The sequence below is a fragment of the Danio rerio genome, chromosome 3, assembly GCF_052040795.2.
Source record: "Danio rerio strain M-AB ecotype USA chromosome 3, GRCz13ab, whole genome shotgun sequence".
In the NCBI taxonomy this organism is placed as follows: Eukaryota; Metazoa; Chordata; class Actinopteri; order Cypriniformes; family Danionidae; genus Danio; species Danio rerio.
This window is the reverse complement of record NC_141023.1, coordinates 38,191,489-38,263,577: the sequence shown is the minus strand read 5'-3', so window position 1 is coordinate 38,263,577 and position 72,089 is coordinate 38,191,489. Positions and strand designations below refer to the sequence as shown.

Sequence of the window (72,089 nt, the reverse complement as noted above, 5' to 3'; positions counted from 1 at the left end):
AAAGTGTTCCGTATTGACTGCTAGGGACACCGACCTGGACAGATTGTTATTAATTTAGTTTATTGTACTTTTTAAAACTTTGTTTTATAAATAAAATATTTTGAAAAAAGTGTACGGAGTCAAGTAGAGCTTGCTTGTTTTTACACAATATTTAAAATATTTGGTGAATAAATATCTAAAATATATATTTCTTAATTTTTAAATTATTGTATTATTAAATGTATTAATTTGTAATGTTTTGTAATAAGGCAAATAAGAATCGTTTCCATCTGGGCCATTTGAAAATTTCTTCATGTTTAGCTCTAGCTCTCCAAAATTACCATTATACCAGTGAGTACAAATGTTAGCCTTTTGAATAAGAACCAGCCTGATCACACAAGGAAACACAGTATTTTACGTTTTATTAGTTTAGTGGTTCAGTCGTACGAAAATGTACGATTTTAAAAAGGAGGCGTGTCACCTAACCCCAACCGTCACTGGGTGATGAGCAAATCGTAGTAAATTGTACGAATTAGATCGTACAAATTCATACGAATTAGCCACTAAATCATAAAGTTACAAATTGCCGTGAGATTGATAAGAACCACCCCAGTGACAGACCCAAAATATGACTTTTGCTGCTTGTTCAAACTAGGGTTGGGCGATGTCGACAAATTTGGCATCATACAATAGCCTATCTAATGTGAAACATTGCAATGGACGATGGCATCTGTGAATTAATTATAAATAATTAAATAATTGGGAACAAATTAATTATTTGTAGCCTACCGTTTTAACTACCTGACCCTCATGATTTTTGTTTTTACTCATAACCAAATCATAAATAAATAAGTAAAGATAAGTTACACACAAATGACCCCGTCAATCACTTTTTCCGTAGAACTCTGGCATGAATAGGCAATAGTGTTGTAGAACTTGGTTGTTAAAAAAAAGGAGCGCAACCAACAGTATCTGAGGTTTTCATTAAAAGTACACGCGTAAAAGCGGAATATTGATACAGTGTGCTGACGCTGTGATATCTTACCCGATAGATTCAAATGACTGAAGAGTCAATAGATGGAGACAAGATTATTTAAATATCACGTTTAACAATAATGAGACCCGATCCAACAGTACATCCTTGATACGTATGTCCAAAGTGCACTGCTCTCTGTGGTTTTATGTTCAAAGCACCCGCTGATTGCCCGGAGCTCAGATGCGCACATATAGGCTGCAGTGCATGACAGAATGTGTGGTTGTAAGGGGGGCTTTTCAGAAATGCTACATGAAACGCCAGTGTGGACTTGGATCATTGTTATTCGAAAATGCCATTTTAAAACTAAGACATATTATTAATACTCGAGTGTGTATTTTTCATGAGCGATTGCTGCCACAACGGAGGAGGAGAATCTCAATGGTCGATGGCATCATCTATTGACCCAACTCCAGTTTAAACTACTTACTTAATTGTTTACTGTTTATGTATGTCCTAACTTTGTAAAAATATAAGGTAACTTAATAGATTTGTGTTGGGACGACATGAATGAATTGTGTGGAACCCAGCATTCTTTACAGTGCATCTCTTGTACAACATTTCTGAAAGTGTACTTTAATTACTTTAAATATATAGAGGCAAATCTTTTTGAAATTTGGGCATTACATTCTATAATTGTGTTGTTGTTTTTTTATCTTATTGCTTGCTCCATCGTGAGGTAATGTCTGTATCAGGGTGGAGTGTGGACTCTGTGTTTGAGGTCTTTTTATAGATCTTTTCCCAGCCCAGTCCTAGTTATCTACACTTGCCCATGAAGTTCACAGAATTCTGCATTCATGACCACATAGCAACTCCGCTAAAAAGAGAACGATGGACAAATCTGGAAATGTTATGTTCCGTGCACTTACTGTAGTAATTACATTTAATTATGATTACATGTAACCCTAAACCTAATCCACATTCTTACCCCAACCGTAAAGTACATATATGTAAGATAATAATATTACTCAATAGTTAAATAAATAGACTAATACTACAACTACAGCACCCTAAAATAAAGTGTAATGATGTTTTTTTTTTGTTTTTGTTTTTTAATAGGACCTACACTAATAATTAATATTTGGCTAGAATGTTTTAAATTGTTACAAAGTGACTACTAACAGTTTTTAGATATTAAAAAAATCTGAAATTAAAAGTTTTAAAACAAAAAAGAACAATTGTTTTTTGTCTTTTTTGTAAGAGAGTAAATTCATTTTACATAACTAATAAAAAAATACAAGTTTAAACTAGTTGAATTGTTTAAAAAAAAAGATAAAATAAAATAAAACAATTTCAATAGTGAATTTTGTGAATACATACAAAATAAAAGTTTAATATTTGTTCATTAAAATTTATACAATCATTTTGAAGTTAACCAGATTTTTATTTATTTTTTTATTTTTTTAAAAGGGGTGTTTAGATTTCTGTGCGGACAGCTCAGTGTTGATCAAACATGTACACAAGTCATTTTCAAGTTGAAGCATGTTCTCGTCATATCTTACAGCATCAAGGAAGTTTTTAATACTGTTATAGTCAACAAAGATATTTATGGCCCTGTTCATTTTAGGATCATAAATTCAGCTTCGTTATCAACAGAAACATTGTTCGTTTTGTTTGAGGAGTGAAGCAATTTGAATGTATGAAAAATATGCTGGACTTCACATTTTTAAATGTATGAAAAATAGGATGCGTGTGTCCTTTTATTAGATTTATTTGACATTTTATATGTTAGTATAACTTTCCAAAGATTTTTTTTTAAAGATGAATCTTTAATATTCTGAGATCTGCTTTATATTTTTCCTATTTATAACACCGTAGACATAATGTGCAGCCGCTTAGAAGGGGTAAAGTCCATTCACTGTTTGTTTGTCGTCATCCATGTCACATATTACATAGGCCGCTATTAAAATGGTTTAGTACTCATCTTATCAGGCTAGGTTTCTAAATTAGTATCAGTCCCAATAAGCAAAGCAACCAAAGGAGCAGCTTTCTAGAAAGGTTTACAATGTCTGTACAAGTGGCCTTTGTCAAAAAAACCTGCATATCATACTGTAAAAGCTGTATCATGTTCAGTGCACACTTGACCAAACAGAATCGCTTTTAATTGGCAACACTTGTGCAAAAATGGCTAGTTCTGGTTGTTTCAACAACAACAACAAAAAAACTGAGTTAAACATTCTCAGAAACATACACTCACTGACCACTTTATTAGGTACAGCCGTCTAACTGCTCGTAACCACAAATTTCTAATCAGCCAATCACATGGCAGCAACTCAATGCATTTAGGCATGCAGACATCATCAAGATGATCTGCTGCAGTTCAAACCGACTATCAGAATGGCGAATAACGGTGTTTTAAGTGACTAAGCGTGGCATGGTTGTTGGTGCCAGATGGTTGACACATTCGGATGGTAGGGTCAGAATTTGGCATCAACAACATGAAAGTATGGATCCATCCTTTATTGTATCAACGCTTCAGGCTGGTGGTGGTGTAAAAATGTAGAAGATATTTTCTTGGCACACTTTGGGCCCATTAGTACCAATTGAGCATTGTGTTAACGCCACAGCCTACCTGAGTATTCTTGCTGACCATGTCCAACCTTTATGACCATCTCTGACGGCTACTTACAGCCGATTATACGTCATGTCATAAAGCATGAATCATCTCGGACTGGTTTCTTGAACATTATAAAGAGTTCACTGGATTCAAATGGCTTCCACAGTAATCAGATCTCAAACCAATAGAGCACCTTTGGGATGTGGTAGAACGGGAGATTCGCATCATGGATGTGTAGCTGACAAATCTGCAGCAACTGCGTGATGCTATCATGTCAATATGGACCAAAATCTCTGAGGAATACTTCCACTACCCTGTTGAATCTATGCCACAAAGGATTAAGACCGTTCTGAAGGCAAAAGGGGGTCCAACTCTGTACTGGTAAGGTGTACCTAATAAAGCGGCTGGTGAGTGTAAGCATCTGGCCACATTTGTTATGTTTTTTGTGCACAGATTGTGGAAGCTTGAAAATCAAAAGGGCAGATAAAATCATGTTAAATACCAACAGACAGACCGATCTTGGCAAGGGATAGAGCCCCAAGTTGATCTCGACCGAGCCACAGCTCTTTCCCTTTTTGTCCCCAAGAAGACATTCCATGCCACTGGCTGCACACTTTCAAGGCTGTCACAGTCATCATGGAACAGCATCAGGGACTCCGATGCATACCATAGATCTTGTTGAGATTATTGTGAGATCCAGAGCGTCCTCTATTAGGAACTTTCTTGCACCATAAGCAGTGCTGACTCAACAAAGTCCATTGCTTGCTTGGTACAGTGCTGGAATTCTTCACCTTCCAACAGCCTAGATCTTGTGTCTCTAAAACTGTATGTGGTGACTGTTTTGCTTGCCATCCACCCATTTATAAAACTTCTGTGGTTATAGGCATCCTTCATGCCTTGATTTTGGCTCTGTGCCAGACTGTTGGCTCCCTGCGATTGTTTAGATTCAACTTCAAAGAAGATACTGTCTCTGAAAATTTGACCACACTTCAGAGAGTAGGATTTGCAGGTCAAGTCAGTTGCCACCTCTTTCCTACAGTTTGTACAAACTTCATTCTGCCTATATTTCCTCAACCCCGTTAAGCTCTGGAGCAAGAAGACCTCTAACTTGTGTGTCCAGTCTTTAAATCCACCATTCAAACTTGTGCGAAAGGGTAGTCTAGGATCCAGAACCCACTGCACCAGGAGTGTAGTATCTTCCAATTTTTATCTATATATTTGTTCGGCAAGTTTGTCTTCTCCAAACACTTTCCTCTGTTTTGTAGTTAAGACATTGTTTCAACTGTAGGATTTCAGGTCCTCTGGGACTTATCCATTCTTCTGTTCTCTGCACTTTGCTTTGTCAGTGTTACAAAGCCAAATTGGGCCGGCATTCTTCCTCATTGTGTTAGCATTAGTGTTGATATTCATTTATGCCTTGTTTCCTATGAGCGGTATGGAACAGTTTTGTACAGTATGATAAGATTTGGAATAGGTCACCCTGATCAGACATTTGTTTTCACTGCAAACAGTTACCCTTACTTGGTAGGCTTGGTGTATACCAGAAAGCTGTAGTCAATGTCAAAACCTTCTCCACCAATCAGATTGGCACTATTGTTCACGTGCACAGAGCTGCTGAAGTTACAGTAAACAGCACTTGGAGGCACTTAAGCGCAGAACTGTCAATGCGAGCGCATTGAAGAAGATGCCCAGGGCCAGAAGTGATATGAACCTGGAGCTGCTTGTTGCATGGTGAACAATCATTTCTTCAACGCTAGAGCTGGAGCTGCCGCTTGAACCATCCATGCTTGTTCGAGTCACCAGTAACTTTAACAACAAGGGTGTGAACTTCCTCTTTTCCTCTTCTTCTGTGTTATAAGCGGGTGTCAGAAGCTTAAAGTTGTGTAACGCCATCTAATGTCAAGGAGGATTTTGTCAAGGAAGAGTATCTTCTGCTTGACGCCAGTGAAAATCGCTTGGGTTTGAATACGGAAAAACGTCTCGTAAAACGCTGCCGATAAACGCAAACAAAAAGCGCCCCGGTGTGTAGGAGCCTTTACTGTACCAAGTTCCTTTTGAAAGTGAATGTCTTAAGTTACATATGTAATCCCAACATCATCTTATAAAGGAACCAGACACTATGTTATCATGTCACTGCTTGGACTTGCCTGCAAGCATCTTTCTTCAGAAAATTAGAATTTTATGACATGTATTGCAGTATACCTATTTGTGGCCTTAATGCTGCACTACATCATCACATTATGCCATCAAATTCCACCTATAGAATTGGCATGCTTCCAAACAAACTACAGACATCAGCTCATGCAGACATATTCCAAAAGTATCAGTGCCATGATGCCATGTAGTGCATGTAGTGGGTAAGAATAATCTATACAAGTAATCCTGTTCTTATTAGTATCTGGAGATTAGTCATAAAACAAGATTACTCATTTCTGTACTAAACTTTGTTATGCTTTATACCTTAACTTTTATTTGTTTATAACAGTAGATCTCAGTAGAATCAGAGTGCACATGCAACTGAATGTTGTGATTTTTAAGAATTTTTTTTTTGTTTTTGGCATTTCAAAGATGGGGTATAGTCAATTTACAAAACCTGTTTAAAGTCTTGTCTCCTATCCAAATTTTAGAAACAACAATAATAGTTTGACTACTAGTTGATCATTTGGTGTCAGAATTGACCTCTAGATTACGCTTATTTTACCTAAATAAAATATGATCATGCCTTGATTTTTAATTATTAAATTAGGACAGTAAGGTCTGACTGCTTAGACAAAAGTCTTGTCACTTTACAGATATAATGTACAGTATATAGAATATAAAGTCGTGCTGCAGTGGAAAAAGAATGAATATAGTGTATGACTCCCATGAACTTGGAGGACTGCATCCATACATCTCTGCAACGACTCTAATCACTTATTAATAAAGTCATCTGGAATGGCAGAGAAAGTGTTCCTGCAGGACTCCCAGAGTTCATCAAGATTCTTTGCATTCATCTTCAATGCCTCCTCCTTCATCTTACCCCAGACATGCTCAATAATGTACATGTCTGGTGACTGGGCTGGCCAATTCTGGAGCACGTTGACCTTCTTTATTTTCAGGAACTTTGATGTGGAGGCTGAAGTATGAGAAGAAGTGCTATCCAGGTGAAGAATTTACCCTCTTCTGTGGTTTGTAATGTAATAGGCAGCACAAATGTCTTGATACCTCAGGCTGTTGATGTTGCCATCCACTCTGCAGATCTCTCGCATTCCCCCATACTGAATGTAACCCCAAACCCTAACTTTTCTTTTCACCAAACTTGACTGATTTCTGTGAGAATATTGGGTTCCAATAGGTCTTCTGAAGTATTTATGATGATTGGGATGCAGTTCAACAGATAATTCATCAGAAAATCTGCCTTCTGCCACTTTTCAAAATAATCAACTAAGTCTCAACTTCTCAAGAAGACAACTGGGATTGACGACAAGGCTTTTGTCAGGTAGTGTATGTTTCTATACTACTGTTGCATGACAAAGGTGATGATGATCTGATTGTTTGTTATTTATTTGTTATGCTGATTTCACCTCCAATAAAACCGAAACTATAAGGAAGAATTATATTTTTAAGGTGTAAATAAGGGCTCTTCAAGGTTTCCTTGTCCCATAACAGACCTCCCACATTCTCATAACTGATATGCTCATTGCTTTAAGACAAAGGGAAGTAGACATCTGTGGTTGATTATAGCATCACACTTAAGTAAATAATTAAACTTAAAGGTAATATATATATATATATATATATATATATATATATATATATATATATATATATATATATATATATATATATATATATACTCAGTTTACTGTCATGTGTACTGTCTACTAAATCATTTTTGGCCTAGAACATTGAAACCAAACTTTTTGATTTCAAAATTGACTTGTATACCTCCAATAAAATCGAAATTATAAGGAAGAATAATGTTTTTAAGGTGTAAATAGGGGCTCTTCAATGTTTCCTTGTCCTGTAACAGACCTCCCACTTTCTATAAACTCAGATAAGTTCATTGCTTAAAGACAAAGGGAAGTAGACATCTGTGGGTGGTTATATCTATCAACATCACAATTTAGTATGTAATTAAACTCAAAGGGATTATACAGTTGAAGTTGAAGCCCTCCTGAATTATTAGCCCCCGTTATTTTTTCCCCCAATTTCTGTTTAACGGAGAGAAGATTTTTTCAACACATTTCTAAACTTCTATCTTCAGATTTTTATAAAAAAAAATTGTCATGATGACAGTAAATAATATTTGACTAGATATTTTTCAAGAAACTTCTTCTATACAGCTTAAAGTGACATTTAAAGGCTTACCTAGGTTAATTAGGTTAACTAGGCAGGTTAGGGTAAATAAGGCAAGTTATTGTATAATGATGGTTTGTTCTGTAGACTATGAAAAAATAGCTTTAAGGGGCTAATAATTTTGACCTTAACATGGTTTTAAAAAAAAATACTAAAAACTGTTTATATTATAGCCAAATTAAAACAAATACGACTTTTTCTAAAAGAAAAAAATATTATCAGACATACTGTGAAAATTTCCTTGCTCTGTTAAACATCATTTGGGAAATATTTAAAAATGACCTTTGGAACTTGGCCATGTTCTTCTTCTGCTTTAATTAAAGGTAAAAGGATTTACTGCTGTTCTCAGTGTCCTGTCTCTTTGATGAATGATTGGCACACATAAAACCGTCCTGAGTATATCTTAGAACCAAGAAACATATTCGAACATGGTAATCTTGAGCAGCCACTCACACATTTGATTATTTTTTGTCCTACTTTGAGAAGTTGACATCAAAACAACACCTCAGATGTGTGTCAGAGTCTTTTATTGAGAGATTTTTGTGCCAGATAATGCGTCATAAAACAATCATGACAATTGATATTTAATAACTTCCTGGGAACTTTCATTTACTTCTTTGTGTGCATTGCATTAAATTTCTGTTCCTATTTCCTTATTTTACTTCATGTTTTACGTCAGTAGCCAGTAACTCCTACAGCTATGGATTGATAATATAAATAAAAGTTTTTTTTGTTTGTTTATTTTCCCCTTATTTATTCCATCTGTAACAAGAAAACTTGTGCCGAGCAAATTAAAACATGTTTGCTCAAGAAAATAATCATTTGAAGTTGCACGCCGAAGATTAATGTTGTTAGCAATGAGTTTCCCTGAAAGTTCATGTTTTACCTTCTGAAATATCTACCGCCTTCTGTATGTAAATATAAATTAATTTAACAAGATGATAAAACATTTTCAAATGCTGCAAGTTTCCAGAGTTCTGTAATCATTCTCAGAACAATGGTGAGCAGCATATGGTATCTGCTTTCCTCTGATGATTTGCCTGCCTCATATTTTCATGAGTAAATAATGGAGACGGTTCTCTTGAAATACATAAATACATCTCTGAGAATATAAGCTTGCTATATTTTGTGTGTGCAGCTCTGGTATGTAGACTAGAATTATTGAATTTATGCAAAATCAATCACCAAAGTCAAGTCACCTTTAGTTTCAGTGATGGACATAAGGTAATTAAATGAGCTGTGAAGTTTTACCGTTGTGATACAAGTACATTTGTAGCAAAAGATTCAAAGTAAATCGGCACACTGCCACTGCCACAAGTACATTTGATCATATTCAGTAGTCATACAGAATGAGTTCTGATGTGACTGTTAACATTGGGATAAGGGAGAGGGAGAGACAGACAATAGTTGATGTCAAATTTATTAGCCCCCCTCTTTATTTTTTCCCTTTTTCTGTTTAGCGGAGAGCAGATTTTTTTTTTTCAACACATTTCTAATAGTTTTAATAACTAATTTCTAAAAACTGATTTATTTTATCTTTTTCATGGGGACGGTAAATAATATTTTTCAAGACATGCAGCTCTATACAGCTTAAAGTGACATTTAAAGGCTTAACTTGGTTAATTAGGTTAACTAGGCATGTAAGGGTTATTAGGTTATTGTATAACGATAGTTTGTTCTGTTGACTTCTAAAAAAAATTTGCTTAAAGGAGCTAATAATTTTGAACTTAAAATTACTTAAAAAAAAATAAAAGCTTTTATTCTAGCCTAAATGCAACAAATAAGACTTTCTTCAGATAAAAAATATCAGACATACTGTGAAAATGGTCTTGCTCTGTTCAACATCATTTTGGAAATATTTAAAAGAGAAAAGAAATTAAAAGGGGGGTTAATAATTCTTGAATAAGACTTGAACTGTACATAGCTTTGGGAAAGAGTACGATTTCCCTAATAAACATATTAGTTCACCCCCAAAAATTCTGTCATTAATTATACACCCTCATGTAGTTCCAAAGAGACATTTGTTTATATTTTGAACACAAATTAATATTTTAGATGAAATATTATGATGCTATGAAGATACTTTTGTGAGCACATTAAAACATAATGACTTTGTTATCCAGCTTCTTCTCCATAGTGTTATATTGCCTACAAGTATGAGCATTGACATGGAGCCTGGATGACCGTGCTTTACTTCTTCTCTTTGAAACAAAGCACAAGAGGCATTCATATACATCAGAGGTATGACCAAGACTAATACTGGATAAAAATATCACTGTATTGTGATTACAGCTCTAAAATATTTCCACCCTCCCCCCATTGTACAAAATACACTTTATTTAAAAAAAGAAAAAAAAAATACTAAAATATTTTGGAACAGTAAACATGTTAGGCTAAATAATTAGAATAAATTATTGACTTTGGCAATCTTCATTAGTTTAAAAAAATGCTTTTCTTTGGATAAAAAGTAAGTCACTGAACTGTTCAGGTCCAGAGTAAGCAATATTTTTTTTTAAGTTTGCTTAATCAATGACTGAGCATTAGCTTTTGATGTGAAAAAATGTAAAAAAAAAAAAAATTCTTACATATACACCAGGAAAATTTAGCAGTTTTAAAACCTTGACTTTTCCAAATTGCGGTAAACGTTGAAACTGGTTATCGTTCCATTCTTAAGCACGACAGATATTCAGAGCATGTGGACATGTGTTTTATACACTGTAAAACACAAAGTTAAAGTAACTCGAACCATTTGAGAAAACTGCAACAAGCTATTTAAGTTCGAAATCTAATCCTAATGAGTACTGTTAACTTAATCCATTTCAGTAAACGCAGCAATTGGAGCACAGTAAAACCCAATAAGTTAAGGCAACTCAAACCATTTGAGAAAAATGATTGCAGTTAAACATTTGAGTTAAAAAAAACTAATCTAAATGAGTACTGTGAACTTACTCCATTTAAGTTGGAGTAATGAAATATTTGAATAACTCATTACCTTTAACACTCAAAACTCCTCAAAACTCTTTTCAAATGAGAATTAATTTTCAGTCAATTTTAAGCTTTTACAAATGAAATCAAATCACTTTTATTGTCACATCATCAGCAGCACGTGTGCTGTGATGAGTGAAAAGCCTAGGTGCTGGCTCCAGACAGTGCAAATACAACGACATGTAACAGCATACTTCCAACAAAACAGGACAATGTAAAATTGGCAGTGTTGACAGCGATATGTACAATGAATAGGTGTACCCATGGCTGTAGGCAGTTTTGTTTTGAGTATAATTTGGTTAATGTGAGGGGTATGGAAGAGCCTGTGTGAGGTGTGTTAAGTGTTCATCAGCCTGATAGTCTGAGGTAAGAAACTTTCCTTCAGCCGGCTAGTGCGTGACCGGATGCTGTGGTACTGTTTGCCTTTGGGTAGCAGAGAGAAAAGTCTATGGCTTGGGTGGCTGGAGTTGCTGATGATTCTCTTGGCTTTCCTCATGCACCTGGTGTAGATGTCCTGGAGGGAGGGAAGCTCACCTCCTACTACGCGGCCAGCAGTTCGCACAATCCTATGTAGGCCTTTGTGATTGCTGCTAGTGCTGTTTCCATACCAGGTGGTGATACAGCCAGACAGGATGCTCTCCACAGTACAGGTGTAGAACGAGCGGAGGATGTGAGGGCTCATTATAAACCTCCTGAGGCGCCTGAGGAAGAAGAGGTGTTGTTGTGCCTTCCTCAGCAATGCGTCTATGTGAGCAGTCTGTCAAATCCTCAGCGATGTGGACTCCAAGGAACTTGAAAGTGATGACTCTCTCCATTGGTTTCCCGGTGATGGTGATGGAAGTGTTTTCTCTCTTCTCTTCCCTGAAATTCACCACCAGCTTGGTTTTGCTGATGTTGATTGAGAGGTGGTTTTCATGACGCCACTGCGTCAGAGTGTGCACCTCCTCTCTGTAGGCCGTCTCATCATTATCGGTGATTAGGCCCACCACCGTTGTGTCATCAGCAAATTTAACAATGACGTTGGAGCTGTGTTTGGCTTTGCAGTCATGTGTGTACAGGGAGTCCCGGAGTGGGCTGAGAACACTGAGCCCTGTGGAGCACTGAGCCCTGTGGAGCACGAGTGTTGAGGATCAGTGTGGATGATGTAATATTGTTCATTCTGACCACCTGACATCTGCTTGACAGAAGTCCAGGATCCAGTTGCACAGAGAGCTGTGTAGACCCAGATCCTGGAGCTTCACCACCAGCTTGGCAGGCACTATGGTGTTGAATGCTGAGCTGTAGTCCACAAACAGCTTTTTTTACATATGTGTTTTTGTTTTACAGGTGAGACAGAGCAGTGTGCAAGGTGAAAGCAATTGCATCATCAGTGGAGCGGTTATTCCTGTATACAAATTGCAGAGGGTCAGTGTGAGGAGGCAGTACAGAGGAGATGTGCTTTTTAATCAGCTTCTCAAAACACTTGCTAAAGATGGGTGCAACCAGACGCCAGTCATTCAAGCATGTGGTTTTAGCTGATTTCGGTATGGGCAGAATAGTAGCTGTCTTAAAGCATGTGGGAACCACAGACCGAGAGAGTGAGAGGTTAAAGATGTCCGTAAAAACCCCCGCTAGCTGGTGTGCTCATGCTTTAAGTACACATCCAGGGATGCCAACTGGGCCCGTCGCTTTTTGGATGTTCGCGCGACGGAAAGATCTTGTTACGTCCTCTACAGAAACAAAGAGCGTGCTGGTGGTTTCTGTATCGGCCGCGGGAGCGCGGAGTGTGTGCACGCTGTCATGGGCTTCAAAGCGGACGTAGAACGAGTTGAGCTCATCCAGGAGAGATGGAACAGTGTTTACAGTGGCGGGTTTGTTACTTTTAAAGTCCGTGATGTAATTAAGTCCCTGCCTTGCGTTATTGGTGTTAAAGTGACCCTCATCTTGTCTCTGTTTTGACGTTTTGCTGCTTTGATATTTTTTCTGAGGTTGTAATTTGCTTGTTTTTGTTCCTCAGCATTCCTTGATTTATAGGTAGAAGCTCGCACTCATACGGCTGTTCGAACTTCGCCATTGATCCATGGTTTTTGGTTAGGGTAGATACGGACAGCTTTTGTTGGGACCACGTCTTCTATACATTTTCTGATGAAGCACGTAACTGTGTCTGAGTACGCTTAGTTGTCGTCATCAGAAGCTGCCAAAAACATCTCTGAGTCAACGTGATCAAAACAGTCTTGAAGTACTGACAACTGAAGAAACTGTTGAATAAAGTTATTTTTTTTTTGTATTATGTGCACACTAAAAGATGCTTGTGGCTTGATATTATTCCGATTGAACCGATAAAGTAATGTGGTCTGTTTTGAGGAAATGTTTCATATTTTTCTTTGACCGTCTCAGGACCTTTGCTGTCTATGGAGGCTGAGGAAGCTCTCAGATTTCATCTGAACTTATTTTTGATCTTAGTTTGCTTTCTGAAAATGAACGAAGGTGAATTGGGATGACATGAGAATTTGTAACATAATTTTTGGGTGAAGTAACCTTTTAATGCAGCCTAAGAATCATTTATGTGATTTGAATTTTAAAATTGTGTTGTTTTGTGTGTGTGTGTGTGTGTGTGTGTGTGTGTGTGTGTGTGTATGTGTGTGTGTGTGTGTGTGTGTGTGTATTAGTGCAAAGAGACTTATCTATCATCTATATTTAAACTGATGAAGCATGTTTGCCTCTCAAACTGTGCTTGTTAGACCTGCAGGGCAACTGCCTTATAACATTAAAATAATTTAGTCTTGAAGAAATAAAGGGAATGAGCTGTTTCACTTTAGCCGTTAAAGCAGCGTTTTTGAGATGTGGCATTCAGCAATAGACTGGGACACATATTGAGGCTGGGAAATACTCAGGTAAATGTTTGATAAATAAACAATGCCTGAAAAAAAATTGAAGAGTATAAGAGTTTTGACTCCATTTCCTACTCTGTTTACTAAGAGATTATTTCATTTTTCATAGGCTCTGGTCATGCAAACACAATTAAAGGCTTTCTCTCCTTAATGGCACCATCTCTTCCCTTTTCAATTTCTCTAATATCTTTATGCTTCCCATCAACAAGTATCATCACATATACTGTGCAAAGATAAGAACTAGTTTTACTGGAAGCCTCATCTCAATGCCAAAGAATGGTCCCCGTCATTATGCATCTTCTAGTGTTACAAACAGAACTGTCACCACCTTAGTGCAAAACAAACAGCTTTAAATTTACAACACATTTATTAGTTTAGTTTTATTAGTTTTTTTCCAAAGTGACTGACAAATCAAATATATATTTATTTGAATGGATCCAAAATTCAGTAAAGCATTATATGTCAAACAATGTGTTAAAACAAAATTTTCTTCTATATCTCTCACTCCCTGGCTGAATTTGAAGTGTGATCGCTGCACCAGAGCTTGTGCTACTGTAGTTTGATTGTAATAGTGTACTGTAGATTCTATTTAAAGGCATAGTTTAACCAGAAATGAAAACTCTTCTACTTTCAGAAATGAAAATTATTCTACTGAACACAAAGGTGAATATTTGGAAGAATGTCAGTAATTAAATAGATTGTTCTACCGATATACTGCCGTATAGGAAAAATTTATACTAATATATTATTTAATAATTATAAAAAATACAGACTGGCTGGCAGTGGGCCAAATCATCCCAGCTAGCACCATGATGATTCCCTGTGGAGTAATTTGGCCTGCTGCTAATCATTGTTCAAAAATAATAATTACACTACCTGACATAAGTCTTGTCGTTGATCCCAGTTGTAAGAGCTACAGATAATAACTTGACTTCTAGTTGATCCTTTGGAAAAGTGGCAGACGGTAGATTTTTTTCTGATGAATCATCTGTTGAATTGCATCCCAATCATCACAAATACTGCAGAAGACCAACTGGAACCAACAAAGTGGATTTAAGAAGTACATTATGGTGCACTGATGTTTGTTGTGCTTGGAGCAACTGTCTGCATGTTTCATGAACATTTGGAGACAAAAAGGTCAATATTTTCAGATCTATAAGATGTCCTTATCATTGTGGCCACCACTGTAGCCATTGTCCCCTATTAAAACCTATACATATAGCAGACTTCTGCATACTGTTCAAACTATTTAGTTAAAATGAGCCAAAACAACACAAATCTAGACAACGTAATAGATTTATGTTCAATGCTCTTAAATTTGTCAAAAAAAGTTTAACTTTATTAATTTGAGTTCGGATATCATAAAGCAGATTTTGTTTTGGAGCCGCAGCATTTTATTTTATTTTTTTACAATTGAAGTGATCGTAAGTCAAGGAAAATTAGTTGAACTGAATCAAAGTAGTCAAATGTTTTCATATTATATAAATGTCCCCTATGTTGGTTGAATGTTCCAATAATTTTGGCATAATTGAGCCTTGTAGAAAGTATTAGTGGCCTAAAGAGTGAAAAATAACTCTTGTTTATTTTTATGATAGTTTTAGGGGTAACAAATGCAACATGAAAGTAACAGTTTGAGTCTTGCTCTGAAATGAACTTGTAATCATTATGATACCTTTTCATTTACCTCTATAGTTTTTCTGCTATTATCCAAAAAGTTTGTTCCAATTCTCCCCTTGTATATATATTGTATATATGTATACAATTTGTTCAAAATTAATAAATAGAATTATTAATAAGAAGATGAATTCAGGTAAAATAAGACACCTTTTCTAAATAAAAGACTGCATGAGAAAATATTCCAAATTTCCTAAATTCATTTTAGGAAGTAAAAACAATAACATGGAACGTCTTATTATTTTTAACAAATCCGTTTGTATCTCATTGAAATTGTCCTCTCTACATATTGACTAATGACATAATCAACATGGATTGATTGTGCATTCCAGCATAGATTAGAGGCTCTCCTCATTTCACACGCACTCACTCATTTGTCTTTATTATCTTTTAAAGTGCTAACAATACTGGTGATCTACAGTTCTAGAACTCTTTACCCTCTTGTATAATCTGAACACCAGTCCAGTTCAGTTCTTTATCACACTGTAAATGACACATAAATGGAAGCTTTTGATAATGTTTCAATAAAATGTGTCTGTGTGGAACATTTTGGAAATGAAAGATTAGACCTACTGGACATATTCTCATTACATTTTGTTCTGATCATCAATGCTCTATACGAGATACAATTTACATACACTGAACTATCTTAATTGCTTTATAAAGCCTAAATTATACACATTAGTGTTAAGTGCTAATTATCAACCAATAATCATTCAAGCAGCAGAACGTTATACTGACATTTTGCTCTGGCTTTGCTAGTTGACACCAAGTCTCGGCATGGCTAAGCTTTATCTGTTGGGATTTGGAGTGCTCACAGTCTTCCCTTTTATCGCTGCTGGTTAAACAAAAGGCCTATGTTGCCATCCTGTCCTTGGCAATCCACACATTTTCCAAATTGATAAGAAGGAAGGGAGTGTCTGTAGCTACTTGACACAAATTGAAGGAGTTGGAGCATTAAATGTCAAGACATTCTTCTTTAAAACCATATCAAACAGACCGTTTCCATCACATACATCAGTGATTGCCACCCTTATTGTAAAGGTTTGATTGAGTTTTAGAATGAATCAGAGATATAAAGCATTGGCTACTTTTCAATTTCTCTTCTCAGCGGTTGTCGTTTTTTTTCTATTTGTTAATCGGGTTTAGTTATACTTTATTATACCATCTGCAAACATATGCCTGTAAAGTTGGACATTTCCAGATATACTTTATAGTTCATAGCAGGAGCTCTTTTATAGCCTCATAAAATGCATGTCATACTCGAAGGCTTGAGTTCATTTTATGGAAAAGAATTTGTAAAATGTTTTACAGTATAAGGTGTGTTAATTGACCACTTGTGCGTCAGCGTATGACCGATATGACAATTTATGTTGAAAGATGATGGTGTTATTAGCAACATCTTTCAATATATATTGTAATATTGACAAATATTGTCAGAAAAGCCTTTTGCTTTTATTTCTTGCTAATATGATTGGATAAATTATTGAATTAAGTGTTTCTAGGGAAAATGATAATAAAATAATGAATTCATTCAAATACTCGTTCATTGCTGTCTAAATTGGCACAGCGTTTGCTGTTTTTGTCACAGCTAGTAAAACCTTAAACTTTATGAATTGCTACAGTTCAAAATAAAAACAAGATCTATATACAGATTTTAAATAATTAAATAAAGATAAATGTATTTAAAAATCTGTGAAAAAGTTTTTATTCATAAAATAAATGTTTTTTTTTTCCCGATGTTTTATCAGGTTTAGTTTCCTTACAAAATTAAGATTTTAGATGCAAAAACATCTAAATGCCATCTGAAATTATCCTTTAAAATTAGTATTTTAATTATTTATTATTTATTATTTTTATCAGGCTCTGTGTATGTTATATATTTATCAGGCTGTGCATGTTTGTATTTTTTATCAGGCGTGTATATTCAATAATATCACTTTTATGGCAAATAATTTTCCTGCTCTTTAAAGTAAAACATTTCAGGCTGAGAAAATGTTCATTTTGATGGAAGTTTCAGACACCACATAGAGGTTTTTGCAGCTGAAATCTACAAATTTATTTTCAAAATAATCACATACTCACATACACACTGAGGAAGTCTTGGATTTTTTAGATTTAACTCTTAACATAGCAAATAAACTCCAAATAAATGCATATAAAAAAATAAAAATAAACGGAGACTCAAAGCTGTCCACATCAAATCTAACTTGGCACATTTAAAAATAGGAAGTTAACCATTAATCTAGTAATGGACATCTTGTTCAATGATATTCTGGCATGAGAGCCAAGACGGTGAACCAAATATGCCACAGAAAGTCAAATTATTTAGTAAATGAATAACATTGAATGCTGTTTTTGTGGATGATGTTAACAACAACAACAACAATAATAATAATTATAATAATAATTATAATAATAATAATAATGCATTTATATTTTGGCAACTATTATTATTATTATTGTTGTTGTTGTTGTTGTTGTTGCTGTTGTTGTTGTTGTTGTTGTTGTTGTTGTTGTTGTTGTTGTTGTTGTTATTATTATTATTATTATTATTATTATTATTATTATTATTATTATTATTAATAATAATATTAAAAACTCGATATATCAAAAAATGATGGACTACAGTTGTTTTAGATATAGTATAAAAAAATGAATAGTATGGTACTAATTTCCATGATGGAATGGAAGACTTTATATCTTAATAGCTTAGCCTACTTAGTAGCCTATATGTTGAAGATAACCTTAGCTAAATTTTAGTTTAGGCTATACGTTAAACTACTGCTAACAAAACCCTTGTGTTAGTGTTTGGTGATATTATTAACACTGGTTACCTGCACGCGTGTCTCAATGTTGGGTGTGTGTGGGGATAAAGTGAATGTCACACTGATTTCAAAAGTCTTTCGCAATCTGTGGGCTCAGAATCCTCCCACTGCGGGCGTATTTAACCCGCTGGACGCTTTCAAACCACCTGTAGCGGATCTGTGTCCTCCAACGGATATAAACCTCCGAAAGCCACCGAGATACCGGGCACAAAGCCCCTGTGACGGGAGACATCTTCTGTTTTCATTGTTTTTTTCTTATATCATTATATTTTTTGTATTTGTATGAATGTTATTTAAGAAGAGAACTATGTTACTGACGCACCGACTCTTCTTCCTATTGATATTAATCTCGACTTCAGGTAAGCCTGCGATCTCTTTGTGTTAGCTAATAGGTTTATTTGAGATATTCAACAAGCTGCCCGTATTTGAAATGAAGTTATGTACACAGATATTATTATGTTAAGTAAAACCGCTTTTGGTGATTTGACTTTCGCCGAGTTGAGTTAAGGACCATGGACAGTCTCGAGCGATTTCTTTTTAGTTTAATATCAACGTTGACCTGATATTTATTAGTGTTTGTTAGTGGCAATACTTTAGCGTGGCAACACCAAACAAAACGTGAGACACATTTTAATAGTCTGAAGGAAGAATTAACCGAAGGAAGAGTTTAAACATGAAAGCCATTATTGTTTTAAACGAAATAAATGATGAAATAACTGTTACTACACCTGAGTTGACTTGATAGACAGCAGTATTTTTGGGGAAAGTGTTCAGCCTTGTCCTTTGCTAACTGGTTTGTTTGTGGTCAACATATAAAAACGCCAGCATTTACGTTTAAACTATGAACGTGTATTACCATGCCTTGATTTTATGTGAACATTTATATGGCTAGGGTAAATATTCACATGTAAATCATGCAGTAGCCTATAATACAGATACAGCCACCACATTTAGTAGAACTGCAGATCTAAGATAGCATAATATAAAGATTAAATGTTAACATTTACTTTAGCTAATGCACTGAACCGACAGCAACATTATTTAACCACAAGATTATAAGAAGATTAATAATGCAGAAAAGTGCTATGTTTATTGTTAGTTCAATGCCTAACAAATGTTAACAAACAAGAGCTCATTGGGATTTTTCCCTTTTATTTAAAGTCTCTTCGTCACATAAATGATCACATGGAAATATTGTGGTCAGTGGCAAAAAATAGATTAATCTTATAACAAACTGAATGACAAATTGAGCAGTTATTGTACCCAAACCTCTTTAAAGATAACAATTCAAAGAGAATATAACAAATATTTTCATTGTTATATTGGGAATTACATTATATATGAGTTCCTTTTATTTTCTAGTGCACAATGTGTGTGTGTGTGTGTGTGTGTGTGTGTGTATGTGCATGTTTTTAGGTTTAATTTGGTCACTGTGTGGTGTGATGATTAGTGTGTGGTGAGTCACAGTATCACACACAGTCAGGCATGACTTTGAGACTCTCCACTGCGCATTCATGCACACACTCTTGTGTGTTAGCAAGCACTCTCGGAACTAGCTACATCACATCCTTTAATTTAGCAAAACTACCATAGAAGCAGGTTATTAAATGTGTTTTATTTGTAATATAATTGTGGTTTATTTGTGACGAGGCTTCCTTGGTCAATTCAATATTATTTCTTAAATTTTACTAACATTTTGATGTCAAACAGAAGTCCTAGTTAAACGTAAAACCCTAAAATGTATATACAGCAGCACATGTACCTTTGCCTCAGGGCTTGTTTGTGTTCCTAATGATATAACTCCTGCTGTGTGTTTGTGTAAAAGAGAGAAGTGTGTGTGTGTGTGTGTGTGTGTGTGTGTGTGTGTGTGTGTGTGTGTGTGAAGTGTGTGTGAAGTGTCTTCAGTAGAGGAATAGCCTGTGGCTATGTCCTGTCTTTCAGTCTGGCACCAAGTCCAGCTGTGTCCCACTAGTGGAGTCGTCAAAGACAGAGAGCTAGTGAAAGAGAGATTGACAGGTTAGCAGCTTGATAGCAAATGTCATGTGTGAGGGGAAATAACAAACATGTGTGAGAAAGATCTCTGAATTATTATCTGCAGTAGCCAATAATAATCATGTTTACGATGTAATGGATAAAGATTCTCTGAGGTTTTGCATATTCATAAAACAGCAGGTGAGATGTACCCAGATGACCTACTACTTCCATTGTAGGGTTCCAGGGAAAACTTTATTATATCCCATGAAGCCACAGAAAAGGGTTTGCAAATGACATTGAAGCAATGTAACTGTTGCTGTGGGTCACATAATGTGACAACACAAATGCAATTTGTAAGTTTATAGTCGCACATTAAGTTGTAAACCTAATGAAGTCATTGAATTAAATCCTCAAAGCAACACTATGCAACTTTCTCTCATAGTTCCCTTGTAGTTGCTAAGTGCAATTGCGTGTTACCAGCAAGGTAGATCTGACTGTTCCGCTCATAGTCAGTTCTGTATATATCCATGGTTCTGATGGCTGAGGTTGTGTTTACTGGGCTGTAAGCATGATTTCAGATGACATGAGGCAGATCTGGTAGACGCAGCAGCAGAATTCATCTAGTTAAAAGTTATTCAACCACTGACTACACTTTTTAGGGACATTGTTTTAAAGGCCCTGTATGTAATTCTTTTCTTGACTGTTCTAAAAAATAAAAATACCAGGGGCCTTATGTACGTAGGCTTGCGTTGAAATCATACTAAAACATTACGTGCACACAAAGCTGTAAATGTGCGTACGCAGTAAAAAATTCAGATGTATGAAACACTGCGTACGCCGAATCCCACGCATATTCTCTTCGTACATGCGAATAAACGTGAAACTGAGCGCAACATGCATGAGCGCAAAACCCCTCCCCCATCCACCCGTATAAATATGCTAATGACTCTACTTTGGCTAAACCCAACGAAAAAGCAATGGCAAAAAGCAAGCAAAAAGAGAAACTTTGAACAGAATGTGATTTGGAGATGCTGCTTTCGGATAGACCAGAGAAAAACGGTGTTATTTGCAAGTTTGTCCTCCGGAATTAATAACAAAAAAAAAAAATAGAATGGGAGAGTTTAGCTGATGCGGTTAACACAGTTGGGTCTGAACATCACACTGAGTGGATTAAAAAAGAAATAGTGCGATGTATAGGTGTAAAATTTTATAGTGTCTTTAACAGCGTGAGTGGCGTAGCTCTTAAAGCACATGGTAACATGTTTTGACATGTTCGAGCATGAATTCGATTCGAATCCAGCGTCTGATGAACTTATTCTTTTTTTTCCCCGCTACATATCAGATTTTGCCTACTTTTCACGACAAGTCGGAATCATTAATAAGTGTGTGCATCATATTTTATTTGCACATTTATTGAATGGAAATGTTTCTGATTCATGTATCCAAATTCATCTTCAGATAGCGCCTTTATAGCAATGTAAGTGCAGTAGATCGCTCCGATTACATTAGGAAAACTGCCGATCTATGCAAGTTGCGCTTTAATGTTTGGCCTGGCTGGAAGAGGTGTGCCAGAGCACGGTTCAATTGGGCTTTGGTGCAGTATCTTTGTAGTGTGAGTGCAAAAGACAACGTAACTTTTAAGGGACTGTTAAATGGATTTATCATTCATTCTTACTTTTCAATGAACATGAACTGTCATACCCCTCACTACACGTCAGCTGCTACCTTCAGTATACTTCCTAATACCTGCAGCGCGAGAAATTTTATGATAATTTATGAACGTCAAAAGTCATGGATCTGTTTAGAAAAATCTTTGACTGTGTGTCACTGCATACAAAATACAAAACAATATAACTAAAGCAATGAACACTGTGCTGAGCAAAAGCACTTCTTGATGACGTACGTGTGCTCGGGCTCAGAATGTAAAGATGCAGTGTGAGTGCAGGCCATCGGGGGAGAGTGGTGAGGGGACAACTGCGCTTTGGCAAAGTTCAAGGAAACCGTGCCTAGTCAGAGTACACCCTCAGCCTCCCAGGTTGCCTTGGTGGAAAACACAGGGGCGCTCACTCCTGTTGGCGTCATCAGTCTGGCAACCTGCATTTGTGCAGAGCATCATTTGAGGAGTCGGGTAGAAAAAAGAAAGTGTCTCCAATATTTTAAATTTGGACTGTCATACCTAGTTCAACAACTATGTGGGCTTGTATGCTTACATACTACTATTTTAAGGGCAGAAAACTTTTATAGTGTTTTTTTTAGTAAAACAATAAATTGTGCCCCATATGATGCACTAAACACTTTTAATCTTACAATTATTTTATCATTAAAGTTGTGGAATACAACAATATATATATTATTATGATATTTATATGAAATAACATGTCAAAAAAAAAAGAATTTTTCAAATCTCTGTATACCCCGATATATAAGTGGGCATGATCAACTAACATGCAGTGTGTATGAAATTGAGCCAGATGCTACATGTGAGACTTATCAAAGAAACCATTAGATACAAACCTGTAAAATGTGATTAAACCACTAGAATGTGTCAAAATGTTTAGCGCTTGACTAAGTATCTGAGAATTTTGCTCTTGTTGCCTTCACAGCGCAGTGAGTGCTTATATTAATCATATTTGATACAGCAAAAACTATAGTAAACATATATTCAGCAATAAGAGTTGTCCCCCCCTCATAAACTTCTAATTACTGCTTATTGATTGTGACTTAGTTGTTTTAAAGTTGGTTTAGGGGATCTAGAATATGGTTTTGTATTAATATGTGTTTTATAAGGACCAAAAACACTAACTAACTTACTATTATTATGCATGTTTATAAGCAACCAGTTCATTTAATCAAAAGTTTTTCTGCATACAGATAGACAGACGGACACACAGATTTAGACATGCTAGTAAATCATGTGAGCTCTTTTTCTGTGGGTCTGGGAGGATTGTGGAATAAGGTCTTTGTTTCGGAGAGTTCACTAATCCAGGCAAAGTGCTGTAATGCTAATCTGGGCGTCTGAGGGATAAAGAAGCTCTCTAACACAGCCAGTATAGTTAATTAATGCTGTCTGGTTTATAAATTAACTATAAACTTCAATCAAATCCACACAGAGTTAATTACAGACTTCTCACTGTACATAAAAATGCATCGTCACTTTTGATATTTCTTGTTTTTTTTAGAATTCAACATGAATTATTTTTTCATGCAGGCTCTTCTCTTCTCTTCTCTTCTCTTCTCTTCTCTTCTCTTCTCTTCTCTTCTCTTCTCTTCTCTTCTCTTCTCTTCTCTTCTCTTCTCTTCTCTTCTCTTCTCTTCTCTCTAGGTTTATTGGGATTACAGGTTGTAAATCTGCTTCTAATTGGACAGCATAGGCCGACTGTGCTTTAATTGGATATGATCGAGTGTGGGTTTGTGTAGTGTGTACCAGCGCAGAAGTGCTTCTTTAGGGAACCATCTGTTACCTAAGTGCCATTTAATGCTTTGTAAGCCATTGGAAGAGAGAGTAAGAGAGAGTATATTAAAATGGCTTGTTTTGTGTACAGATGGCCGGATCAGCCAGTTTTAGACAGAAAGAAGGAAGTGTGGTTAAGGAACAAAAAAGAGAGGAACTCAAATATTTAAAAATGAACATTTAGCTCAGTGGTATATGATTCGAAACTACAGTTTGACATTGTATTGATAACATGACAAAAATGCAGCCATTGGTGTTGTGAATGTGTACAATAAAGCTTTCTGATGGTTTGAAAGGTGTCCAAATGAAAAGTGCATCAATTTAGGCTTTCAAAAGTAACTTAGTTTTACAAAAGTAATATCACAAATTTTTCAAGCCCCAGGATATAATATTTTATTTTATTATATTGATGCATCTCTCTAATTTAGGATTTGTGGTTTGTTTATATTTAGAAAAAATATGTTATTATTATTATTTTATTTTAGATCATATCACAGCTCTATATACAGCTGGTGTTATTTTAATATTATTTTTAAACAAGTATAGTGATTTTACTAAATCTTTATATTTTTTGTTACTGTTTGAGCAAATTTTGTGCTTTTGTATTTTATTATTAGTTTGAAGTTAGTTAGTTATTAATTTTTTTTGTTTAAAGATTTTATTTTGTTTTGCTTCTTACATTGTTTTGCTTAATACATTTACGTGTTTAATTTTATTTTAAAATGCAGTACATTGTCTATTACTGTACAAATAAAAAAATAAAAATAAAATGTATCTGATATTGTGTGCAACTATTTCAGCTTTAAATATGACATGCAATGGTGGGGTCAATTTGATAATAGCTTTAAGACATTTCAGTCTAAGATATTGCTTCCAGCACAGCAGTAACTCTAAGCAGAGGTCATATAACTGTTACATATAAGGCTTTGTGAAAGAGGAACAGACTAAGAGCATGTATGTGCCATTAAACAAAGAGTGTAAAACAAGAAAAAATAGAGGAACAACATTGGCATGGCTTAACAGTGTTAGCGGTAAATGGTAGCTAATTACCGAAGACATACAAAAGTGTCTGTGATGTCATAAATATCGCTTATTCGTAATATGTGGCCATTAAAAAAGAATTGCAATAATTTCACACAGAATTAAATAACAAATATAAAATAATATTTGACAAAAAAAATGTACTAGTTACACCTATTTCTAAATTTCATTTGAAAGCAGTTGGGAAGAATGATTTTTAAATTAGTATGATTTTTTAATCGTAAAACAATTAAAATTGTTTAATTACAAATAAAATGTTTATGTGATTAAAACCATGCTAGCTGTGGAACATAAGATATTTAAACAGCTGATGTGATGGAAAAATACCTTGGAATTATTGATGATAAACTGCAAATGTAAAGAAATACATGCATTTTTAAACTGACTTATGAATTAATAAAAGAGAACATTATTCTCAATAAGTTTGTTGTGATTGGATGTGATTGGTAAGATGTTCTAGGTCTACATTTCTAACATTAGAAATCAAACATTTAAATAGATTCACTGCACATTAAAATGCATTCACTTAAATAATTTCCTGTCATATTAATGGTTTACATAATAATTAAAATTACTTTGATAACAATGACACAGGCAACGCCTGAAATGGGGCAACACTATGACGTTGTGAATGTGTCACAACATGACTTGTTTAAAGAAGTCACAGTTTTATGGCCCTCTTATAGATACCCTTTTTTTCATTCTAGTTGATAGCAGACATTTATTATCCTATGTCTGTTGGCATAGAGACAGGTAATGTGATAGTTCATCCCAAAATAGAATTCTCTTACAATTTTCTCACTCTTGTGACATTCAAAACTTTTTCATAACTTTAAGCGAATCTGTAACCTCATAATAATCCACGAAAATCTGAAATACTGAAAACGTTGTTCGGAAAACAAAGTGCACTAAAAACATCGGATAACATTGTGTTCAGACTGACGTACCGTTCACACCCTACCTGTAAAAGGGAAAAGTGCAAATATTAAAAGGGAAAAGTGCAAATATAATTTCACTTGACATAGTAGTTTAGTCTTCACAGATCTCTCTTTTAAAATTAATATTTTCTATTTGATACTTTACAATAATACAGTTGTGCATATACATTAAATTAGTCAGTAGTAAAGCCAAAACTTGAACTAATATAATAATAAAAAAAAACTTAAGATCACAGTTCAAAAAAAAAAAAAATATATATATATATATATTAAAACATATAAACTATAGTTTACATATACAGTATAGGCTCATGAAATTCATGTTCCTGATTGGCTGGAATGTGTGTGATAAAATAGTTTGATACATGGGTTGTTGGCGACGCAGTGGTGCAGTGGGTAGCACGTTTGCCTTACAGCAAGAAGGTCGCTGGGTTGCTGTTTTGAGCCTCGGCTCAGTTGGCGTTTCTGTGTGAAATACTAAGCGTCTTTATGAAATGCAGAAAAGCGTCCTGATCCCAAATAAGTTATTATTTTATATTTAGGACATTTGTAAAGACAGAACACTACACATGAAGGTTTCAAATCCAAGCGTCATGGCACTGAGCGGCGCATCGGGTGTGCAACCCACTATAGAACACCTGAGCATAGTAGAGCTTGGATGCAGTAAAGTAAACATTTCATTCAGAAAGATCAGGAAAAGCATTTGCGGAGAGTTATTACAACCTAACAGACCCCTCCTCCTCACCATTACTGTTTTTTGTCCAATTTGACAGCTAGAGCGTCATGATTAAATATGTTAGCCACGCCCATATGCTAAGATATATGTGATCTGACCTGATTTAACTGAAAAAAGAAACAGGAAGTGGATTTTCAGGTTTCAATTAAAGATTGGAAGGCCAAACAATTTTTTTTTTCTTAATGACATGCACAAATGAATTGTTCACCACAAAACTAGCAATGTGAGCTAACAAAATCATATAATTAGATTTGATTTCTTGGGGACTTTAAATTCAATCAATCCATTGATTATTCCTTATTTGTAAGAGATACAGTACATCCAGGTGGTTGTTGTCGCAGAATAAAGCCTGACAGCTCCCTGATGTGAAGCGGAATTTATGAAAACAATTGCCTGGATGTACTTTATTCCACTTATTACATGGCTACTTTTTACAAAATGTACTAAAAATATTCATAATAATTTAGTAATCATTTTAATTTAATGGAGAGCTGACAGAAACGACAACAGCTGAATGGAGCAAACGCTAATCTACATAATATTCAGTCACAAGGTGGCGCCATACAGTTTAAATGAGTGGCAAGACAGACGAGCATATAAATATGGATGTAAACGTAATCACTGATGGTCATGATGATTGCAAGAATTCATATGAGCCTGTGTTATTAGTTATCTGGGAATAATGTCCTGACTGACCAGTCAGAATCCAGCATTCTAGAGAATGCAAGGAATGATGTTTATCCAGCTGGTTGTTTTCACAGCTCACATGGAGCTGAATGTATTCACTAATGGTCAATATGATTAGTAGTGGTAGTAGTAGATTAGTAGTACACAAACCTCAAAATGGGACAAGGAAATATGATCTTAATTAAAGTACATTTAACAACTTGTTTGAAAACTGACACTAATATCTGGCCATTGACCCATATAAACACCCCTTTCATGACTTAACAAAGGATTTTATTAGAGTCATGGAGTGAAAAGAGTATATGATTAAACAGAAAGGTTTTGTGTTGTGTTTTGGGGACGGAGAATGATAGATGTGAGTGTGTGTTGATCTGTGGGAGGTGGAGGTGAAAGCAGTTCACAGTTGTCAGAATTTTTTTTTGCTGCCTGGCATCAAGTTTTCTGCTTTGGAGCAGCACAGGAGACTGCAGCCTAAGGGCATGTCAGATCTGCCCATCAACCCACACATTTCACTCTCTCTCTCACACACGCACACATACACACACTCTCATCATATTTTGTCCTTCTTATACACTTTTGTCTCTCTGCGCCTTCGTTATGAGGACATATTATTGACTTTATATACATTCTTGAAAATAAAGGAGCAAAGAACCACTATAAATGGATTTTTACAAACAGTGATGCTATAGAAAATACATTTTTGGTTCTTTAAAGAATATTCAAATGAAATGTTGGGTAACACTCCATTTGAAGGTTTCCTTATTACACATTCTGTGTACTTACAATTAATTATGCATAAATACATGCAACTAACCCTAAACCTAACCCACATTCTAACCCTAAACATATCAAGTATGTGCAATTAATTAATGCTACTCAGTACTTAAATGAATAGTTAGTTACACTGTAACAAGGACACATTAAAATAAAGGGTGACCAAATGTTTATAATTTTCATTTATAATGTGAAGAGTATCTGTATAATCTAGTTTTTTTCAGAATACTTAAAAATGCATTTTTATCGAATGAAAGTTTCTATCATCAACACAAATAAAAAAAAATATATTTTTATATTGCACTTAAAATTTTCATGTTGTTTTCTGTGTCACGTCAGTTTCATTTAGCAGATGCTTTTATCAAAATAAGAACAACATGTAAATACTTTAAAGAGTGCCAGTTAATCAAACGCAGTATACAAATAATATGTTCCTCAAAGAATATTTAAGTGAAATGTTTGGTAACACTTTGTTTGGTAAAGTTTCCTAATTACATAATCTGTGAACTTATAATTTATTATAATTACATGCAACTAACCCCAAACCTAACCCACATTCTAACCCTAAACATTTCAAGGATGTGCAATTAATTAATGCTTCTCAGTACTTAAATGAATAGTTAGTTACACTGTGTGAAGCGTGACCAAATGTTTTTTTTTTAAATTCATAGTGTGAATGTGAGAAATAATTCATAGTGTGAAAATGCTTTTTTTTTGTAGAATGAAAGTTTTTATATATATATATATATATATATATATATATATATATATATATATATATATATATATATATATATATAGCAATTACTTTTATCCAAAATAAAAAAAGATCAACATCTAAATACTATAAAGAGTCCCTGTTAGTTAAATATAATATAAAATAATAATTATTTTATATTATATAAAATAATAAATTTCAATGACAAATGGTGTTATAAGACTTTAAATTCATACATTGCACATAATTCATTTTGAAATAGATCTTAAATAAAATGTAATCTTACAGTTAAATTTAACAACGCATGGTTCGCAAGTTTAATATGTGTGTTTCTGTGTGAGAGATAGTGAGACAAGTTTCAAGGGCATTTTATTCCTACCACACACATACACACACACACACACACACACACACCCACACACACACACACACACACACACACACACCCACATTCGGAAATAGAGGTCCTACTGTATGTATCAGTAGTGGAATTTGGTTGGAGGACAGAGTGTTGAGACATCAGCTCCTCTGGTAACAGAATTGAAGCAGCTTCATTTCCTTTGACCGGAATGAATGCTTATTATGAGTGTGTAGTAGAATTCTTGAACGACCCAAAGAATTGAAGGTTCATTGCTTTACTGATATATTACAAACACTTTATAATACCTGTTGTTTTAATAAAGGTCTAAAGAAAATCTGATGTGATATGCTGATCATTTGGTTTTAATTTAGTTATTTAGTTTTTAATGAATTTGTTTTGTTGTTGTTTTTTGTTTAGTAAATATTTTTCTGTATTCTAGTATCATTTGATTGCTGCTATGGTTGTTTTTTTCTTGTTCATTTTTTTTATAAATGTAAGTTTTAGGTTTGTAGTTATGTAATTATTTTAAAATATAATAACAATTATATATATGGTTATATTATGTTATTTTATTTGATGTTATTTTATTTGATCTGTAGATGCTAAATATATCTGTAAAATAAAATAAAATATATATTAGACCACTTTTACTATATATTTCAGGTAACTTTTTATTACAAATATATATGACCCACTTGATATTAGATGGCTATTTTAGTTACATTTACATTAATGTAAAAAAATTAACATGAAACAATTAAACATTTACAACCTTTGCTGTTTAGAGAACTACTACCTTAATTAGAGGAGATTTTTGTTGAAAGTTCAAATTCCAGTACAATCATCAGTGACCCGACCTCTGCTCTGGTCAGAAGTGAAACCTTATGTGCTCTTTGACCCAGAGAGCCTCATTGCTCGTTCAGCTTTAGTTTTCTGGTGATGCTTTGAGCAGGAACTGGACCTTACATAACCCACTCATCTCTTTTGTGTCTGGAAAGGATTAGCAAGTAGTAGGCTAATCACCCTAAATCATGCACTGCCCTTGAGAAAACACACAAGATGCTTTATTAATGCCACTGTTTAATAAAACAATGCAAGATCAAGCAGTCTTGTATTTTAACCGGGGTGTTTTTTTTCTTTCTTTTCTTTTCTTTTTTTCTACCTCAGGTTTGGTTACATGCGATTTGTAGTATGCTAATAGGGCTTTATTAATAGTGCATTTTATACTCAAGAAATAAATGTGGAATACCATTATTTCTGAAGCATACACGTTTGTATGATCTGATATTATAAATATATGTATGCATGCACACCATTTTCAGTAGTGTCAGTTATTTTTTTACATTTGCCCTCAATCTAAAACAGAAACAGATGTTTGTAATTTAAACATAGTGCCTAAACGTCTGGTGCATCATTACTTTTTAAGAAACCCCTTGAAGGGACACTTCACCTAAAGTTCTAACTCATATAAAATTCAAGCTCTCTCAAGTGGTACTAATGTTAGTAACCGGAAGCCATTGACATCCATAGTAGAAAAAAAAAAAATACCACGGAATTATTGGTTTCCAAACGATGACATAATTGTAACTTATAATCTCCTTAAATTCACAGGAAATGAAGGTTATAGCATTGTTTAACGAATCTATATATCATAATTTATTAAAAATGCATTGTTTAATAACTTACCTAATGATATGCAGATCTGTTAAGCCAGATTTACATTCAAAGATAGACACAGATAGACAAAAATAGACAGTGCAAACATTTGACTGCTTTGTTTCAGGTTAATTGATTTACTTCAAATGACCTTTGCTAGGTCTTTAAAAGTTTTTATAAGATACATTAGCTATAGTCATTGCCAATTTTCTTTTACATTCATATTTGTAGGGAAAACTACATGCAAATGTCAACCTTGCCATGATTTTTTATTTTTTTCACCAAAATACAGAAACTGTTTTGGGGTTTTTTGGGTAAGCAAGTATTTTACAGTACTTTAGAAATACTAAAAATGTCTCTGTCAGTGTTTTCAAACTATTTGATTTGATTTACCAAAGTCACAAGTGGCAATTTCACATCTGTCACATCCATAACAGAGAGATGTCACATCCACAACATTTTAGATTTTTCCTCAAAATGTGAAAATATTCAATTAAATAAAACCAATCAATTTTTTTATAGAGAGAACTATTTTCCTTTTGATTAGCACTGTTTATTTTGTATTGTGCAGTTTAATTCACAGAATTTCTACAAAGTATGTTATGGACTGTAAACCCGCAGACAATTTTTTATTTGTCACATCCATAACACATGCTTATTTTCCTCATTTAAAGTACAAAACATGTTTACAGATTGATATTTTGTTAACATGTTAACATATACCTTTTATGTGAGTTTATGCTTTGAGTTTTGACTGCAAACGTCACATCCGTAACACTGAAATTGCTCAGATATTTCATACAATTTATGTGGGTTGTAAGGGCCAACTCCTCAGAAACAACAGAAAACTATGCCAATTGTATGTTTGTATTTTGGCCAACACTGTATGTTGTACTCCATCTACATTTTTTTCATAGCAATCTAGGGATATTGCTTGAAAAAAAGTTTAATGGAATCACAAATATGCATAAAATCCTAACATGTGCTCAGGAATGCTTATATGAGAATTTTTTTTATGCATGATAATAAAATTGTCAACAAGCTTTAATTGAAACACATATATTTAAATGAATAATTTGATCTACAATGAAAAGCTCCTGTGTCTGCATCATAACAGATCATGTTACTTGACTGTGGACAAACCAGTGAACCTGTCTTTGTGCACACATTTAACATGTTGTTGAGCCGAAGTCTATCATCCAAATGATTTGGTTAAATAACCTCCCAAAACAAGATTATGTGACCAAACACAAGTCATCCATCACTGAATGCAAGATAACATGACATTACATGTTATTCAATTAATTATCTGACATTTATTATGAAGGGAGGGAAAGCTACAGGGGGTTCCACGTTTGTAGCATCATTTATTTTATTATTATTTTATTTATAATTCATGCTAGTTTTCCACAAAGTGCAGTTGTGTTCTCTTGTACACATGGGATGAATTAAATGACTATTCTTTATTTTTAAATGATTATTTTCCTTTTGGTTAACTGAGTGGAAACATCGCTATTGATTGATTAATCTGGCCTAAATAGTTTTTAAACAAATAATGAAAGCCTATTTCAACTCCGTTTTATTGACCTTTTCTTCTCCATTAAGCGTGAATGATTGTGACTTTATTGCTGGGTAAACTGTGAATCAAGAGGTCTGTGTGACCATTTAGGTGTGTGGAAAACTAGATTAATATATAACCGGGAAGTTATGCAAATAGCTTAATAGTTCTTCATTTCTCTATAACTTTCTTTCTATGTCCGCACTTGAAATTCCGACTTCATTCTGAAAGCAAGTTATAATAGGTACATGGCGGCTGTGTGTGTGTTTAGGAGTTCACTTTTCCTTGTCATGTATTGTTCTTTTGTTTGTGGTTGCTAGGTATTAACTGAGGCAGCATATAACTGCAGGTGGCAGTCACTCCGTATGACTGTTTGTTCTTGGAAAATAATGAAATAACTGTCAGGATGTGATGCATTTTTTGCGTCTGACAGTAAATAGTTCCTTATTGACCGCTGAATCATTAACAGAGTGTGCCTGATTGGATTATAAGAAACATACTTACAGGAAACTGACTGACAATTGAATTTTGTGTCTTAGGTTGTATGCTTTTGTTGTATATCTGTTGTTCATACCATTTTGTCTGTGTTTTCACAGCTGTAACAGAGATAGATGCAAATGCCACAGGCTCACCCACTAGTGATCCCACCATGACTGTTGGTAAGTTCATCTTAACTGCTCCCAACACAAAACTGTTTAGTTTCATCAAAACTTTTCTTTAACATCATCAGGTGAAGCTGTCATGTTAGTCATAATGAATATATGCTCACAGTGTATTTTAATGTACAATTCACACTATTAACAACCCATTAAATAAGACTTTAAGCTCAGTTAAAAGGGTTGTCCTCTACGATATCATATTTTAAACTTCAGTTGATAAGAAATGTAGCTGTGTGAAACATAAACAACATCTCTGTAATGTAATACGCTCAAAGTAATTATCAAAGTTCAATGCAAAGGGAGACATTGGCTTTTACAGAGTTAGCTTAGCAAAGCCTACAGCGAATGAAGTTTGGGGACTACAAAAAAAAAAAAAACCATCAGGGTTAATGAGATCACAAACATTTCAGGTTACATGCATTTATCATGCGCATATACACTGCACAGCGAAGGGGCGTGGCCAGAGAAGCTGTAATGTTATAGCAGAGAAAGCATCCAAATGCTGCTACTGTATATTCCACAGAGCTCGTTCTGTTTTAGCTTCCGAAGGACACAACACAAAGAGAGAAGTGCTTACAGTTTAATTTGAATTATGTTCCAGAGATTTATAAAAGCATTTGACAAATGACAGCTTCCAGAATCTCTCCCAGTTCAGTGCTGGATTCGGCTAAAAACTCCTGCTTGTAGGGGCGTGACGCTTGTCCTGGTGATGTGGAGCTGATCTGTGAATCGCAGCACATTATTTTAGCTGACCAATCAGAGCCTCTTGAGGGCGGGCTTTTGGAGGAACTAGGAAACATGACAGTGGTTTTCATATTAGCTGAGTAGCTGTATATAATGAAAGTAAGATATATGAAAAAATAACGTCATTTTCTACAAGTGAAGCATGAGCACATTGCTTTGCATCTAATAAATACAGGCAAGCCTTAAAATACACTCTGGACCACCCGATTTAATAGTTAGTAAAGTACAGTAGTAGTTGGGTTTAGGTATTGGGTAGGGTTAGGAGTGTAAAATAATATTATACATTATAGGTGCCAATAAACTGGTAATATCTTAATAATAGGCAGGTAATAAGGCAGTATTTAATGTTGTTAATTAAAAAGTGACCAATTATATATTTAAAAAGAATTCCATTGCTTGCACAATAATAAAGTCTCCACTCATATTGCTTTTAATACTGGTTTCACATTCTTTTGTTTATTTAATGATGTGAGAATGGGCTTTAATCATTTAAGAGGAGGAACTATAACTCAAAGTCATAAATAAACAGTAGCTTTATTTGAACATTTTAGTATAAAGAGCTTTTGTCTTTGAAAAAATATCTACAGCTTAATTCAAATATTTGTTGGTGAATGCTTACTTTCACATGGTCATTTCCATAGTGATAGCGGATCTGTTACTAATAGCATGCTATAAACCAGTGGTTGCCATGAAAAAAGTGTGGTGCCCATACCTGTTCCTGGAGGGCCACTGTCTTGCAGAGTTTATTCCCTGCCCTAATTAAAGACAGCTAAATCAATTAATCAAGGTCTTCAGACTCTTCAGAAACTTCTAGCCAAGTTTGTTCCTGAAAACATGAAACAAATGTGTTGAAAGTTCAGACGTAAAATGCTCATTTGTGCAGCACTTCATGTTGTGAAGATGTGAAACCTAAGCATATCCTGTATGTTTGTCAAGCATGTATATTTGAAAAGCAATGGTAAAAGTAGCAAATTAGAATGGAAAAACACATTTTGTGTGAGTGAACCCTTACAGTAGTACAGGCCATACAAAATTAATTTTGATATATTTTGTAACAGTTATCACGTTTGTTTAGTTCACACGACTTATTAAACATTTTAGCTTCCAGAAGCAGGTTGACAAGTGCCCCCATTGAGCAGTCATTTGCACTTCTGCCAAACAGTGAGCTTTTTGTAGAATTTGGCCCATATGTCAAAGTAGAATAATGTCACGAAAATAGAGACTCAGATGAAGAACATAAGGGTAAAGGGCAGGGGTCACCAATCCTGGTCCTGGAGGGCCGGTGTCCCTGCAGGGTTTAGCTCCAACTTGCCTCAACACACCTGCTTGAATGTTTCAAGTATACCAAGTAAGACCTTGATTAGCTTGTTCAGGTGTGTTTGATTAGGGTTGGAGCTAAAATCTGCAGGACACCGGCCCTCCAGGAACAAGTTTGGTGACCACTGGTTTAGAGTGTCATGTTGGTTTGGGCTTTCACACGTATAATTTTGAGGAATACGTTGTAAATCCAACATAGTCTTTTTCTGAAAACATAGCCCTATATACGTTTCTGGATTGCAAATTATGTAGCCAGAGCTACGTATGGCTGCCTTTCATCTTTAAAACGAATGCTACAGGGCCGGTATGACAGCGGTCCTTTTCTCACTTACCAGCTGACCACTTATCTCTGTATGGACGGCTTTTCCACTGTTACTAGTATGTTGACGGACTTGAGACGCAGAGCGGAGTTGATCGCGACAACAGGGTTGAGTCCAATGAAGAACGGTTCCTAAATGTTTTTGTTTGGCAAAAACAGAAGCCAAAAAAATTAAATAAACAAGTAAATAACAGGGTAAGAATGTGGTAAAATCTGAAAACAATGGTAAAAATTCTGGATTGCTCTTTAAAATACTGCAGTTGGGTTTAGGGAAGCGGGTGGGTGGGGGATCGGTCAGTCAGTAAATCAGACAACAGCGGCGTCTTGTGGATTTACGTGAAAAGAGCAGGCACGAATAGGACTTGCGAAAGAAATTTGAGATCTGAAAAAGCGTACACATTGACCTCGGGTTGATTTGCGATAACAAAAAGTGTTATAAAATCAGCTCCTGGGACGTATTTTGCTCTCTCCAGAAATCTATATAGGTGTACCAGCCTGATCTCACAAGGAAACGTAAGTACTTTACGTTTTATGAGTTTAGTGGCTAATTCATAAGAATCCAGTTGAGTTGTTCGAAAATGTATGATTTTAAAAAGGAGGCGTGACACCCAACCCTGCCCCTAAACCCAACCGTCATTGGTTGATAAGCAAATCATACTAAATTGTACAAATTAAATTAAATTAAATTGTACGAATTCATTCAATTTAGCCCCTAAATCAAAAAGTTACACATTTCCATGAGATTGCGTTGGGTGTACTTAATCAGAAAAAGTCTGAGTTGCATAAATCCTCTCTTTTCTATGTAAGGAAACTGGACATGAGCCAAATCACAAAATCAAGTTAGATTTTAATTATGAGTAGTAATTGGAAGTGGTAAAACTTAAATGTCCAAAGACACGTGGCATAGGTGACTTAAATAAACTACATTGGACATGAGTATGTGTTTGTGAATGAGAGAGCGTATGGGTATTTCACGAGATGTGCTCACTTAGGGCTGGGTTGAGGCAGGAAGGCTAAAACATCTACCGGTAAAACAGAGTAATTGACAGTTCATTCCATTGTGGCAACGCCTGCTAAAGCAGGGAATTAATGAGTGAATGAGAGTGATCGTGAATGTCTAATTCTGCTCCAGGAGGGCCAGTGTCCTGCAGAGTGTAACTCAAACAAGCTCCAGAACAATTACCTTTATTAGCCGGTTCATGTGTATTTAATTTGGGTTAGAACTAAACTCTGCAGGACAGTGGCCCTCCAAGAACAGGTTTAAGCACCCTCATATTGTATGCTGAAAAACGAATTTACTTACAGTTTCTTTGCATTTTTTTAGGAGATTTTTGGAATCCTATGCCAGACATTGATGGAATTATAATGATTATTACACTTATTTTAGACTTGACACTATTCAAAACAAGCACTCAGCTAGAACAGCAATAAACAGAACATTTTTTTTGCCCTGGTGTTTTGAGGGGGAGCTCCTTTTAGTTTGTCACTGGACACACACAGTGCAAAAACAACAAAGTCAGTGCCTCTGATTTAAGTGTTAGGGTGGACAAAGATTTTCTATTTACATTGTTTAAATGTTAGTTCATCAAAATATGAAAATGATATTAATAATTACTCACCCTCATGTTTTTCCAATCCCCGGATACCTTCATTAATCAGAACACAATTCAAAATATTTTAGATGAAATACGAGAGCTCCTTTATCCTCCATAGACACTACTGGTCTCGAGACATTTAAAGTCCAGAAAAGGATCTAAAAACATTGTCTAAACATTCCATGTAAATTCAGTGGTTCAATTGTCTTCATACGAATATTTAAAAACACCTTTGTGTGCCAAAAAACTATAAATACTTCTCTGTTTACCTATATCTTCGTTCTTACGTTGTTAGGGTGGACAAATGTTTTGCCACTACTATAGCCCATAGTAAACACACTCTGATCTGATACAGAAGACACTGGCGAACAAAGTTGTTTTTACAGTTTTGTTCTTGGAAGTTCCTGTGATTACAGTTGAACCACTGAAGTCAGATGGATTGCTTTGTGCTTATACATCGTGTTTCCTTATCCCATGACAATTGCTTTTTAATATATGTTGAGAGAGCTTTAAGGTTTCATCTAAAATATCCTCATTTGTGAAGATGAATGGAGGTCTAGGGGATTAGCAAAAAATTAGGGTGAGTAATTAATAACAGGATTTTCACTTTTGGGTGAACTAACCCTTATGGGCCCTATCATACACCCGGCGCAATAAGGAGCAAGATGTGTTTGGTGCAATGTGTTGCTATTTTCAGAACAATGCAACCCTAATTTTCCCATTTTGCACCACGTTGTTTAAATAGCAAATCCATTTGCCTCGCTTTGTGGACTCATGGATCTGCTGGTCTAGAATGGACCAGAAAAAAATTACAAAATGTATTATTTTCTACATAAATATAAAAGCCACTAAATCTGTATCTTTATCTTGGGGGGCTTTTTCCAGTTTATTCATGACAACTTGCTTTTGTATATTGTTATTATTATTATTATTATTAATTCTATGCAAATTTATATTTGTTTTAATAAAAACAAGCTTAGATTTGTCCACCTGTCGTGTTTTGGACCATATGAGGCATAGGATGTGTGTTTGGATATAACTCAGTTTTTTGATCACACTTCATTATTATTGCTCATGTATTCGTTGCTGGAAATTAGAACTGAATTGAGAAATAGTTTTTAAACAAATATTTGTGCTTAACAAGTAAAATTAAATGTGTAGGCTAGTGAATGTCTTCAGTGGAATTCGTACAACACCGTTTCCTTCCTAAAAGTGAAGGAGTGAAGAGAAAGAGGCCGAATGGAGGAGGCTTATTCTTTGTCTTTGCACTGCAGATGGTCAGATTTTCTCACTAGTAAAGCATTCAGTTTTTCCACTAACAAAGTCCGCCATGTAAATAGCAAATGTGCCATGGCATGACACAACCGACTCTTAAAGGGAATGGGAGATGAGACTCTGATTGGTTTAATGCTAGTTCTGCTCAAAACACACCCATAACTCATTAAGAGAATAAGCACAACCCTGTTAGAGCATGAGCCGTGGCGCAAACCGTATTTTTCCGTCCTTAAAATAGCAAAAGTGGATTCCAACATGCCTTTAATGCTTTTGCTCCATGAGCTTTAGACTTTGCACCTAGATCGTTAAAATAGAGACCCATGTCCTTATACAGTTATCCTTTTAAGTGTTCCTAATTATGTATTTGTGGCCAACAGCACCAAGCATTCCATCTGGGAATACAAGTACAGCATTCCCAAACAGTGCTACAACTTCAGCTCTGTTGACAACACGTCGTGGTGATGTCACTTCTCTACTCTCATCTACTCAAGACAGCATTTCGAGCTCATCCACAAATCCACTAGTTAATGCTACAAGCTCATCAGTGAGTACATCAGGAAATGCCACAACTTCACCTGCACCTGTAGCCAACATCACAAGTCCACTTGAACCTACAGCGGGGAATGCAACAACCGATCCTGTAACTGCATCAGGGGACAGCACAACTACTCATTTCCCTGAGTCAGGCAACAGCACATCTCTACCCCACACTACAAGTGGCAATTACACATCTCCTCTCATTAGCTCACCAGGCTACACCACTGCTCCATCCATTACAACCCCAAGCAATGTCACAATTACCACCCAAACCACATCAGGTAACGATACAACAGCAAACTATGCCACGACGTCACCCTCAGCCACACACTTACCAACACCAGAGAACAATGCAACAGGGAGTGCTACCACACCACCCATTACTACACCAGGGAACTCTACAACAGGTGAAGCTACTTTACCACTCTTAACTACATCAGGAAGCAATACAACAGGGAACGCTACTGCATCTCCCATGACTACACCAGTAAATGCTACTACACAACCCTTAATTACAACAGGGAATGATACAACGGAGAGTCCTTCTAGACCATCCATGACTACACCAGTGAATTCTACTATACCCCCCATTTCTACACCAGAAAGCAATACATCAGGGAATGCTACTGCACCATCTATGACTACACCAGTAATTGCTACTACACAACCCTTAACTACACCAGAGAACAATACAACAGGTAACACTTCTGCACCATCCATGACTACACCAGTGAGTGCTACTACACAACCTTTAACTACTCTAGAAAACAATGCAACAGTAAACGCCACCACACCACCCATGACCACACCAATACATGCTACTACACCACCCAAAACTACTCCAGGGAGCAATACGACAGTAAATGCTACCACACCACACATCAGTACAACAACGAACAATGCCACAGTAAATGCTACCACACCACACACTACTACACCAGGGAGCAACACAACAGTAAATGCTACTACACCACCCATAACTACACCCTGGAACAATACCACTGTAAATGCAACTACACCCCACTTTACTTCACCAGTGAGCAATTCAACAGTAAGTACTACCACACCACTCATAACCACACCCGGGAACCATACCACAGTAAATGCTACTACACCACCAATTACTACCCCTGGAAACCATACCACAGTAAATGCTACAACACCACCACCCATAACTACAGCCGGGAACCATACCACAGTAAATGCAACTACACCACTCATAACTACACCAGGGAGCAATACAACAGTAAATGCTACTACCCCACAAAGTACCACTCAAGGAAGCAATACAACAGTAAATGCTACTACGCCACCTATAACTACACCCGGGAACCATTCCACAGTAATTGCAACTACACCACAATCTACTACTCCAGGAAGCAATACCACAATAAATGCTACTACACCACAAATTACTACAACAGGGAGCAATACCACAGTAAATGCCACTACACCAACCATAACTACACCAGGGAGCAACACAACAGTACATACTACCACACCATCCACTAGCACACCAGGAAACAATACCACAGTAAATGCTACTACACCCTCCATAACTACACCAGGGAGCAACACAACAGTAAATGCTACTACACCACACAATACTACACCCGGAAACAATTCCACAGGAAATGCTACAACACCGACAATTACTACACCAGGGAGTAACACAACAGTAAATGCTACAACACCACCCATTACTACACCAGGGAGCAACACAACAGTAAATGCTACAACACCACCCATTACTACACCAGGGAGCAACACAACAGTAAATGCTACAACACCAGCCATTACTACACCAGGGAGCAACACAACAGTAAATGCTACAACACCAGCCATTATTACACCAGGGAGCAACACAACAGTAAATGCTACTACACCAGCCATTACTACACCAGGGAGCAATACCACAGTAAATGCTACAACAACACCCATTACTACACCAGGGAGCAATACAACAGTAAATGCTACCACACCACCACAATCTACTCCAGGAAATACTACTCTACCACCTATAACCAACTCAACAACTGGACCCATCGTATCTACTACTAACCCAACTAACACCACCACACCAGGTGTGTTTGAATGAATGTGATCGTGTACTTCTCAAATATGTGCATGCAGTGTTGTACATAAATGGCTTTAATATGTCCCACATTCATAAACACTGAGTTCCATTCCTTTTCCCCCCTTTTAGGTACTTGTCCTACAGTGCCCTGTCCATCCCTCAGTGTCTGTGTGAACTCCGTCTGCCAGTGCTTGGCAGGAACTGTTCTTTTAAATAATGTTTGTGTGGAAAGTAAGTACCTGTTGTCAAGCCTCTTTCATTCACTTGCCCTATTTGTCCTCACATGGGGCCATCATACTGAATCACTCTTATTTTAAGTTGCATTTCACCAGCATAAACCATGCCACACTTTGAGCTAGACTTTATTGTAGGGATGAAGGGGATGTTAAGAGAACAGTGGAATGAACGGGAGGGGAAATAAGAGGATAAACATTGAACAGGTAGGTAGGTTGATCGGACATCCTACGATGATGCCCAGAGACTCAGAGTCAGGGTACCGTCTCTGTAATATTTTGGTAGACTGATTGAACCCCCGATTCAACCTAGGAGTGAAGAGAGGGTTGTGAATGGGAAGCAAGGAAACAGAGGAGGGGAGGGTGGGTTCTAAAGAACGAGACGAACAGCGCTAGAGGGCTGGTCTGCCTTAAATACATTTTACGAAGTAGGTGATTGGTTAAGGAGACAAAGTGAGGTGTGGTTTATGCTAGCCACTATTTCCACAGCAGAATTATTAATGCACAATTATATTTACTTCAATATGTTTTATATTTTTGTTGCATTATTTTATTTCAGATAATTTCATAAAGAATGAATATATTGTAAATTATATTCTGCAGAAAAGTTATAATGTATTATGTACTTCAGGGCAGACTTTTAAAATGTAATAGCCATTGCAATAAAATTTCACTAGACATAGGAACGTGAAAGTAAATATTTCAATTATGTCCATGCCATGTTTCAATAATGAAAGGAACATAACAAAAATTGTAAGTGTAACTTTTTCTTTTCCTAGCTAAAACCTTTGCTAGTTCCCTACGAGTGAACCGCACTTTTGATGATGCCATGAATGATCCCAAGTCACCTCAATTTCAGGAATTTGCAAATGAGATCATGGCTGCGGTAGGTTACAAACTTGCATTACTTACAAAAACTTAAAATAATTTGTATGTCATATTTGTAAAAATATTTGTAAATATGGAGATATATACAGGGGTTGGACAATGTACATTTTTTTTGAGGTTTCATGGCTACATTTGACCAGCCAATCTTCATTGGTTGCAAACTCCAACAGTAAGAGCAGAGTGTGAAGGTTTACTTAGCAGAGAACAAGTTTTGCTTAAAATATTGCAATGCACACAACATTATGAGTGACATAACAGTATTCAAAAGGGGAGAAATTGTTGGTGCGCATCTCGCTGGTGCATCTGTGACCAAGACGGCAAGTCTTTGTGATGCATCAAGAGCAACGCTATCCAGGGTAATCTCAGCATACCACCAAGAAGGATGAACCACATCCTACAGGAGTAACTGTGATTGCAAGAGGAAGCTGTCTCAAAGGGATGTCCGGTTGTTAACCCGGATTGTATTTAAAAAACATATAACCACAGCTGCCCAACTCACTGCAGATTTAAATGTGTTTGACTGTTGAATGCCCAGAGTGAAGGATGGTGGTGAATCAGTGATTGTTTGGTCTGCAATATCATGGCATTCCCTAAGCCCAATACTTCTGCTACATTGGTGCATCACTGCATCAAAGGCTACCAAACCATTGTGGAGGACCATGTCCAGTGGTTCAAAGATTAGCTGCATCCTAAATGTCACTCTATGCACTTATGCACTAACACATTCAACAGTATAGTATATGTATGTAGTATCATCCAAAATAGAACACTAATGTTTTTTTTACCGAAGCTGAATTTCAAACCATTTCCCTGATGACGTTTGACGGTTGCCAAATTAGTAGAATAAATGACAAAACCACCCTATAAAATTGCCCTGAGTATAACCGCATTCACCATTGGGAGGCGGTATAATCACTCTCGTAGAAGAATTTTGCTTTCACAATCCAAGTCATCCAACATAAGTGCCTGAAAGCTCCGCCCCTTCTGCTACTTGAGCAAAGCAGCGGCTGTTGAGTGCATGTTTTAATAGTTAAATAAGTCCATCATTCTGGTATTTAAAGTGCACTTATCATTTTTAGAGTTTTCAGCGTGAATGCGTACTCACACTATAGTTTGCCATTTGGGACGCACCTATTGTATCCTGAAGGCGGTCCCATGTATTGGGATGATAATGCACCAATACACACAGTAAGACTGGTGACAAAATTGTTTGATGAACATAAAAGTGAAGTTGAACATTTCACATGGCCTGCACAGTCGCCAGATCTTAATATTATTGAGCTACTTTTGGGTGTTTTGGAGAAGGGAGTCAGAAAAGTTTGCCTCCACCAGCATCACGTAGTGACCTGGCCACTATTCTGCCAGAAGAATAGCTCAATTCCCTCTGTCCATCACGCAGGTCATTACCAAGAATAATTGATGCTGTATTGGCTGCAAAAAAGCCTCTATACCATATTAATTAATTAATTATTGTGGTCTCGTGGTAGTTTTTTTTTTTTGTATATAATGTATTGTATATAATATATTATATATAATGGTGCGAAAAGTGTTTGCCCCTAACTGATTTCTTTCTTTTTTTTTTATGTTTCATGGTTTAATGTTTTAAATCATCAAACTAATTTTGTAAGATAACACAAATATGTCTACTGTATGTCTACCAGTTTTAGCTTTGATATTGACTATTATAATGCATACAGACAGGTGTCTTATTGAATAGCATCCTATAGAAAGTATTTATTTAAAGGGAGATGTGTGAGGTGTGTACTCATTTATGCTGGCCACTATTTCCACAGCAGAATTATTAATGCACAATTATATTTACTTCAATATGTTTTATATTTTTGTTGCATTATTTTATTTCAGATAATTTCATAAAGAATGAATATATTGTAAATTATATTCTGCAGAAAAGTTATAATGTATTATGTACTTCAGGGCAGACTTTAAAAATGTAATAGCCATGGCAATAAAATTTCACTAGACATAGGAACGCCAAAGTAAATATTTCAATCATGTCCATGCCCTGTTTCATGTCTTTTAGTCTCATAGATTCGAAATCAACACTGTTCATTTTTCATCACAGGTAAATGGAGCCATGCGTAACCAGAAAAACTACATTAACTGTACAGTGATTAAATTGACGTAAGTGGCACTTAAAACATTTCTTACACAGCTCTTAAAAGATTGTATTCAAATTTCCTAATCGTTGTAAATGTTTCCAGGCCTGGCAGTGTAGTGGCCACAGTTAACATGCTTTTTGAGCCCAACTCTCAAGTCACCCAGGAATCAGTTTCATCTGCCATAACTACTGCTATACAACAGTGCAATAACACAAATTGTGGGATTCTTGCTGGTGCACAATACAGTGGTGAGTGTCTTGAAAAAATCCACCATTTGCTGATACCCAAAAAGTGAAGCAATACAATACAGCTGCACATACTCATGTTTTTCACATTGATCAATCTTTACACCACAGTACATTTATTTATATCTTAAAGGGGTAGTTCACACAAATTACAAATGCTTCCATCATTTACTCACTCTTGTTTCAAAGCTTTATAAGTTTCTTTTTCTGTGGAACACAAAGTGATATTTTGGAAGAAAGCTGTAAAAATATTTCCGTAGTTTTTAATTTTGATGGAACGTTTGAAACCACTTGAGGCGATTAAATAACAAATTAAAATTTTAATGTGAACTATCCCCTTGACATTAACTCAGAATAAATCCTATGTGAACAACAGATTCACCACCATCATGATCCATTTAAAATATGTATGTGTAAATTTTTCATAGCTTAGTAAAACTGTCATAGCTTGATATTTTAACGTCTAAAACCATAGTTTATCTCAACTTCTCAAAACTTTTCTCTTTAGATAACATAAAAATCATTCTACATTTTTAAATTACATTTCAGAAGCTGACATGACCATCAAAGATGAATAATAAAAAACTGGTTTGAAGCTAAAAACATTGTAATGTTTGAGTTCAAATGATAGATTTTACTTTTATGCCAAGAATCATTAGAATATTAAGTAAAGAGTATTAAGCTAATTTCCTAAGGCAAATATCTCAAAACTCAATTTTTGATTAGTAATATGCATCGCTAAGAACTTAATTTGCATACCTTCAAAAGTGATTTTCTTAGTATCTAGATTTTTCAATAGTTGTCATTCATTCCCCTTTATTAATCCGGGGTCACCACAGCGGAATGAACCGCCAACTTATCCAGCAAGTTTTTACACAGTGGATGCCCTTTCAGCTGCAACCCATCTCTGGGAAACATCCACACAAACATCCTCACACACACTCATACACTACAGACAACTTAGCCTACCCAATTCACCTGTACCGCATGTCTTTGGAGTGTGGGAGAAACCGGAGCACCCGGAGGAAACCCATGCAAAGGCAGGGAGAACATGCAAACTCCACACAGAAACGCTAACTGAGCCGAGGCTCGAACCAGCGACCCAGCAACCTTCTTGCTGTGAGGCGACAGCACTACCTACTGCGCCACTGCTTCACCGTTAAATAGTTGTATCTCGGCCAAATTTTCTCCTAACAAATCATACATCAACTTTCAGATACATACATCTCAGTTTTCAAGGAATTACACCAATGGCTTTTTTTTGTCGTCCATTTACAGTAGCTTTTTAGGACATAAATCTATTACTTTACATTACAAGTCCTTTAATTGCATGGTAGGCAGAGAAAGCATTCTTATGATGAAATATCTAATATATGTATACTGCGCTCCATTTATTTATCATTGTCTATTTCTAGAAACTAGTCTGTGTGCTCAAAATCCTCCTCCTTGTGATACCGAAACTACAGTGTGTAATACTAAAGATGGGTCTGCCATCTGTACCTGTGTAACTGGTTACATCCGCAGTCCTTACCAGATCAAAAGCTGCAGTGGTGAGTTTTTATTACTGCATAAAAAATCACATGAGCTACCATGTATGTTTATGTTTGCATATAATATTCATTGCTGACCTTTGAGTTTGACGTGGTTTCTGCCATGGCAACACACATATTAATCCTGATCTGGTGACATCAGTGTTTATAATGTACTCTACTCTCTTCACCAATTGATTCGGTTTATTTTCTGTCTTTTTTTTTTCACAGCTTGCCCAAGTGGCTCCAAAGCATATGAAAATAAATGTGTGCCGTGAGTAGAATTTCATTCTTTTTTTAATACATACCAGTGTCAAGTTTGTTTCTGTCTAGACGAGTTGAAGTTAAAGTCATGATGTCAATATATAGGGCAACCTATAAGACATTAGTATAGCAGTTTTTGTTTAGGTATAGTCAACATTTAAAGTGGATTTTTCATCAAAGTTGGACTAAAACTATTGAACATCAATCACTTTAGTCTTTGGGCGATATTGAAAAACTGTTTTGATCCACTTTGTGATGACTACTGTATAAGTAATAATAACCACATACTCACAGTCATACTTTAAACAAGATGTTTCAGTAATTCCAGTTGTCTTCTGTTACGAACTGAACTAATGTGTTCATTATTTATACGAGAAAACACTGCCCTCTTGTGTCAAGTCAAAATTGCAACAGTTTTATATATGTGAAGATGCTTCATTATATTTATTTATTGTCTTTAAACAGATGTTCGTTTGGATATTCTGGATTCAACTGTAATGACTGTAAGATATATATATTTTATTACAGTATTTCTTGCTTTTTAAGATGACGACCTACGCAATGCATTCAAATTGTTACTATAAAATACTATTTCACAATTCCACAATGTGTTGTTATACTCCTTTAACTTCCTGCTCTACCAAATGGTTGACCATATTTTGACTGTTTTAAATATTGCCATTAAATAATGACTTTTAAAGAATGATTGTTTAAAATAATAGTTTAAACACACAGCATTGTTGATTTACAGATAAATCAAACAAACATAATCCTGTTGCACTAATACACTTGATTTTGACTTTGTTGTAAAAAAAAGAAAGAAAAAAGAAAATATGTTAAATGAGAATCTGAAATAATTTATGGCATACTCCAAAAAGTAAAGATGATGTAGTATTCAGAAATGTTTTATGTAGATTTTATATATATATATATATATATATATATATATATATATATATATATATATATATATATATATATATATATTGGTCTTACACTTCATATTTTGAGACTTTTCACTGTACATGTATTATTTACAGCACTTTTATTTTAAACCAACATATCAACCATTTGGTAGAGGTTAACGTTTTAGAAATTAATGGATGTGTTGGGGAAAAATGCATTGAGTGTGTTAGCGACATTAGGAGTTACAAAATGCAATCCAATTTTTTTTCTTGGTGAGGCAGTTAGAAAAGTAAAAAATATTTTTAAAAATAATGATTATGATCAGCAAATTCTTGTTCAAATTGACTAATTTAAAAAATGTTTTTACAAGTTTTACAAGTGACAATGTTCTCACCTTTTTATTAATAATACATTTAGTGATTTTATATTAATCCTGTTAATAACATTTTAAACAAAACACATGGACCATTTAAAATAAATGATAATAAAACAATAATTTAAAACAAATCATTACTGGTTCATTTTTTTGAATATATTATTGACTTTATTTGTTTTACATGCAAAACATGCAATCAAAGAATTACCAGTATTAACAACATTGGGTTGAATGGAATTAATGTTCTGATTGTTCAGACAGCACAGTTTTTAAAAAATATGTCCTAACAAAACAAACTCAAAGCAAAATAACTTATTTTAATGGAGAAATTTTAGCTGCAATCACCATTGGTGTGCATATTTTTGTCAGCATTTTTTATCAACAAAATCCAGTCCCAAAAAATAAGTGAAGTTTATTTATAACCTATTTTTGAAAGGATCACGTGCTTATGATTGACCACGGCTGGTCTTGCAAGATATTCCAATCAGATAAATCCAAACACTCATAAATAGCCCAATTTTCTTGCCTAAACCACCTTGTTTTTCATGTCAAACTTGTAAAGTTGGATCTTTTGATGAAAGTGTGCAAGACTGAACTTTAGGCTCTTAATATTGAGGAAAAATCCCCAGTCGGATAGTTTTTAGATGTCTCCTTTTCTCCCCATCCGCAATGACACAGAACAGCAGGGTTTTAAAACCAAAATCTCACCAGCGTTTCCAAAACAGGGCATGAAAACTTCGGGGTAGTGTGGACGGAGGGAGCAACCGTAGCAAAACGTATGCGTTTTAAAACTAAAATGTATTAATGTAAACAGGGCCTTTGTCTTGAAGAATCCCTCCATCCACCCTGACTCCTGCCCTTTTTCTTAGCTCAATTCAGGGGAGTTTTTGAGACCTGAGCTCAGACTCCCCTCTCTTTCTTGATTAAACAGGAGGGACCCCTGGGCTCAAGGATCTTCTGAGCTCAGGGCTCTCTCCTAGGACAGCATGCCAAACACTTTATCAAGCACCAGTGTCACCACAAGTGTGAGCTCTTGAAATAAGTTTAAAGAAAAGCATATTAGGATTTTTTTGCCACAAATATAATAGAAAAAATGGGTAATTCTTATTTACTATATACAATCCATGGGTTTAAAATGACCACAGGGCAAAACACAAAAAAAATGCATTAAAAACCTCTTAAAATTATTAAAATAACATACATATTTTGAGAATATTAAAACATTTGCAAAATGTGTTCCCTTTATTTGAAATATGCCTTTAATGTGAAAAAGAAGCTCTGATCAAAAAATAAATAAATAAAAAAACTCTAATGCATTATGGGGTTAAAGTTATTTTAATTTACACAATTCATTAGAGGTATCTGTTCATTTATCAATGACTTTGTATGTGTACAGTACGTATGTCTAATGCTTTCTGTCTCTCTGCACAGCCTCTCTGTTGGCTCTGGTGGTGGTGGCCTGTGTATTAGGGGGTCTTCTGCTCATTGTGATTGTGGTAGCTATCATCTACATCTGCAAGAGGTAAGATTTTTTGAGAGGTAGATTTAAATGTCTCTGCATTTTTTTTCTGTGCTTGAGAAGGAATATACATTTGTTGACATTGTGTGTGTGTATTATTGATTTTTCTGCAGGAAGAAGCCAGACATCAATTATTTCAGCAGCCCCTACTCTGCTGGGGACTACCGGACCCATTGGACCTCTCAAGAGGTCGGCCATATCCCCCGTGCCACTCTCACATCCACCTCCAGCCATGATGTCTCTGGGAACAGTCTGGAGATGTCTGAAGCGATGGGCAAGAAAGGGCACAGTAATGGATTGGTGAGAATCCCCTTTTAATAGAACCTCAGAGATGTAAATCTGTTAAAGGTTCTAGGTGTACTTATCTTTAGCTTACAGTGAGTTTTTAAATAATGATTTATTGAAAGATTTAATAAAGTTAATATTAATAAGTGACCCTGGAGAGCAAAAGCAGTCTTATGTTGCATGGGTACATTTTTGGCAATATCCAAAAATACATTGTAAAGTACATAATTTCTATTATGCCAAAGATAATTAGGATATTACATAAAGAAAAGGTCACATGAAAAAGAAACATTGTATATAAGTGCACTTAATTGCAATTCATAGGCAATAATGGCAATTTTATAGCCGATTTTCTCAGTATTTGGATTTTTTGAACACTTATATTCCATATCTTGGACAAATATTGTTCTGTCTTAACAAACCACACATTCATGGAAAGCTTATTTGTGACCCTGGGGAAAAATTGTCACTTATTTTGAAATTGAGGCTTTATGAATTGTGTATTGATGTATGGTTTGTTATGATAGGACAATATTTGACTGAGATACTATTCAAAATCTGGAATCTGAGGGTTGAAAAAAATTCTAAATGTTGAGACAACCACCTTTTAAGCAACCACTTTTTAAAAATATCTTCATAAAACATGATCTTTCTTAATATTCTAAGAATTTTTGGCATAAAAGAAAAAAAAAAACATAGAATTTTGACCCATTCAATGCTCTTTTGACTATTGCCAAAAATAGTCTGGACTGATTTTGTCATTCAGTGTTATATATTAGTAAGTGAAATTAAGTTTAGTTTTATTTAATCATGTTATAAAAGAATTATTAAGATCATTCTCAAGTTTGGGGTCAGTTTGCTATTAAAATATTAAGCAGAATAACTTTTTTCAACATTGATAACACATTTTAGACACTTTTTATTATTTTATGCAAAAGAAATGACGTAAAGGACAATATTTAATTTCTAACTTGGAAGAAATTCATGACACTAAATTTCTCTTTTGATTATACTGTAGCTCACGATTGCTCAAAGATAGACCAAATCTGCTGTAACTGTTGTAACAAAACCTTACTCTGAAAGATTAACAAACATGTCACTTGGACAAGTTATATAATCATAATTGTTTTTAATAAAATAAAAATACTAATTTAAACACATGGGTCAGTTGGCGCTTCTGTGCGGAGTTCGCATGTTCTCTCCATGTTCACGTGGGTTTCCTCCGGGTCCTCCGGTTTCCCCCACAAGTCCACAAACATGTGGTACAGGTGAATTGAGTAGGCTAAATTGTCCATAGTGTATGTGTGTGAATGAGTGTGGATGGATGTTTCCCAGTGATGGGTTGCAGCCGTAAGCGTACATATGCTGGATAAGTTGGGAGTTCATTCCATTGTGACGACCCCAGATTAATGGGACTAAGCCGAAAGAAATTGAATGGATGAATAAATACAAACGCAAAACAATAAATTATGAATCTAGATCAGGGTTGGCCAATCCTGTTCCTGGAGATCTACCTTCCTGCAGATTTCAGTTGCAACCCTTATCAAACACACCTGTCTGTAATTATCAAGTGGATTTCAGGTCCTAATTAATTGGTTCAGGTGGGTGTGATCAGGGTAGGCGCTAAACTGTACATGAAGGTAGATCTCCAGGAACAGGATTGAGCACCCCTGATCTAGATAAACAAAAAAAGTGATTACTTATACATACACATTATTGCGTATACTGTATTTTTTTTATGTAAAATACAGTTTGTTGACCCCAAATGTTTATGATCAGTATGAAGATATAAATTGAATTAAAAATCATATATATATATATATATATATATATATATATATATATATATATATATATATATATATATATATATATATATATATATATATATATATATATATATATATAATTTTAATATACAATTTTTACTTTGACTTTTTATAGTGCTTTTAATTGTAGAAATGAACTCACTGTAAGTTACAGTTCAATTTATTCAAGTATTAAAAAACCCTTCATGTATTTTAAACATGCAAGCAGCTTCAGGATAGACACATACTAACATAGTAACACCACTAACAAATCCTAAACATAATGTTCAATCAGACTCAAGCTCATCTCCAAATCTTTACTCCGTCTGTCAAGCTGAACTCTGCTAACAATCTCCTTCTAACTGAATCAATTATTACATTTTGAGTGATTGACTGAACTTCATTAAGTAGATGAATCTCAACAAGGCCACTCAAACTGTAAAAAGGGCCTTTTGCTTGTGTGAAACATTATTTAAGTGTGAAGCTAAGACAATAGTAATGACATACTATACAACTATTTATAAGTAGATTTTAAAACTTTATTGTTTTTAAATGTTCATTTTAGCATACATAATGGATATTCAAGTTAGCTCATAAAAAACCTCTCTCTGTGTATGTTTGTGCACGTATCGTGGTCGTTGTGTATGTTTGTGTCCCGACATGATTCCTCCTCACTCCAAACACTAGAAGATTGGAGGAAAGGTAAGTCACCGACTCGATGGAAAAAACATGGGCTGTTAATGTGTGTTCTTTTGCGTCAAGGCAGAGACAGACTTGGATATATATGAATGCACAACATACTGTATGGGCTGTAATTCTGTAGTAAAAAAGAGACAATTGTGTTAGTAAAACAATACATTAAAACACTAAATGGCTGTTCTGAATATGGCCACCAAGTGAACTGACTTGCCTTAAGGGGGAATTTGGTGCCCATGTTCTGAGTTAAATACAACTTAAAGTTAAGTGAGCACTTTCTGCAGCACAGATGTTACCAAAATAACACGTGCAACATCAACTATGACATGAAGTGATAGATCAGACGAAAGTACAAATTGGATGTTAATTTGCTCTCACATCATTCAAGATATAGGCAACTTTTTGTCTTCAGTAAAAACATCACGCTTACCAATTCTTAACATAAATGGTAACTTCGTTGAAGTCCTGGCTCTTGGTTATCTGTAAAATGCAATCAAAGATGAGCATGATATTTATCTGCAAAATCTGCGACAACAAAATAGGGGGGACAAATGGAATACCCTTGGTTCCTGGTGAAACATTGATGTCTTATAAAGTGAAATTTTTGAAATAATAATGATAAATAAAATAAATGAAATAATAGCCATTTCAATAACCATACATTCAAAAACTTCAGATCAATCATTTCATACCATGAGGAATTGATGTGTCATCTGGAACCTTCATTTAGTTTTGCTTGTATATGTTTTTGTTTTGTTGTTTTTTTCAATGTGCTGGTGGACTGCACTGACTTGCATTTTATGAATTTACCAAGAACAAAATAAATGATAATAAAACAACGAACAAAAAAATGTTCTACTAAAGAAAAAAAAAATATTGGATGGCCTGAGAGTTATTAAATTAAAAGGATAGTTCACCTAAAAATTAGGTGTTGGTGGCCACCGACTTACATTTTATGAATTTAATAAGGACCACATAAAAAAAGAAACAAGCCAAAAAAAAAAGTTCTACTACAGAAAAAAATACATCTTGGATGGCCTGAGAGTGATTCAATTAAAGACAGTTCACCTATAAAGGAAAATTCTGTTATTAATTATTTATCTTCATGTCATTCCAAACTCATGTGACCTGCTATCATCTTCAGAACATAAATTACGATATTTTTGATGAATACAAAATTTTTCCCCTCGTCCTCCATAAACAGCACCGGTCTTGAAACGATACATGTGTATATATATATATATATATATATATATATATATATATATATATATATATATATATATATATCAGTTGAAGTCAGATTTATTTGCCCCCTGTTTATTTTTTCCCCAATTTCTGTTTAATGGGGAGAAGATTTTTTTTCAGCACATTTCTAAACATAATAGTTTTAATAACTCATCTCTAATAACTGATTTATTTTATCTTTGCCATGATGACAGTACATATACTTATAATATAATATTTTACTAGATATTTTTCAAGACACTTCTATACAGCTTAAAGTGACATTTAAAGGCTTAACTAGGTTAATTAGGTTAACTAGGCAGGTTAGGGTAATTAGGCAAGTTATTGTATAACGATGGTTTGTTCTGTAGACTATCAAAAAAATTATAGCTTAAAGGGGCTTATAATTTTGACCTTAAAATGAATTTTTAAAAATTAAAAACTGCTTTTGTCCACGCTGAAATGCAACAAATAAGACTTTCTCCAAAAGAAAAAACATGTAAACATTAAAATGTAAACAACTTATAAAAAACATCCCATAATGTTAATAAGTTATCATTTGATAAGAATGTCAATATCTCAATTTTGACAAAAAATTCAGATAGAACCTTATAATTATAAGGTAACAAGATATATATATATATATATATATATATATATATATATATATATATATATATATATAGTCAAACATTCCAAGTGACTTTAGTGTTTCAACTGTAATCCTCAAGTTTCAACTTGTAAATTCTTATAAAAACTAGGGTTGGGTGACGTTGACCAATTTGGCATCATACGATGTCTAATGTGAAACATTCCGATGGACGATGGCATCGTCGTCATAGGCAGAGGTGAATTAATTATTCATGAATAATGAATTAATTCTGAACAAATGAATTTTTGTAGCCTACCGTTTCAGCTACCTGACTCTCATGGTCTTTTTTACCCATAAACAAATCATAAATAAATAAAGATAAGTTGCACACAAACTACCACCTGTCAATCAGCTTTTCCGCAGGAGATTGGTCGGTAAAAAAAGGTCCAGATTTTCTATTTTTAGTGAACTGTCCCTTTAAGCTGTATTTAACCTGTAAGGAATATTCCTCTATTTTCTTCCTTTCTCTGTGTGATTGATGGACTTACCACCACTACATACATTCTGGTTCTGCGGTAAATTGCTATTATTCTCTGCATGACATCTTGATTTTGATCTGTTTTGGACTTTTTGCATGCCATCATAAGCTTTGCATGGATTTTTTAAGCAGTGTTTTGTGATTTGTCCTGCATGCTGGTATTGTAAAAAGAGACTGTTATGATTTATGGATTGTTGTGTTTTTGATTGTGTGGCTAATATGACCTTTCATTTCTTCCTTAGACGGGCTCGTATGATCTCACTTCAGATAGCATGAGAACCTTTAAAGACCCGAACCCTACACGGTACTCTTATCTGGTGGGTCATGAAAACCCCTATTTCATACCGGGAGATGAGAAGAGATGAGGAATGCAGAAGAGGAAAGTAAGAGGACAAGAGTGCAATAATAATAACGTGAATTATAAAAAAGGCCTTGGATCAAAACATTTCAGGAAAGATTAACCACACAGCTGACTCAGTGCATACATGCAAACAGCTTTAGAGAGATTTATCGTTTTTAATATTTTAAAATGCAGCTTTTATTCTAAATTCTATTACCCAGGATAAAATGCTCGCTTCCTATAAGTGCATTGATGATTGGGTTTCTTTTTCCACAAGTTTGACTGGTGTGTTTTATGTATGAGGATGAGAGATGAACACAGAACACTCTTTTTTCTGTTCATATGTCTTTATTTTTTTAGAATGTTTCATCTGCACATTTCATATCCAGTGTTTGTTAATATTTCAAAGATCATCCGTATGTTGCTATGGTTTTCATCTCAGAACACTTTACTATAAAAGGATGTAATATTGAACCATATAAGTGATCGTGGATGACTTAACCAGTCTTATGTTGCATGCATGGTTTTTTAGCAATAGTAAAAAATATATATGGGTCAAAATTATAGATTTGTTTTACATTGTATTTATATTTTTTAACATATTCCAGATTTTCAAATAGTTGTATCTCTGCCAAATATTGTCTTTTCTTAACAATCCATATGCAAACGTATTTATTTAACTTTCAGGTCTTATTTTTTCTTCCTAAATTTTGACACTTATGACTGGTTTTGTGCTCTATGGTCACATTTTATTGAAATTATTCTGTTATTGCAATAAATTAGGGGCATAATATTCAATATAATCCAGTTTTTTTGTTTTTAAAAGGCATCTAATCAGTACAGTAATTGCACTTTTAAGGAGAAAGGGTGTCTGTATTTGTGTCTGTGTGTGTTTTAAGTTATATGACAATGCCCTCTGATATATTCAGTTCTGTCATGACAACGTTTGAAGAGAGTATAGTTATATGTATATGGAAACGTTTGTAATCAATGATTATTGGTGCAGAGCTTGTACTTCTAGAACATTTCAATGTGGTCATGTCATTGGCCCATGAACATTTCCTGCTTATAAAATTATTTCATAACTGTAACAAGAGGCAATTTAATCATAACTTAATGTTAAAACAGCCGCCATAACATTATCAATATGTGGCTCTTTTTGGATTCTCAGAAGCTATAGAAATGAAAAATGTAAAACAGGAAATACAATAAGACCATTGCTTTTGTTTGCATCCCTTAAAATGGTCTATACTGCCAGTATTTTCACAAACATATACTGTCTGAGAATGTAAAACGCTTCTGCTGCAAACATAACATACATAAACCTCCTATAGCAGATCCATACACAGGTGGAGGATGGTAGAAGTAAATGCATGGCAGAATGCTAATGTAAATGACACTGAAGTATTTAAATATTGAGGATCAAGCTCATTGGCTGATGAAGGGACAGCAACCAATCATGCAGTTGGAAAAAAATAGAACTTATGGGCCTGCCCAATCCGCCTGTTAAGTGTGACGTCTTGCAAATCGGCTTCCGGGTCCAAGCACTCTATCAAACTGTATGGGGAGACTCGACAAATGGTAATAATAAACATTTACAAAATGATATAATACCTTCGAAAATCACAATCACAGTATATAAATATCCATGCCTAATATCCGTTGGCCTAAAAGTAATAAATTTTTTAAATTGGTAAAATGTTGGTATTTGTAATGCAGAAAGTCCAGAGATGGTTGTGTACAGCATGATTTATTATAAAATTCCCTTTAATGTGTGATAGGACTAAAAAGTGACCATAAACTAATATTTTCTTAGTTCAAATGAGTAGGGGCTTGGACCCGGAAACAGTATTTCCTACATCACAACTTAACAAGCGGATAGAGTTTCATGACAGAACATTGTGTTTATGACTTTTTGGTATATACATATATTTCTCCAAAGAATTAATTTATTTCCTGCCAGGACAATGCATGCCAGCAGAAATTGATCTCTGTGCCTGACTTTGACGTGGTCTTTCGAATAGGAGAAATATGCATTGAAGAGGAGTTTTCTTTTAATCATGTCTCCTCTGTAGACGTGCCAATAATCAAATTTATTTACACCACAACCTGACAGTGTTTATTTTACTGTCTGTTTGCTACATATATAGACTTATTTATGTGTCACTGGGATGTTTTCTATCTGTACATAAGGCTTTTGTAAAAATAAATGCTCTTGGGACAGAGTGATTATTCATGTTGTTCTGTATGTTGAAACGAAATAAATTAATATAAAGATGTAGTCATCTAAAAGTTGTCTAGGTGTTTTTGTGTATGCTTCCACACATTCACTAATGTGTTTTTATTCATTAAGTAATTAGTTTGTTTTGTTGTGTGTTTATGCATATTCACTCATATTTCCCCTCATAGCTGAATTAAATTCAGCTATTTTGCTAAGTGTTAAGAAAAAGTAATATAGTTTTTTTAATTAAAGTAATATTATATATTTATTTGGCATTTACCGGTTTTGATGGTAATCAGTGTGAATGGGCTTTATGCACAGCTGGAGTTTTAAAGCCAACGATAAACTACCGGTGAAAGGTTAATGTGACTATTTTCAATTTCACAAGGTTGTTTTTTTCAGCATCCATGTCATAATGTATTTAACATTCGGTTAAATAGACTTAAGCAATCATTTAGTTGTTCAAGGGTAAAACTAGATGAAAGACTGTTGTAACCACCAACCCCGTCAGCAACAGGCTAGCACAGAAATTCCATTGAAAATACTGGGGTAAAATAAACTGTCATATTATAAAGACATGGTGGGGGGAAATGGAATCTAATGCAGTGCTTCTTGTCCGATCTGAGACCCACTTTATATCATATCTAACAGGCAGTGAAGATTGCTTTTTTTAATGAAATCAGATCTTATATTTGACAATTTTGTAATGGAAAGACAGTTTAACGGAAGCCCTTGGGCTGCCTGGCTGAAAATTAAAAGTCAGTGTGCATATAGCCCAATTATTCATTAATTCATTTTCTTTTCGGCTTAGTCCCTTTACTAATCTGGGGTCGCTACAGCAGAATGAACTGCCAACTTATTTAGCACGTTTTTACGCAGTGGATGCCCTTCCAGCTGCAACCCATCTCTTGGAAACATCCACACACACTCCTTCACACACAAACACTACGGACAATTTAGCCTACCCAATTCACCTGTACTACATGTCATTTTACTGTGGGGGAAATCGGAGCACCCAGAGGAAACCCACGCCAACATGGAGAGAACATGCAAACTTAACAAAGAAACTCCAACTGACCCAGTCGAGGATCGAACCTGCGACCTTCTTGCTGTGAGTTGACAGCACTACCTACTGCACTGCGACGCCTATAGACCAATTTAATGACCCAAAAAATACCTTAACACTCAAGTGGTTCTAAACTTTACTGAATACTTTTTTTCTGTTGAACACAAAAAAGATGTACTGAATAATGTTACTGACATTCATAGTAGGAACAAAAAATACGATGAAAGTCATGTTTTTTCAGTAATCTTCAGTATATCTTTTCTGTTTAACAGAAATGTGAGTAAATGTTTGGAATTAGTAGAGGATTCGTTTATGACTGCAGAATTCATAGAATTTTTCTCTTCCCTATTCCCTTAAATGTGTGTAATAGAGGGCATTAGCACTCCTATTTGACATACTAGACATTCTTTTCACATTCACCCCAATTACCCCCCCCCCCCCTCCATTAGGATTAAACAAAATCTTATTTGCTCAAAATATAACATTTATGGAATGAAAGTCCAATACTGACCAGTGATGTGACTTTTTTCTGTCAAAACCAGCTTAAACAAAAGGGATTGCCATATTGAACAAGCATGTCTATAGAGAAATCTGTGAAATGTTAATAATAATTACATTTATAAACATTTTGTGGCAGTTCATTCCAATAATAAAGGGACTAAGCCGACAAGAAAATGAATGAATGAAAATGAGCATTTCGATTTTTGTTCATAATTTTTTTGTTTGTTTTTAATTTAATATATACCATGGGTTTCCAAACTCAGTCCTGGAGGGCCGGTGTATGGAGAGTGTAGAAAATAGATTTTTTCTATAGAATTTTTTCTATTTCTCATTAGAGTAATCCTTGATTCTTTATTAGTATGTTGTGTATGCTTTGCCTAGTGATGTTAAATCATTTACCTTAAAGTCATTCTTTACTATATATATATATATATATATATATATATATATATATATATATATATATATATATATATATATATATATATATATATATATATATATATATATATATATATATATATATATATATATATATATTTATATTCTATACTTCATACTATATTTTGTATGCTCTGTGAAATTAAATGGTAACTGAAACTGGCCTTTGAGGAGAAGTATTTTGCACACTAATGTGGCATTTCGCAAAAAGAGCTATCTTAGACAAGAAATATGCAGAAATATTAAACAATAAAAATAATGTGTTTCTTGCTTCTGATTTCCTGTGTCACCATTTATGAAAACATTAGAGAGCCTATAGAGGTCTCTAAGCATGTGCATTTACCTGGTCCAGTTCTTCTGTGCAGAAAAGCTGACAGAGACAACCCGCCTTCTCCTTCTTCTGTGAATATAAACTGGGTCTAGTGTTAAGAGAACTCTCACAGAGTGCCTGGTGTGTTCTCTTGGAAAGCATTGTATGGGACACATTTGTGCGACCAAGGGCCCTTATCAAATTATTTATGAATTATTTATTTGTACTTAATAAATTACTTATATTTTTTGAATTGATCTCCACCTCCTGAGTTTGTATTAAACACGCATGGAATAAAAGAGCACCTATATACTCCAACAAGAGTTTAGCTCCAAACCCTAATCAAACACACCTGAAGCAGCTAATCAAGCTCTTACTAGATATCCTAGAAACATCCTGTCAGGTGTGTTAAAGCTCAGCAGGACACTGGCCCAAGACTGAGTTTGGACATCTCTGATACAAACCATTTCAATGTGGTCATGTCATTGGCTCATAAACATTTCCTGCTTTTTTATCAATATAAGTCTCTTTTTGGATTCTCGCAAACTATAGAAATTAAAAATGTAAAACAGTTGTCACCATATGTTGGCACCATTGTTTTTGTTTACATCCCTCAAAATTGTCTATAGCGAATAAAATGCTCAGTTTTATATTTAATACAAATGATTACATTTAAAGAAATGTTTTAATTACAAAGTCTTTGTTTTATATCTATTTATATTGATTTCTTTTAAAAGGATACATTTTAATTCAGAACATGTTTACACACTTCATTGTTTTTTTTATATTTAATTAAATGTACTATTTTTTATGACTTTTTGGTTAGCCCTTTACAATCAAGTTTCATTGGTTAATGTATTTACTAACATGAACAAAGTATGAGCAATTATTTGCAGCATTTATTAATCATTGTTCAGCATTTACTAAAATTACTAAAAATTACATAAAAAAATTAATTAAAAAAATCTGCATTATTAAAAATCAAAAGCCGTGCTTGATGACATATTAATGCATTGTTTAACTAACATAAATTAGCTAATGTTAACAAGCTTGAATAAATACTGTATTTATTTAGTTAATTGTTTGTTCATGTTAATCAATATATTATTAAATAATGGAACACTATTGTAAAGTTTTAACCTTTTTATGATAAAAAATATTAATTTCTGGACAAAATGTGCATTAGTGTCTAATAATTTAATGGCCCATCAGCATTTTTAACCTTGGTTAACTATCAAAAGTTAAAATTTTATATAAGACTCTTATTTAAAAAATAGCTTTTAAAAGTAATTTTACTCTTAAAAAAACTCTTTACAGACTCAAAATATATGTATTTTTTATACTGTATACGTGACTTAATTCCTTGTGATTGTGTGCGTGCAGGCACTGACAGAGAGGCACTTGTAATTCTTTTGTTAGAGTCAGATCGGGTGTAACAGATGTCTCTGAATTAATTAAACCAAAGTCCCCAAACAACCCTTTCAACTCTTAATGACCTCTGCACCATTAATGTGAGGCTCTGACTGAGGCACATCCAGATGATTTACACAAGGTTATTGTGTCACACATGGCCCTATAGAAAAAACACAGCTTTAAACCTGTAAGCCTCTTATTAATCTAAGAGTTCACACTTCTTTTAATAATGAGATCTAATACACTTAGCTAGTCTGTGCACATTTGGATGTAATCTTATTATTTAGTGAAATTTGCTGTTCATTGTGTTCATGTTGTAATCTTATCGTTTCAGACAAAAGTTTAATTTGAGCAAATGGATCCTAAGCCTAATGCATTTTTTTATTTCAAGTTACATTAAAACAAACAAATTAATGTTCACATTTAAAATGAAGCTAATGTTTTCTGTTTTGTATGACAACCCTAAAACACAAAAGTTTGCAATGTGAATTGAATATAAAAAATATGCTCCCACTTTATATTAAGTGATCTTAACCCAGCACGGTGTTGCCCTCAGGCAACAAACGATTCTTTTGGCCCACAAACCCCCTTTACATTTAAAAAAAAAAAAAAATCACAAAAAAGTGCAATAATAAGTTCATCAATGAATAATCAATGAAATTTAAGATGACTGTGGATTTGACCTGTCTTCTATGGACAAAAGAGCCATTTTAGGGACCATAGCCTGCTTGTGCACACTGCTGGCAGATTGTAAGATAGATTTCACTTTTTAACATGTTTAAATCTAAATATCTTTAAATTAAAAATGTGTGTGATATGCATAAATATGTGAAGCATATTTGATCGAGAAAATACACTTTTTGTGATTGTTGTCTCAGGGTAACATTGTGCAGTTAGACCGCTTTTGTAAGAACAATAACATCCTATAAATGTGCAGATATGTATAGCACCATATGTTTAGCTTTACTGTATCCTATTGCTCTCAGGAAAGGGATGTTGAAACATTTTATGGAGGTAAAAAACAAGATTAAGCAGTTATGCTCATTCCTTCTGACAGCAAGCTTAAAGTCACATTAGCTATATGTTTCTATTCAAAGATGCGAATTAAACTTGCAAAAAGCCACAGTTCTGCACAGGTTAAACAAACCTGATTAAACTAATCGCGTTCTTCAGGCTTGTTTGAAACAGGTAAGTGTGTTGAAGCAATGTTGGAACTAAACTCTGCAGGGCTGTGGCTCTCCAGGAACTGAGTTTGTTGTACATCTGATGGTCATGAACACAGAAAGGGAGATAGATACAGAGTACCCGGATGCAAATGTTCATCTAAAGGAGGGTGCCCAAACTCTGTCCTGGAGGGACGGTGTCCTGCAGAGTTTAGTTGCCAACCTGCCAATATGTTTCTAGTTGTTAGAGCTTGAGTTGCTGGTTCAGGTGTATTTAATTGGGGTTAGAGCTATACTCTGCAAGACACCGGCCCTCCAGGAGCAAGTTTGGGCACAACTGACCTAAAACCAAATGATAAAAATGTGGCACCCACCTTTGCTTCACATCCACCAACAACTGCTTTCAGAGGTTAAATAAAAAAGATAACATTTGATTGGTACCGCACAGCAACACACAATTAGCCATTTATGGCTAGTTATTGATGAAAAATTACTTGTTGATATTGTTTTATGTATATTTTGTAATGTATTTGTGGGTTGTTTCATTTCACATATAATACAGATACAGAAAACCTTGGAGTTTTAGTGCCCTAATAGCACGTTGATGCCCTGAGGCAACAAACCAAAATCTCAAAATTATTGTAAGGCACCCTTAAGCACCCAAAAATCTGGGTGAAATGCCCAAGCTGTTTTTTTTATATGCATTTTTTATTTCTCTTTGCTATTTGGGCTTATTGGAACCTCTTTAGAATAAAACCCAAGTACCGTCTTTTGATATGATTTATACTTTTAGAGAAAAATGATGTCCATATATGTGGACTCATTGTCCGAATTTCCACAAAGCACATTAAAGTCACCTTTGTGTAACAGAATAAAAACTTTTCATTTCTGCCTTGAACATTTTTTGTCCATTTTGGTCAGTTAAAATAGTGTTGGGACATCTCATATGCTGCAGGATGACACTGTATGACTGTAAAAAAATATAAATCATAAGACATAAAAGCTAAAACGTGCTGTCCACGTATGTGGCCACTAAGGGGGTTAACTAATATGTAATGAAGGTAATCCTTAGTTACAATGTACTTACTGTGCAAATACGTTTTTACATTGCACTCCTGGTTGATTAAATGCATGCATGCAATTACATCTGTAAACAATTTCTGTAGTTATTTAATAATTATAAAATAACTAATAATTAATTTATTTAAATACACTGTTGACCATTCCTAACACATTTAAACCTACCCAGACCACCAAACTTGTCCCTAACCCTACCCGTATGCACCTAAAGAGCACCAGAAGTGTTCTGCAATACATTCTTAACACAGTAAGTACATTGTACTCATTTTTGATGCAAGTGCATTGTAGTTAGGGTCCAAAAATATAAACAGTGCTCAGCATAATTGAGGACACCCCATTTTGAAAATGAATATTTTCATATATTTGTCAGTGAATAAAGGCAATGTGTTTTGGTGCATTTAAACAAAACAGATTTATTTATTAAAATAATATTTTAGAAGCCAAACATACTTAGAAATTGAAAGATATAACAGAACAATTCAAGCAAAATATTGCAAAAATGAATTACAATCTACAAAATGTCAACTAAATCTTTAAATGTTTTTGCTTCTCATGATTTTTCCTCTTTTTAAATGTGTATTTAATATTACATGAATTTGGGTGTACTGGTTTTTGGACTTATTGTAAGTTATTTAGTTAGATAAGCTCCAGATTTGGCTCATTGACTAATCTAATGTATATGCATTTAATAAATATGTATATGCATATAATAAACAATAATAAAAAAAAAATTCATGTGCATATTTAAAAGAAAAACAATCATATTCAATATCACATTCTACACCATACTTTACCTTTGGGGGGTAATACAACTTATTTAAAAAAAACTGAAAATGAACAGTGCATTAATTCTCCTATACATACAACAAAGAAACAGCAACAGTCTCACACACAAAAACACTCTGGATGAGGGGAGACGGGGGATGGGGGAGACAGAGAGAGAGAAAGAGAAAGAGAGACGTACTGCCTCCATATCTCCTAAATGACTGCGAGTCAATGAATGCTCGGGCTTTCAGAGCTGCTCAAGAGAACACAATAATCTAAAGAGAAAAAAGATGGAAGGGGGAGAGAAAAAGATGCCCACTGGAGGAAAACACAACCCCTGCATGTCCTACAGCGCCCACCTGCTTCTGTCTCTGGTGACATAAAGAAAAAAAAAATGACAGCCGAGTGAGAGAGAGACAGAGAGAGAGAGAATAAGCATACGATGAACAGAGGGGAGGAGTGGATGGAGGATGGAAAGGGGAGGAGGGGGTTTGTGTATGTGTGTGTGGAAGAGAGAGAGAGACCGAGAGAGATAGAAAAGCGACAGACGGCAGGGGCGGCAGCCGGAGGAAGAGTCACTCATCGCGGAAGGATCAGTCAGGCAACCGTCTGGGAGCGACAGATCTGGAGACACTAGAGGGAAAAAAAGAGAGAAGACAGAGACAGAGGTAGGCTGCTGTGTTTCTTTATTATGATTATTAGCTTCTTTACACCTGAGCTAAACAAAGCAAGGCCTGGTTTGAGATCCTGCATCTTGTGTGATTGTGTGTTAGGTCTGTGTTATGGTGATTATCTGATTTTGAGGGGATTTTTTTCTACTATTGGAGCCAATCAGTGGCATATGTGCAAATCAGCACTGCAGTGCAGATGGAGGAAGAGAGAGAGATTCAGAGAATATAATGGGAGAGAGAGAGCGAGAGAGAAAGAGAGAGAGGGGATGCTTTAGGCATCTGTGAAGAAAGAGATAGTAAGTGAAAGTATTGATGCTTTCATAAACACTGCTCAGGAAAACGTGCCACTTTGAATGCATTATTGTCAGTAGTAGTTGGTCTATTTGTTTGTTGCTTGTGCATGCATTCCTGAATGTGTTGCACATGGCAATGCAACAATAAAAGTGAAAGAGAATTAGATCAGTGCGAGTTGAATTCTAATGGTCAGGGTATGTTTAGATGTGGGCGCAGGGTTAGAGAAGCACCGCTTATTTGAGTTTTAATCATGCCAACAGGCAGTTGAACTATTGATGAGTTTCTGCTTGCAAAAAATAGTGAATCTGACATGCGTGGGGTTTGTATTCCTATCAGATGTTTGGCGTTTTTGAAGATGGTCCAGGAAAATGTGTGAACAGATGTCTGATAATGTGTTGGCATCCTTATCTCTCATTTTGCTTCAGTTGTGATGGTTGACTTTTCACACCATGGGGTTAGATTATTATTTATAAATCCTATTTGGCACTTATGTGAAGTCTCGCTCCTGTACGTCACAGAGATGTGACACTTTTCGTTGAAAGGGCCCTGGAGTATTTAAAAGTAAGATTAGGTTTCCTTTGATATTGTAATATAGCTCTGGTTCTGTTGTTCTGTGCGAAATACTACAACAGGTATAGGATGATGATACACAGTAAAAAAAAACCCGTGATTTTACAGTTTTTTTTTTTTCTGGCAACTGGGTTGCCGGAAAAAAAAAGTAAAATAATAGTTACTTTTAACAGATACAGGAGTATATCCTGATAATAAGGAATCCAACATTTATAATATTTCAAGTGTTCACACTTAGATATTGTTTCATAATAATAGCCGATTTGGCATGCTGCCCCGGCAGAGAAGCCTGAGCTCAGAGATAATTGAGCCCAGGGCTCCCACCTAGTCAGTGGGCATGCAAGGGTGGTATGAGATCAGGTAGTTCTTAAGAGCTCCACCTAGTAAAGGAAAAAAGGGGAGGGGTGGATGGGGGAATTCTCCAAAAAATGAAACAAGGGAGTAATGCTAGATGGACTATTTATAGTGAATTTGGAATAATCTGCTTGGTTTACTAATAATTACAGATAAGAGACCAGCTGTGATCAATCAAATCACGTGCTCCTCTCGAAAAAAAATTGTGAAACTTCACAGTGTAAAAAAAAAAAAAAGTATGAAGTCTACTGAGGTTAAATGAAAATTATTATTTTAAATAAATAAAATTGTGGAGGGGTTTTATGGAAACACGAACCTCCATATAAATGAGATTTTCCCCCTGGTTCCCTTAATCGTTCTCAGTGAGTAAATATCCTCCAGACAGCAGGCAGACAGCACTATTCAACTAACTACATTAACTGTGTTTTATGCACCCTTAACCTGTTTAACAACCAGACTGGATTCAGTGTTCTGAAGCGCAGCACATCCGTGAGATTTGGGAAGACCAAACAGATCTTCTGAAGATTGTGTGACCCAAACAGACCTTCAAAGACAATAAGGCTGCAGAGATTTTTTTGAATGTGTGTGTTTTCATGGCTTTCTTAGATTCAAGCAATAAATAAATAAATAAAAACAGCCTCTAAGCTTTGCTGGACAGAAATAGCATATATGATGAAGTGCTCATGCTTTTATGTCAAAACGCAAATGGACAGACCATGCAAATTTGATTTTACATTACATTAAACATTAGTTTTTTTCATTACAACTGCATTTTGGTTTCAAAATCATTGTTTACAATTAATTCGAAATTATTCTTATGTGTGTATAAAGTATATGCACTCACTGGCCACTTTATGAGGTACACCTTACTAGTACCGGTTTGGACCCCTTTTTGCCTACAGAACTGCCTTAATTCTTGGTGGCATAGATTCAACAAGGTAATGGAAATATTTCTCAGAGATTTTGGTCCATGTTGACATTATAGCATCACACAGTTGCTACAGATTTGTCGGCTGCACATCCATGATGAGAATCTATAGTTCCACCACATCTCAAAGATGCTCTATTGGATTGAGGTCTGGTGACTGTGGAGGCCATTTGAGTTCAGTGAACTCATTGTCATGTTCAAAAAACCAGACTGAGATGATTCACGCTTTATGACAGTGCGTTATCCTGCTGGAAGTAGCCATCAGAAGATGGGTACACTGTGGTCATAAAGCGATGGACATGGTCAGCAACAAGACTCAAGTAGGCTGTGGCGTTGCCATGATGCTTAATTGGTACTAATGGGCCCAAGAAAATATCCCCCACACCATTACACCACCACCAGCCTGAACGATTGATACAAGGCAGGATGGATCAATGCTTTCATGTTGTTGATGCTAAATTCTGACCCTACCATTCGAATGTTGCAGCAGAAATCGAGTCTCATCACACCAGCCTATGTTTTTCCAATCTTCTATTGTCCAATTTTGGTGAGCATGCGCGGATTGGAGCCACAATTTCCTGTTCTTAGCTGACAGGGGTGACAACCGGTGTGGTCTTCTGCTGCTGTAACCAAACCACCACATGGTTGAATGTTTTGTGCGTTCAGAGATGCTCTTCTGCATAGCTCGGTTGTAACAAGTGCTTATTTGAGTTACTGTTGCCTTTCTATCAGTTAAAACCAGTCTGAACTCTGGCATCAGCAAGGCATTTTTGCTCAAAGAACTGCCACTCACTGGATATTTTCTCTTTTTCTGACCGCTGTAAACCCTAGAGATGGTTGTGCATGAAAATCCCTGTAGATTACCAGTTTCTGAAATACTCAGACCAGCCCATCTGGCACCAACAACCATGCCACGTTCAGTCACTTAAAATCACCTTTCTTCCCTTTTCTGATGCTCTGCTTGAACTGCAGCAGTTCTGCTTGAACTGCACCAGTTCGTCTTGACCATGTCTACATGCCTAAATGCATTAAGTTGCTGCCATGTGATTGGCTGATTAGAAATTTGCGTTAACGATTAGTTGAACAGGTGTACCTAATAAAGTGGCCGGTGAGTGTACATTGTTTAATTCCACACTGTTAAAACATGTATTTGTTTATGATTTCCAATGGTTTATAATTTATGGGTGTTTTACATTTATTTATGTATTTAACTTTTGCTTTTGAAAATTTGAATAAAGGGAATTTTGGTAAATCATGGTATAAACATTGGATAATGAGCTGCCAGTACTTTTTCTGGTAAAGGATTTTTTCAGTAAATGTATTGTCTATAATATTGTTTCAAAACAGTAAAGATGTTCTGTCACTTTATCACTTTGTTAGAAATGTAGAGTAACATTTTGTACTTTAAAAGGTCCAATTTGAAAGTGTAAATAAATGGAAAAGGAAACTATTCATATTTTTATTTATTATTTTTTTTTATTATTGTTTATCTAGAGTGTAAACAAGACAACTTAACAAGAATAGGGATGTTTTGGAGAGATAGAATGCTTGTATATTTTCCATACACACACACGCACCTTTCTTCCCATAGATGTAATGAATTTTATACTGTACAATCTGTATTATATCCCCCTAGCCCCAAACCAAAACCTCACGGGAAGCAACCTGAATATTTACTTTTGGAAAATACTTCTTTCTGTGTGATTCCAAAAATAATGACAAAAAAGTCCTAATTTACTGGTATGACTATACTCGCTGAAACATCTCATCCTCACAATGTAAGGAATACAAGGCACACACACACATGCCACACATTAACAGCCTTTAAAACACCTCATACCCCTGTGTATTGCTTCCACAAAGCTCTTTTGCCAATTACATCATTACCAGAACAGCAGAAAGTGGAATGACATCATCCTTTCTAGAGTAAAAGTGATTGTGGATTGCTGTCTGTGGTGGCCATGATGAGATTATTACTTCTCACTTTCACTCTTCTGATACTGCAGAGAATTGAATGCAGCTTTATGCTGTTATAGTTGGCTCCAGTTAAGTGTCTTTTACAGTGTATGCATTTGTGATTTATGTATTGTAAGCACAGTGTTGGACAGGTGTATTTTTATATGTAAATACAGTAAATATTATTATTTTTAACAGGAACAACGGGAAATGCATATGATATTGCATTATGAGTCACTGCATGGAACAGTCACAGATGTTCATCTAATTATTTTCACAATTGTGATGCATGAGATCTGTAAAATTAGTAGCTTGATTAGATTTCATTCATCTGTGATTGTGTTCAAGTAAACAATGAGCTCGGTCTTGACATCATTCTGTCTGCATCAGTATTCTTTGTAGACTTTCAGAGGTGAGCTTCTCTGTAGCTCATGTTGAACTGGTTCAACTCTGCCCACATTGCAGCACTCCTTCTGTTGAGTGTTACGTGGAAGAGAAACTGCAGTATTTCTATTTTTTGTCTCTCGCCTCTTTTCCAGTTGGATCATTGCTTGTGAGAATGCTATTTCTGTTTCACTGGGCACACTGAAAGTATGGCAGCACTGAACTGCTTTGAGATGTGTGTATGTGTGTGTGTGTGTATGTGTGGTAAAAAGCATGTAAGAGAGGAAGTTGTGGCACTACTTTGAGCTTTGTGTACCTGGTCTCTCTGCTTCCACAGAACAGCATCACTCATCTCTTCCAGTCACTCTCTCTTTCTCTCTCTCTCTCTCTCTCTCTCTCTCTCTCTCTCTCTCTCTCTCTTCTCTCTTCTAGCACTTTATCATGGCTGAAGGTTTGTTAATCATATCAAGGCAATGCACACTCAGTAAAACGCTGTGAAATATAAGTTGCATGCTTAAAAGTGATGGGATATTGACTGCAGGCATTTAAACAGATTACAGAGCCTACAGGAAACCAGCAAGAGATTGAAAGTAGAAGAAGAAAAACATATATATTTTTTATATTTTAAATATAATATATTTAAAAAATTGTTAATTTAATTTATTTGTTCATTTTTTATGTTTCAGCTTTGCAACCATACTTTAATTTGTACATTAATTTAATTTAATTTAATTTAATTTAATTTAATTTAATTTAATTTAATTTAATTTAATTTAATTTAATTTAATTTAATTTAATTTAATTTAATTTATGAAAAAAGTGCCAAGTGCCATCTGAGATGTTCTTCTAAATTTAAAACTTTGTTAAAAAGTTATTTCAGGTTCAAGACAATGACAATAAACTATGCTTTGCAATAAAAAAATAATTACTGAACCTACACATGTAGAAAAATTCTTATTTTGAAAGACATTCTTTGAAAAAAACACTTCTGACGACACTTTTTTTGATGTCTGAACTCTTCCAACAAGCAAACACACAAACAAAATGACAGACGGACAGACTGATGGAGGATTGAATGGTTATTATAAATTATAAAATGAAGCCATTCGTGTCACCTTTGTGCAGTTATTTCTTGTTATCGGTGATGTTTTTGTTTGTTTGGAGCATGGTGTCTAGTCAGACTGGTCATGCTGTATGTTTAGTTGGATTTTAGTGTACTAGATTAACTGAGTTTAACTGCAATATGTAATATCAAGCAGCTTTGTGGAATACATTATTGGTGTCATTTTTTAGCTCACCCAGCAAGCATTTTTTGTTTTTATAAATTGTCTAATAGATGTCTAATAGACGTCTGAACATAGTTGTCTTGACTAAAACAAGGCTAACTTTGGGCTGTCACTTAAAATCTAATAGAAGTCTAAGAATAGGCCAAAACTAGACTAGTCATCAAATAAACAGAAATGAATGACTACACATATTACTTCTGTCTACTTGATGACTAGTCTAGTTTTGTTCCTAGTCGTCAAATAGACAGATTAGACAGACTTTATATGTGTAGTCATTCATTTTTTGTTTATTTGATGACTAGTCTAGTTTTGGCTTATTCTTAGACGACTTTTAGATTTTCAATGCCAGCCCAAGTTAAGCCTTGTTTTAGCCAAGCTGTCTACGCTTAGATGTCTATTAGATGTCTATTTAACACATAAGTGTTTGCTGGGCAGTGTGATCCATTATTGTTTCAGTTGAGTGCAATTACTGTTTTAGTGTCGCAAGGTTTATCACCAATGGAACAAGTTCAATTCAGCTAATAGAAGCTTTACGAAAGGCAAGTGTAATTATGGAGCTCAATTGAATATTGATTCCATTCAGTTCAAGTTCAAGTAGCAGTGCTGATGTCAAAACTTGCCCTGCCATGACAAATTATAAAATGCCTAATCATAACAAAATGGTTGTTGTTTAGAGGTTGTTTCCCTTTCACTCGCAGTTTCAAATCTCAGTTTTACAAGGATGAAACTTCAAGGATTTCAGTTATAATCTGACATATTCTTCTAGACTTCTAGAATACCTGTTACTAATCGACTATATTGTCTCTTCAAGAATCTCCAGATAATGCTATATTTGAGACTCTACACTGGGCCATATACATAAAGATCAGATGAGATGTAAACTTGTGAAAGATAAATTTGCAGATCATGATGCATAAGCATATTCAGAATTACCACCTTTAAAAGGCCCCATTATGGGTTATAAAATGATTGGGTTATATGGTTTGGAGTTCCCAATAACAGGCAATGTAAGGTTAAAAACACTTTAATTGTCTTATTCGAAGCATTTCGATGTTACACGCTTCATGAATGGTAATATTAAAAAAAATCTATAAGGGCACTTTAATCAGGTGTTTTGACATGTTTTATGACAAAGATCACTGATTGCTCAAATTCTGCTAAATTTCTCTCAGTTTTGAGGATGTTATTCATGCTTTTAATTATAGGCTGAACTGTACTGTAACTATATTTTGGGATGCAGCTTGGCCTGTGCTGCGAATTTTTGAGTGAGGTGAAAAATAGGGAGGACGCATATAACTTCGGTTTTGTTCACTACACTGCTGGGCTACCTGTTTTAGATTTGATTTTAAAATTCAGCTTCTTATTTACAAATGTCAAAATGGTTTGTTACTAATTTATCTTTGTGAGCTTTAGATTGAGCATCAACCTACTAGATCCCTTGGTTTCTCCAACCAGGATCTATTTGTTTACTTCTAAATCAAGGCTTAAATGTAGTGGAGATTGTCCCCCCAGGCTTTTAAATGTTATTGACACTATTGCCATAAGCCAAGATTCTTCTATTGACATTTTTAAATCCACACACAATCTGTCACTGAGGCAGTACCTTTTCAAAAGGTACATTTTTGTTTTTAATAGGTCTTTAAAAGTACATATCAATAACAAAAGTACAAATCTGTACTGTACCTCATAGTACCTTAAAGGTACAAAAGTGAACCATAAAGGTACAAAAGTGTGCACTAAAGGTACCTGTGTCCCCCTGTATGATACAAAAGTGTACCTTTTGAAAAGATACCACCTCAGTGATAGATTTTGTACCTTTGTTTCTTAGAGTGGAGGCTAAATACATATCTGTCTTCAAGGCAAATGGCTTTTTTTTTTTACCCATTTCTGTTTGTTTATAAGTGTGTCTTTGTCTTTTAGAAACAACTTGAATGCATATTGGTTAACAGGAGTTAGTAATTAATTGTGCTCATATAAATTGTCATAGTCGTCACATTCAATACTGTAATGCTAAAGATGCTAACTTGGGAGATGATCTGACAATAATTTTTGGCTGGTATTCATAACCGATAACTTTAAATTTGGAGATTGCTAGTCTAATATTAGCTGTTTTGTATATAAAAAAGCAGAAACTGTTGCTACTTTACACGTCACTTTTGAGCTAGCGTTTGAATGATTCTCTAGCGTAATGTCTAAAATAATGACAAAACAGTTGATTTTGCTGACATTTTAAGATTATAAGGCTGAGGTCTACAGAGATTTCCCAGTATTTCTCTGTTGCAATTGGGAGATCACAATAGTTAACTCTGAAAAAGCCAAAACAGTGCAAACACTACCAGATTACTGTTGTGTTTGCGATAAGAAAAACGCTAAACACGCGCAGGCATTTCTTCTTTTTTAAATGAACTATTCTGCAGGAACAAAAACAGGAGACTCATT

The 72,089-nt window shown here is 35.0% G+C and overlaps 2 protein-coding genes across 16 annotated transcripts in view; both read left to right on the top strand.

Annotated features, from left to right (window-relative positions):
* Positions 1-18,412: 18,412 nt before the first annotated feature.
* si:ch211-198m17.1 lies at positions 18,413-56,539 on the top strand. 9 transcript variants are annotated; one of them, XM_087244986.1, is made up of 15 exons: positions 18,413-18,623; positions 32,755-32,817; positions 38,445-40,688; positions 40,811-40,912; positions 41,694-41,800; positions 43,886-43,944; positions 44,025-44,170; positions 45,583-45,717; positions 45,928-45,970; positions 46,426-46,463; positions 48,674-48,764; positions 48,875-49,061; positions 51,542-51,556; positions 53,539-53,625; positions 54,150-56,539. In XM_087244986.1, exons 1-14 carry the CDS (start codon positions 18,551-18,553, stop codon positions 53,578-53,580), a joined length of 3,345 nt encoding a protein of 1,114 aa, XP_087101112.1. In that variant the 5' UTR covers positions 18,413-18,550; the 3' UTR covers positions 53,581-53,625; positions 54,150-56,539. The 9 variants fall into 9 exon arrangements, with proteins under 9 accessions (XP_087101112.1, XP_087101119.1, XP_087101116.1 ...); XM_087244993.1 differs by lacking the exon at positions 51,542-51,556 and having other exon boundaries at positions 38,445-38,611; XM_087244990.1 differs by lacking the exon at positions 51,542-51,556 and having other exon boundaries at positions 38,445-39,302.
* Positions 56,540-63,752: 7,213 nt separating this feature from the next.
* Positions 63,753-72,089, top strand: part of mpp3a (MAGUK p55 scaffold protein 3a) — a 45,638-nt gene continuing 37,301 nt past the window's right edge. For all 7 annotated transcript variants that reach the window (XR_015481062.1, XR_015481061.1, XR_015481060.1 and 4 more), the window contains exon 1: positions 63,753-63,875. The gene's annotated coding sequence lies outside the window, so the exon portion shown is untranslated. The remainder of the gene's footprint in view (positions 63,876-72,089) is intronic.

What these genes read in the sequence shown, in the direction of transcription:
- si:ch211-198m17.1 (XM_087244984.1), top strand. Translation starts at nt 18,551, where the DNA reads ATGTTATTTAAGAAGAGAACTATGTTACTGACGCACCGACTCTTCTTC. An exon ending in TGTACAGTGATTAAATTGAC is followed by an intron (nt 43,945 to 44,024) that starts GTAAGTGGCACT and finishes AAATGTTTCCAG; the next exon opens with GCCTGGCAGTGTAGTGGCCA. An exon ending in TGGATTCAACTGTAATGACT is followed by an intron (nt 46,464 to 48,673) that starts GTAAGATATATA and finishes CTCTCTGCACAG; the next exon opens with CCTCTCTGTTGGCTCTGGTG.